The sequence below is a fragment of the Phyllobates terribilis genome, unplaced genomic scaffold, assembly GCF_046119375.1.
Source record: "Phyllobates terribilis strain yellow unplaced genomic scaffold, ASM4611937v1 Scaffold_3__8_contigs__length_932513732, whole genome shotgun sequence".
Taxonomy (NCBI): Eukaryota; Metazoa; Chordata; class Amphibia; order Anura; family Dendrobatidae; genus Phyllobates; species Phyllobates terribilis.
In genome coordinates this window covers 9,487,213-9,548,160 of record NW_027362763.1, presented here as the reverse complement: position 1 = coordinate 9,548,160, position 60,948 = coordinate 9,487,213, and the positions used below count along the sequence as shown (strand labels likewise).

Sequence of the window (60,948 nt, the reverse complement as noted above, 5' to 3'; positions counted from 1 at the left end):
TGTTAGCCCAGCTGAAAACGGTTTGGCTGATTTGAGAAACTATAAAATTGACCTTCCTTTGAGCTAGTGGAGAATCTGGAGCATTACATTTGTTTGTTCTATGAAACTCTCAAAATGGCCAGAAAAAGAGAACTTTCATGTGAAACTCGACAGTCTATTCTTGTTCTTAGAAATGAAGGCTATTCCATACGAGAAATTGCCAAGAAACTGAAGATTTCCTACAGTGGAGTGTACTACTCCCTTCAGAGGAGAGCACAAACAGGCTCTAACCAGAGTAGAAAGAGAAGTGGTAGGCCCCGCTGCACAACTGAGCAACAAGACAAGGACATTAGAGTCTCTAGTGTGAGAAATCGACGCCTCACAGCTCCTCAACTGGCAGATTCATTAAATAGTACACGCAAAACGCCAGTGTCAACGTCTACAGTGAAGAGGCGACTCCGGGATGCTGGCCTTCAGGGCAAAGTGGCAAAGAAAAAGCCATATCTGAGACTGGCTAATAAAAGGAAAAGATTAATATGGGCAAAAGAACACAGACATTGGACAGAGGAAGATTGGAAAAAAGTTTTATGGACAGACAAATCAAAGTTTGAGGTGTTTGGATCACACAGAAGAACAATTGTGAGACGCAGAACAACTGAAAAGATGCTGGAAGAGTGCCTGACGCCATCTGTCAAGCATGGTGGAGGTAATGTGATGGTCTGGGGTTGCTTTGGTGCTGGTAAAGTGGGAGATTTGTACAAGGTAAATGGGATTTTGAATAAGGAAGGCTATCACTCCATTTTGCAACGCCATGCCATACCCTGTGGACAGCGCTTTATTGGAGACAATTTCATCCTACAACAGGACAATGACCCAAAGCACACCTCCAAATTATGCATGAATTATTTAGGGAAGAAGCAGGCAGGTGGTATTCTATCTGTAATGGAGTGGCCAGCGCAGTCACCAGATCTCAACCCCATTGAGCTGTTGTGGGAGCAGCTTGATCGTATGGTGCAAAAAGTGCCCATCAAGCCAATCCAACTTGTGGAGGGGCTTCAGGAAGCATGGGGGGAAATGTCTCAAGATGACCTCAGCAAATTAACAGCTAGAAAAGTCTGCAATGCTGGAATTGCTGCAAAGCAGCATTCTGTGACCAAAGCAAAGTGTGAAGGAGAAAATTATTCTTTCTAATAAAAATCATTATTTCTAACCTTCTCAATGTCTGGACGATATTTTCTAATCATTTTGCATTTATCAAATTATTTATCATTATCATTTGATAAATAAAAGTATGAGTTTTCATGGAAAACACAAAATTGTCTGGATGACCCCAAACTTTTGAACGGTAGTGTACATAAAATAAAAAGGAATAATGAAAGAAACTTACTACGCCACTCACAGAGATGAGTCAGCTTAGCGAAGGAGAGCACTTCAATTGGAGACGTTCAGTGAACAGGATTCATGCATACACCGATGTGGATCTCTCTATAGGAACACAGATCATAATTTGGCTTGACCTTTTATCAGCACCTAAGTTACACCCACACACAGCCCCTTGATGACCTCACGTGGACTGGGTTGTGGGATGTTCTCAGCCCTTAAGGATTTTATGAAATTCCCAACTTATAGGATATCTTCCCTCCTGACGACCTCAGAAGTTCGAGATCGCAGCCATATTTTTTATCGGGATTTTATCTTTCCCCAGAGACCAAACATGACATGGCTGTTGTGATCGATCATGTTGTCATTGATTTGGGGCCTCTAGGCAGGTGTCACAGTTATGAAAAATATGCATATTCTTCCCTTACGAGCCCCAAAGCCGAAAATGTATGTCCCATCACTATTGGATCCATACTGACCCCGATATGCCCAACTTTTCACTGGTGCCGGCTTGATTGGCTGCAGATGTAATATTTCTCTTAAATATTTCTCTTAAAGGGACAAGTCATTTCAAGCTAGGAGTTTTTTTTCTTTTTCTTTTGTAGAATACAAAGGAAATGTATCATCTTTAACTTTAGCATTTTAGAGATCATTTCATCTTCAACTTGTTTAATTGTTCACAATAACAGTAATTTTGACCATGGATGCCCGAACTTTTACATGCCACTATAGATGTTTACCATCCTAAATGCTAACCAATACATCTTATGACTCCAAAGTAGGAGGATTAAATGGATTTACAATGCTTGGTGCAATCATGTCAGTCTTACAACTCCCACTAGGAGGATACCTGGGACATACTGTAGATGTTTAGATATGTAAATGCCAACCAGTCCATCTTATGACCTCAGACTAGGAGGATCAACTGGACTTCCAATGATTTCATTTTGCTTAGTGCAGCCATGTCCATCTTACATATCCAATTAGGAGGATAAACTGGGACATACAGTCATGGCCGAAAGTGTTGGCACCCTTGAAATTGTTCCAGAAAATAAAGTTTACTCCCAAAAAATTATTGCAATTACAATTGTTTTATTATAGACATGTTTAATTTCTTAATATACCACAAAAAGAACCAGACTTTGATATAAATCATGCTAACTCCATTATTAAGCATTTTACGTAGAAAGACAGAGTAATTACACATGCAGCAATTTTTGTGAAAAAGTATAAATCCATTTATTTTACATATATGCTGACAAACAATTAAAAACAGTTATTTAGCAGACAGTGAGCCATAGTAAATGATGAACCGATCAATTGGGGTGGTTTGCAGGTTTACAAGTGTCTATCCCGAGTGGCATTAGCATCAATCACATCACATTGCAGTAAACAGTTTAACAGCCGTCTTTTTAGTAATCAGAAGGGCTTTATCTTCCCCTCTCCACGGTAGGTGGCAAACAGCAGGCAGAGAAAACACAAGTCACAGTTTAACAGCACGCCATTATATATATATATATATATATTATATATATATATATATATAATATATATATATTATATATTATATATATTATATGTATATATATATATATATATAATATAATATATATATATAATATATATATATTATATATATATATATATATATATATATATATATATATATATATATATATATATATAAACCAGGGGAGGAGTCCTGAGGAGATAATTTGCATATTCCCACTGCATTTTGGGGTAAGTGAAGAGTCTCCACGAGCTCAAAGAACACTGGATTTTGGCTGTTGGAGCTGAAAAGAGGACATGGGTAAACCGCGCGCCTACCGGCGCGCGCATTTTGAAGCTTTTTTTTTAAGCTTTGTTCACTGTTTTCAGAACATTAACAATAAGAACATGGAAGAGTCCAGGAGCCATTTGGTGAGCTGCATATCCTGCTACATGTTCACAGACTTGCCAGTGGAAAAGCCAAACTTCACATGCCAGAAATGCAAGCTTGTGTCCCTGTTGGAGGAAAAGTTGCGAAATCTAGAAGAGAGGTTAACTACCTTGAAAATCATTAAGGAAGGTGAAGAGTTCTTAGACAGAGCAGAATTATCTCTTCATGATTCAGAAAGAGAAGAAATTCGAACTGCAGCTGATGAAACAGAGGAATGGAAGCCTGTGACCCAGAGAAGCCGGAGGATCGAGAGGCAGTCAGCACCCATACTGCTCAGGAACCAGTACCAGGCTCTCACGCAGGAGAACCATGAAGAAATACAGCAAAATAAGACTTTGCCAGCAATGAATAACCTTGTAAGCCCTCAGAATCCTCCTGGATGGAGAAAGAAGAATGTTGTGAAGAAAAAACGGAGAGTGGTGGTCATGGGGGATTCCCTGTTAAGAGGAACAGAGGCCGCTATCTGCAGACCAGACATAACCTCAAGAGAAATGTGCTGTCTTCCAGGAGCAAAAATTAAAGATGTGTCTGACAGGATATCAAGACTCTTCAGACCTACAGATCACTACCCATTCCTGCTAATACATGTGGGGACAAATGACCCCGCAAGAAAGGACCTGGAAACCATCTGCAGTGACTTTGAAGACTTAGGCAAGAAAGTGAAAGAATTGGGAGCGCAGGTGGTCTTCTCATCCATCCTCCCAGTGGATGGCCATGGAACAATGAGGTGGAATAAGATTCTACAGGTGAACAACTGGCTACGTCGATGGTGCCGTCAACAAGGATTTGGATTTCTGGATCACGGAATGAATTACCTATACGATGGACTACTTGCTAGAGATGGGGTGCACCTTACGAAGACTGGAAAACATGTATTTGGAAGTCGCCTTGCTACACTCATCAGAAGAGCTTTAAACTAGAGCAATGTGGGAAGGGAAGCAAAAGGCCAGAAAAAGCCATACAGCTGACAAATACTATTGAGATCTCTGCTACTGGAAGTGGAAAGGAAGAACAAAGACAAAACAATTTAAATAATAAAAATATGGGAGGAAGAGAAACCAATCACAAACTAAAATGTTTTTATACAAATGCACAAAGCATGGGCAACAAACAAGGAGAATTGGAACTACTAATGCAGGAAAAGGAATATGATGTTATTGGAATCACTGAAACTTGGTGGGACGATACACATGATTGGAATAAAAGGCTAAAAGGATACAACTTATTTGCAAGAAACAGACTTGATAAACGAGGAGGAGGTGTCGCATTGTATGTTAGAAAAGCGTATATCTGCACAGAGATTGAAGCTTCAGAGACTGGGAGTTCTGTGGAAACTGTTTGGGTAAGAATACAAGGAGAGAACAACGGAAAGGACACCATTGTAGGCATTTACTACAGGCCACCTGGGCAAGCTGAAGATATGGATGAACTCTTTATGCATCAAATGACCAAGTTCTCCAAAAAATATGACGTAGTGGTCATGGGAGATTTCAACTATCCAGACATTTGTTGGGAATCTCTCTCAAGTAAAGCTAACAGGTCAAGCAAATTCTTATCCTCTCTTGCTGACAACTTTATCTTCCAAAAGGTAGGGGAGAAAACAAGGGGATCTGCTACTTTGGATCTAATCCTTATAAACAGGGAGGAAATGGTTGAGGAGGTAAAGGTGGCTGGGACCCTAGGAGGCAGCGATCATGCTATTATAGAATTTTGGATAACTAGAGGAGGAAGACATGTGAAGACTCAAACTTCAAGGTTAGATTTTAGAAAGGCAGATTTTAAGAGACTCAGAAAGAGAATAGGAGGGATCCAATGGCTGGATGTCCTTAAGGACAAAAATGTCCAGGAAGGATGGAAAATTTTTAAAAATGAGATTCTCAAAGCACAATCGTTAACAATCCCGAAAAGTAGGAAGAATGGGAAGCATTTAAGGAAACCAGGATGGATGAACACAGAACTTAAACACATGCTAAAAAGAAAGAAAGAAATGTTTATTAAATGGAAAGAGGGAGGCATATCTAAAGAAGATTATAATGCAGTCTGCAGATCCTGCAGGGCACGTATCAGGGTAGCTAAAGCTGACAATGAATTAAGGCTTGCAAGAGATGTCAAAAGCAATAAAAAGAATTTTGGGGGTATGTCAAAAGTAAAAGAAAAGTCAAAGATGCTATAGGATTTTTACAGGATGAAAATGGAGAAATGGTAAGAGAGGATGTTGAGAAGGCCGAACTTTTTAATTTCTATTTTGCATCTGTTTTCTCTCAGAAAGAAAATGTAACATCAACTGATCTTCACTGTCCTTTTAAAGGAATAGCAGAATCCAAGTTATCTGTAAACAGAAAGATTGTGAGGGAATATTTAGCTAACATAAATGAGTTCAAGTCTCCAGGTCCAGATGAATTACACCCCAGAGTACTGAAGGAGATCGTAGAAGAAATTTTAGAACCACTCTCCATAATCTTTGAAAATTCTTGGAGAACAGGAGAAGTCCCAGAAGACTGGAGAAGAGCAGATGTTGTTCCTATCTTCAAAAAGGGGAAGAAGGTGGACCCAGGGAACTATAGGCCGGTGAGTCTGACTTCTATACCAGGAAAGATCTTTGAACAAATTATTAAACAACATGTATGTAAGTACATGGATAAGAATGAAGTGATTAACCAGAGTCAGCATGGGTTTGTAACTAACAAGTCATGTCAGACTAACTTAATTTCCTTCTATGACAGAATCACTGACTGGGTGGATCAGGGAAATGCTGTAGATATAGTATATCTTGACTTCAGCAAAGCATTTGACAAAGTATCTCACACCATCCTTATTGAAAAAATGACCAAGTATGCAATGGACAAGGCAACTGTTAGGTGGATTCATAACTGGCTTAGTGATCGGACTCAAAGGGTGGTTGTAAATGGCTTCACATCCAGCTGGATGAATGTCTCAAGTGGGGTACCACAGGGCTCCGTCCTGGGACCTGTATTGTTCAACATCTTTATCAATGATTTAGATGAAGGAATTGAGGGTAAACTGATTAAATTTGCTGATGACACAAAGCTAGGAGGGATAGCTAATACTAGAGAAGAGAGAGAGAGGATTCAAAAAGACCTAAATAAACTGGAGCTGTGGGCAGCAACCAACAGAATGGTTTTTAACAGGGAAAAATGCAAAGTACTACATCTGGGCAATAAAAATGAAAAAAGCATATACAGAATGGGAGGAATAGAGCTAAGCAACAGTACATGTGAAAAAGACTTAGGTATACTAATAGATCATAGACTGAACATGAGTCAACAGTGTGATGCAGCAGCAAAAAAGGCAAATACAATTCTGGGATGTATTAACAGAAGCATACAGTCTAGATCACGTGAAGTCATTATCGGTCTTTACTCCTCTTTGGTAAGACCTCATCTGGAATACTGTGTACAGTTTTGGGCACCACATTTTAAAAAAGACATAGACAAACTGGAGCAAGTTCAGAGAAGAGCGACCAGAATGGTGACTGGTCTGCAAACCATGTCCTATGAGGAACGGTTGCAGGATTTGGGAATGTTTAGCTTGCAAAAAAGAAGACTGAGAGGAGACTTAATAGCTATCTACAAATATGTCAAGGGCTGTCACATTGTAGAAGGATCATCTTTATTCTCATTTGCACAAGGAAAGACTAGAAGCAATGGGATGAAACTAAATGGGAGGAGACACAGATTAGATATTAGAAAAAACTTTTTGACAGTTAGGGTGATTAATGAGTGGAACAGGCTGCCACGAGAGGTGGTGAGTTCCCCTTCAATGGACGTCTTCAAACAGAGGCTGGACAGACATCTGTCTGAGATGATTTAGTGAATCCTGCTTTGAGCAGGGGGTTGGACCAGATGACCCAGGAGGTCCCTTCCAACTCTACCATTCTATGATTCTATGTAAAAACAGAGAAAAAAGGCAATTTGGATATAATTTCACACTAAACCCCCAAAATGGGCTAGACAAAATTATTGTCTCCTTTCCAAAAATGTGGGTAAACAACTTTGTTTCAAGCATGTGATGCTAGTTCAAACTTGCTTGTAGCAAGTAACAGGTGTGGTGAAAATGACAATCACACCTGAAACCAGATAAAAAAATCTTTGCATTGTGTGTCTGTGTGTGCCGCACTAAGCATGGAGAACAGAAAGAGGAGAAGAGAACTGTTTAAGGACTTGAGAACCAAAATTGTTGAAAACTATCAACAATCTCAAGGTTACAAATCCATCTTCAGGAATCAGGAAGTTTACAACCTGTGGCACTATAGCTACTCTCCCTGGAGAAAAATTGATGAAAGGTTGCAACACAGGATAGTCCGGATGGTGGATAAGCAGTGCCAATCAAGTTCCAAAGAAATTTAAGCTGTCCTGCAGGCTCAGGGTGCATCAGTGTCAGCGTGAACTATACGTTCACATGTGGATGATATGAAACGCTATGGGAGGAGACCTCGGAGGACCCCACTGCTGACACACAAAGAGACATACAAAAGCTAGACTGCAGTTTGCCAAAATGTACATGAGTAAGCCAAAATCCTTCTGTGAACGCAACTTGTAGACAGATGAGACCAAGATAGAGTGTGCAAGACATCATGAAATCTGAAGATTATGTTATGCTAATGTAGCTACTCACTCGGGATAATTGCTAAAAACTGCAACTGCAACTAGTTCCTGTACAGACTAGAGATCCTGACCTCACAGTCTCTAGTGGTTGCTGGATAAGCAGAGTTAGCCCTAACCACAGTCTAGAAGATGGCAATTCGGATGACACCTGAAAGGCAATGGGGCTTCATGTTTCTCCTAAAAAAACGGAGGGCAGAGCAGTGTGAGAATTACCTACAAAAGGGAAAGTGTGCTAAAAAAAGGAAAGATCCCAGAGTGAGTAAAATAAACCATGTAATACAAAATAAAGTACGTACTGTTAGATAATATGCCGCCTACTTCCTAGAAATAAACAGAAGATAGGTGTAGAGCAAAGAACAGAAACAGCAAGGAGTTTAACCCTAGCTGGAATTTCACTGACTGGTTTTAAACTGCTGCAGAATGGCTGAACATCCAAATGAGACTATCACCAGCAGGAAATGCTGGCAGGGGGGAAAGTATATAAAGCTGCACCCAAAAGGTGATAGGGTAGACAAATGAATAAATGAAAACACCTGTGTTATGCTAAACTGACGCCTGGAGAAAAGGTGTATCTGCTGTGGATTGAGGGACAGAGAAGCTGACCACAAAACACAGGCTCAAGGGTTTGAGCCCAGACATATGACAATTACCAAAGAATTTTGAGTTGCAATGTAGCGCACACTGTCCGAAAGCTGGGTTTGCATCCCAGGTTATGGGTCTTCCAGCAATACAATTACCCAAACATACTTCGAGAAGCCCCCAGAAATGGATGGAAACAAAGCGCTGGAGAGTTCTGAAGTGGCAGCAATGAGTCCGGATCTAAATCTGATTGATCACCTGTGGAGAGATCTTACAATTGCTGTTGGGAGAAGACGTCTTCACATATGAGAGACCTGGAGCAGTTTGTAAAATAGAGTAGTGCGCCAAAATTCCAGCTGAGAGGTGTAAGAAGCTGATGGTTATAGAAAACGATTGATTGCCGTTATTTATTCCAAAGCGTATCAAACCAAATATTAAGTTGAGGGTGCCAACAATTTTGTCTGGCCCATTTTTGGAGTTTTGAATGAAATTTTGTCCAGTTTTCCTTTTTTTTTCTCTGTTTCTGTGTTGTTCCAATACACACAAAGGAAATAAACCTGTGTATAACAAAACAGGTGTAATTGCAATAATTTCCTGGGAAAAATACTTTGTTTTCTGGAACAATTTCAAGGGTACCATGACTGTAGATGTTTACCAACTTAAATGCTGATCAGAGCAATTCATAACTCCAGACTAGGGGGATTAATTGGATTTACAAAGTTTTCCTTTGGCTTAGCATAACTGCGACCATCTGCCAACTTTAGCTAGGAGGATAAACTGGAACATAGATGGCTTTACTAAGTTAAATGCCAACCAGTCCATTCTTTGACTCCAGACTAATAAGATGAACTGGACTTACAACGGTTTCATTCTGCTTAGCACAACAATGTCCATCTTTACAAACCGAACTAAGAGGACAAACTACGACATAGATGGTTTACCAACTTTAAATGCCTACCAGTTAATTCTATCAATCCAGACTGATGAGGAATTACTTGGCTTATAATGGTTTCATTTGATTTTGTGCGATATGAACGTCCAAGTAGAAGGGATAGACTGGAAATCACTGACTTCTTGTAGGACTGCATATTATTAAGGGTAGAACTTACTGCCCCCTCCTTAATGTTTGATAGAATCACAATAGACCCCCATTGTCTGTAAGTTTTGCTTCACCATGATCAGTGGAATTTGGCTATAGGCAACACAATAATGAAGTTTTGAAGTAGAAAGCGACATGTAAAAAAATCATGTTATTAAGCTGTAGTGACAAAAGAAACCTACAAAGCCACAATTCAGCTGGCTAAATAGGCAAATCCACACAGATAATGCATAACACCAAAGGTCATACAAGGCCAAAAGACACTGAGAACAAAGGCCACATCAAGTCGTGTCGTGCCATGAGGCAGAGGCAGCAGGCTGGGTAGTGGGAAAAACCAAACCTAAGGCTTCAAGCCAATCACCAGACTTGAGGTGGCAGGCCAAACCCCAGGGAAGCCAAACACCAGACTTGAGGTGGCAGGCCAAACCCCAGGGAAGCCAAACACCAGACTTGAGGTGGCAGGCCAAACCCCAGGGAAGCCAAACACCAGACTTGAGGTGGCAGGCCAAACCCCAGGGAAGCGAAACATCAGACTTGAGGTGGCAGGCCAAACCCCAGGGAAGCCAAACACCAGACTTGAGGTGGCAGGCCAAACCCCAGGGAAGCCAAACATCAGACTTGAGGTGGCAGGCCAAACATGAGGTGGCAGACAAAACAAGACACACGAGAAGGCAGACCAATCACAAGGCTGCAGACCAAATGATTGACAAACGACTGCAGATTAAGAATCAAACACAAAGCTGCAAACCAAACAAAAGGCTGCTGTCCCCCATCATCCATGAGGGTGCTCATCAAGCATGAGGCCACAGTCCAAACATCAAACATGAGGCTGCAGTCTGAACATAAAACACGAGGCCGCAAGACGACCAACATCAAACATGAGGCAGTAGGTACTTGAGGCATAAAATCTAAATTTCAACAAGTTTATGTTAATGTTCCAGTATCCGACTGGGCCAATGTACTCACTGCAATTCTTACTAGAAATTGCTATGGACCAGCCCAAAGGTGTTCCATGATTCATGTATGAACCGGGCGTGTGCTCAAGGCTCCTTCATCCAAAGCACAGAAAACTGAAAGTTGGAGTTGCCTTTTTATTTTGTGCTCTTGGCTTCATGTCCAATAATTGGGCAGTTCCCTCCAAGGTGCTGTCATGGGTGATGGGAAGTGAAGAATCTGTATGTATGTACAGTAGATGAGAAAGAGGTATCTGTAGAACATGGAGTTCAGGGGTTTATTACATATGTTTTTTATTTGCAGCTCAACCGTTTTCTAAAGAATATTCATTTTAAGACCCGAGGACAAGAAGAGGTTTATTTTAATGGAGATGGACACTTTTTTGCCAAAATTGATATCTTAAACCTTGTAGTTTTTCCAAACAAGTCTCTTCAAAGAAGGACAGTTGGCTATTATGAAGAAATCAGTGACCGATTTCATATCAACAGCGATGCCATCATGTGGAGTCCAAAATTTTCTCAGGTATGTTGCTCAATCCTAAATACGACATCATCACTACCAATACCAGCAGAGACCACCTTAGCAGCAGATCTACAGAGATGGCTGATTCAAGGGGTAATTAATAGCTATACATTTTTGTTATATTCTCTACTCAATAGTCCAGGAACCTCCCGAACTTCAGATGATGGAGAAGCTACAATTCCCAATATGACCTGACAGCCTCCAGACAGCTTGCACCTGTAAAGGAATTGTAGTTTTATAACATCTGGTTCGCCGTAGGTCGCTTGAAAGACCCTTTTAAAAATGAAAGGCATGGAGATTGGGGATTGTGAATCTTCAGAAACTTGGAACTCGGGATAAAAGAACCATGGAAAACACTGAGAGTCCAGCACCCACTAATAGGAATAAAGGTATTTTATAAGCTCACATGAAAACTCGAGAACACAGAGGCCCCAGGACTGCAGATGGACAGAATCAGAAACTCAAGGTATTCGATCATTCAAGGAACATATCACCTGGAAACATGAAGCCTCAGGAGCACAGGTGTTAGAAGGATGGAGCTTCATACATGGACCTCCAGGAAGATGGAATCTCAGAAACAAGGGGAGCACAGGTGTTAGAAAGATGGAGCTTCATAGATGGACCTCCAGGAAGATGGAATCTCAGAAACAAGGGGAGCACAGGTGTTAAGGATGGAGCTTCATAGATGGACCTCCAGGAAGATGGAATCTCAGAAACAAGGGGAGCACAGGTGTTAGAAGGATGGATCTTCATAGATGGACCTCCAGGAAGATGGAATCTCAGAAACAAGGGGAGCACAGGTGTTAAGGATGGAGCTTCATAGATGGACCTCCAGGAAGATAGAATCTCAGAAACAAGGGGAGCACAGGTGTTAGAAGGATGGAGCTTCATAAATGGACCTCCAGGAAGATGGAATCTCAGAAACAAGGGGAGCACAGGTGTTAGAAGGATGGAGCTTCATAAATGGACCTCCAGGAAGATGGAATCTCAGAAACAAGGGGAGCACAGGTGTTAGACGGATGGAGCTTCATAGATGGACCTCCAGGAAGATGGAATCTCAGAAACAAGGGGAGCACAGGTGTTAGAAGGATGGAGCTTCATAGATGGACCTCCAGGAAGATGTAATCTCAGAAACAAGGGGAATTTATCAAGAATGGACTTTCATATTCCAGTCTTCATCCAAAACTCCGCTGGAGTAAGGTGCAGAAGATACATTAGGAGATGTTCACCTTTAATAGATGTGACACATACAATATTTGATATCTGTAAGGAAAAGGAGAGAACAGATGCACAGAAACTATATATAGTGCACAACAACTATATTGTATAATAAATATTGTTAAAAATGTATATAAACGGTGGACCGGGGTCTGGATATAAGAATCCAAGAATACCCCCAAACACCAGGCACAAATGAATGGAATTCTCCCCAGATAATGAAAATTTGCTGAAAGTTATGGAATTACAACAAATGTTATAATATCTAAATGATAAATAACACACATAAAGAAAGCAGGACAATAAGTCCTGAGCACATAACAAACAGTGACTATAAAATGCAACCTACTAGTAAGGTACAAGATACAGCCACATGAGATCAGGAAACATACAGTGGGGGAAATAAGTATTTGATCCCTTGCTGTTTCTGTAAGTTTGCCCACTGACAAAGACATGAACAGTCTATAATTTTAAGGGTAGGTTAATTTTAACATTGAGAGATAGAATATCCCAAAAAAAGTCAAGAAAATCACATTGTATAAATTAGATTTTTTTTTTTTGCATTTTGAGGTGAGAAATAAGTATTTGATCCCCTACAAACCATTATGAGTTCTGGCTCCTACAGACCAGTTAGACGCTCCTAATCAACTCGTTACCTGCATTAAAGACAGCTGTCTTACATAGTCACCTGTATAAAAGACTCCGGTCTACAGACTCAATGAATCAGTCAGACTCTAACCTCTACAACATGGGCAAGACCAAAGAGCTTTCTAAGGATGTCAGGGACAAGATCATAGACCTACACAAAGCTGGAATGGGCTACAAAACCATAAGTAAGATGCTGGGGGAGAAGGAGACAACTGTTGGTCCAATAGTAAGAAAATGGAAGAAATACAAAATGACTGTCAATTGACATCGATCTGGGGCACCATGCAAAATCTCACCTTGTGGAGTATCCTTGATCATAGAATCATAGAATGGTAGAGTTGGAAGGGACCTCCTGGGTCATCTGGTCCAACCCCCTGCTCAAAGCAGGATTCACTAGATCATCTCAGACAGATGTCTGTCCAGCCTCTGTTTGAAGACGTCCATTGAAGGGGAACTCACCACCTCTCGTGGCAGCCTGTTCCACTCATTAATCACCCTAACTGTCAAAAAGTTTTTCTAATATCTAATCTGTGTCTCCTCCCATTTAGTTTCATCCCATTGCTTCTAGTCTTTCCTTGTGCAAATGAGAATAAAGATGATCCTTCTACAATGTGACAGCCCTTGACATATTTGTAGACAGCTATTAAGTCTCCTCTCAGTCTTCTTTTTTGCAAGCTAAACATTCCCAAATCCTGCAACCGTTCCTCATAGGACATGGTTTGCAGACCAGTCACCATTCTGGTCGCTCTTCTCTGAACTTGCTCCAGTTTGTCTATGTCTTTTTTAAAATGTGGTGCCCAAAACTGTACACAGTATTCCAGATGAGGTCTGACCAAAGAGGAGTAAAGACCGATAATGACTTCACGTGATCTAGACTGTATGCTTCTGTTAATACATCCCAGAATTGTATTTGCCTTTTTTTCTGCTGCATCACACTGTTGACTCATGTTCAGTCTATGATCTATTAGTATACCTAAGTCTTTTTCACATGTACTGTTGCTTAGCTCTATTCCTCCCATTCTGTATATGCTTTTTTCATTTTTATTGCCCAGATGTAGTACTTTGCATTTTTCCCTGTTAAAAACCATTCTGTTGGTTGCTGTCCACTGCTCCAGTTTATTTAGGTCTTTTTGAATCCTCTCTCTCTCTTCTCTAGTATTAGCTATCCCTCCTAGCTTTGTGTCATCAGCAAATTTAATCAGTTTACCCTCAATTCCTTCATCTAAATCATTGATAAAGATGTTGAACAATACAGGTCCCAGGACGGAGCCCTGTGGTACCCCACTTGAGACATTCATCCAGCTGGATGTGAAGCCATTTACAACCACCCTTTGAGTCCGATCAATAAGCCAGTTATGAATCCACCTAACAGTTGCCTGGTCCATTGCATACTTGGTCATTTTTTCAATAAGGATGGTGTGAGATACTTTGTCAAATGCTTTGCTGAAGTCAAGATATACTATATCTACAGCATTTCCCTGATCCACCCAGTCAGTGATTCTGTCATAGAAGGAAATTAAGTTAGTCTGACATGACTTGTTAGTTACAAACCCATGCTGACTCTGGTTAATCACTTCATTCTTATCCATGTACTTACATACATGTTGTTTAATAATTTGTTCAAAGATCTTTCCTGGTATAGAAGTCAGACTCACCGGCCTATAGTTCCCTGGGTCCACCTTCTTCCCCTTTTTGAAGATAGGAACAACATTTGCTCTTCTCCAGTCTTCTGGGACTTCTCCTGTTCTCCAAGAATTTTCAAAGATTATGGAGAGTGGTTCTAAAATTTCTTCTACGATCTCATGAGGAAGGTGAGAGATCAGCCTAAAACTACACAGGGGGAACTTGTTAATGATCTCAAGGCAGCTCGGACCACAGTCACCAAGAAAACCATTGGTAACACATTACGCCTTAAAGGTTTAAAATCCTGGAGTGCCCGCAAGGTCCCCCTGCTCAAGAAGGCACATGTGCAGGCCATCTGAAGTTTGCCAATGAACACCTGGATGATTCTGTGAGTTATTGGGAGAAGGTGCTGTGGTCAGATGAGACAAAAATTGAGCTCTTTGGCATTAACTCAACTCACCGTGTTTGGAGGAAGAGAAATGCTGCCTATGACCCAAAGAACACCATCCCCACTGTCAAGCATGGAAGTGGAAACATTGTTTTGGGGGTGTTTCTCTGCTAAGGGCACAGGACTACTTCACCGCATCAATAGGAGAATGGATGGAGCCATGTACCGTAAAATCCTGAGTGACAACCTCCTTCCCTCCGCCAGGACATTAAAAATGGGTCGTGGCTGGGTCTTCCAGTAAGACAATGACCCAAAACATACAGCCAAGGCAACAAAGGAGTGGCTCAAAAAGAAGCACAGTAAGGTCATGTAGTGGCCTAGCCAGTCTCCAGACCTTAATCCCATAGAAAACTTATGGAGGGAGTTGAAGCTCCGAGTTGCCAAGCGACAGCCTCAAAATCTAAATGATTTAGAGATGATCTGCAAAGAGGAGTGGACCAAAACTCCTCCTGACATGTGCGCAACCCTCATCATCAACTACAAACAACGTCTGACTGCTGTGCTGCCAACAAGGGTTTTACCACCAAGTATTAAGTGTTGTTTGCCAGAGGCATCAAATACTTATTTCTCACTACAAAATGCAAATAAATTTATCTAATTTATACAATGTGATATTCTTGATTTTTTTGGGATATTCTATCTCTCAATGTTAAAATTAGCCTACCCTTAAAATTATAGACTGTTCATGTCTTTGTCAGTGGGCAAACTTACAAAAACAGCAAGGGACCATATACTTATTTCCTTCACTGTAAGTGAGGTGCCTGATGGTGCAAGATCCCCACACATTTCGCTGCTGCCTAGTACCTTCATCAGGGGTCATTTCTTATATGCTGTTGCATCAGAATATGAACTCTTACTGTAGTTGTAGTAGATTTCAGCTTCCAATTACAAAATGATTTCTGGCATACAATGCGTATATTGCTTTTTGCTAAGGTTTTTTTTTTGGTACAGTCACAAATGTTTTTGCAAATTTTGGTACTTTTTTTTTTGAGAATTTTTGCAGCTTTTTGATGCCAACAAACTGGTATAAAGGGACTGATAAATCCCCCCGTATAGAGTTTGGGACTACATGGTAAAAGACAACAAAATGTTGGTTTTCCTTCTGAGATCATACTACTCAGGAATTTTACCAGATGAATATTTTGCAGTTGTTTCTACCATTATGTATCTCTGTATTGGTCATTTTTTTTTATCTAGGTGCCCAGATCAGTGTGCAGCGTGAGTTGTCCCCCTGGATATCAAAAAATCCCACTGAAAGGTCATAAGGAATGTTGTTACAACTGTGCCCCCTGTCCAGAAAGAGAGATCTCTAATAAGACCGGTTGGTATCTCACGATGGTAAACTATTTCTTCTTACTGTATAAAGTAACTGGTTCTGAAGTGTCCATCATGAAGGACTTCTCTCTCATTAACCATGAAGGTACAAAAGCTGCACTTTGATTAAATCAACTTAGGAAAAGACGTAAGAGTCGGGCCGTATTCATACGTTGCGGCTGCAGTGCATCTATTTGCCACCATCTTAGTAAAACCACAACTTTTTGTTGTGTCACCATTGTAACCGAAAAAGCAACATGGCCACAACTTGTGAAAGCAGTCGTAAAAACTCCGCTTCCGAACAAATTCCCGGCTACCAGTGACTACTTTCTAAACTCCGCTCTACCTGCCTTTGGCTTGTTTCAAATCCAGTTCTGCTACATTACGGAGTCAAACCCAGTTCTGCTATACCACTGAGTCAAACCCAGTTCTGCTATACCACTGAGTCAAACCCAGCTCTACTATACCACTGAGTCAAACCCAGTTCTGCTATACCACTGAGTCAAATACGCCATATTGTTAGTGCCAGAGAAATCGGGAATATATCCCACCATTGCCACCAATTGTCACAACAGTCACACAATGCCCTGATGATTTGATGGCGCTTACACAGACTTACAGTATATACACATCCGTTTCCACCCTTGAATAGCAACCGTCCAGGGATAATCCAACACATGGGTATATACAGTCATGGCCGAAAGTGTTGGCATCCTTGAAATTGTTCCAGAAAATGAAGTATTTCTCCCAGGAAATTATCACAATTACAAGTCTTGTTATACACATAATTATTTCCTCCCAGAGGAAAAGAAGGAAAATTGGACATAATTTCGCACAAATCCCCAAAAATGGGGCCGAAAAAATTGTTGGCACTCTCAACTTAATATTTGGTTACATGTCCTTTGGAATAAATATCTGCAATAAATCTCTTCTTATAACCATCCACAAACTTCTTACACCTCTCAGCTGGAATTTTGGATCACTCTTCTTTTGCAAACTGCTCCAGGTCTTTTATATGTGAAGGCACCTTCTCCCAAAAGCAATTGTAAGATCTCTCCACAGGTGATCAATGGGATTTAGATCCAGACTCATTATTGTCACTTCAGATCTCTCCAGCGCTTTGTTTCCATCCATTTCTGGGGGTTCCTTGAAGTATGTTTGGGGTCATTGTCCTGCTGTGGTCAGTTTTCTGGGAGAAATACTTCATTTTCTGGAACAACTTCAAGGGTGCCAACTCTTTCGGCCATGACTGTATATATTGTGGTTGAGCGGGTCTCTCGGCTGTACACTGAGGTAGACACGGAACGCTGTCTTTTTAAGTTTCAGATTGGTTTATTACCAACGGCATAAACCAATATAGAGTTCATAAAATAAACACGGCACTTCTGGCATAAGGTCAAAGCAAAATAAAAAGATACAGCATAGTCCTTACATCTGCCGGGGTCCAGCCACTCAGAGTTAACAACACATGGTTCAGGTTTAGCACAAAAATGCAAGCTCCTCTCTGTGGAGCTAGCCTCTCCAGATACTGAACACCACATGGTTAAAAAGGCTGGCTATTTAAACTCCAGACCACACCTGTCAGGAAACAACACTTACATTTGGGTCAGACTTTGCAGCCCTCTGGCGCCCCCTTATCCTGCTGGTCAAACCCGGGTGCAGCTGCTCTATTTTATGTCGACTATTGTGGCACGTGATATGACAGGACGTATATATACCACCAGTTCCTTGCAGGAACGTATATATACCTCCGACCAGCCACCCTCAAACCACAATATCACATAAATACTGGTATACTGCCACCACCGATCGCTTAACAGGTGGATCAGGTACCTGGTAGGTAACGTGAATTAGCGGGTGAGGAATGTGTTTGCTCAACATAGGACAAGAAGAACGAAACTGGTAAATAATAATGATTTACTCCCAAAAGGGGGCAGTGTTTACAAAAGATATACAAGATATTACAAAAGAGACAATTTACATATATGCATAAACAGTTATTAAAATAAAAGGGATAAGTGATAGCAAAACCTGCGCCACGTGGTGATGGTCTCAGATTCTGTGGGGGGGACGGCTCCCCGGAAATTAGATGTGATTCTTCTACGCAGCGTGGTGTGCATGCGTCTGACGTCCCTGAGAAGAATGACTTAAAATGGCCGTACTGGTTTTTAGTACAGGGGCCAAACCTTAGGAAACACCTATGGTGTTTACCTCACACGGAGGCTCGGTTTTGTGAACCCACCCAGCTGCATATGACCTAGAAATCCTTCAGATTTCATATCTTGGTGTGGGGGGTCCCACATCCAAGATGGAGACATCATGTTTGCCATCATCAATATTCATGAGATTGGATATTAAATATGATATCTCTATGACACTCAGAAGCTCAGAATCCATTTCCCGGGCTTCCGGTGGTCTCCTAGTCACGAAAACCACACCATCACAATTGGAAAAAGGTGACCATCTCAAAAATGTGGTCCCTGTGTTTGTGACAGTCATGTGCATTATTAAAATCAACATTAAACGTTTGTAAAGCTAAACAATAGAATTGGAGGGAAACATCCAGGGTATACCAGTATACTTGCTCTGGGCTGAGGTTTTATGGCGTCATAAAAATTCCTGAGGGTTGGGGAAAGCTACAGTAAGTCCTATGTCTTACAAATGGACAGGGGGGGTGGAAATTTAGGACATCTCTCATTTTTAAAACTCGGACAAAAATACATTTTGTCTGACACCTCCCCCTTTTAGACTGCGCTATGGAGGTAGGACCTTCTGGTACTCCTCCAAGCGTATCTCTGGAGGCTTCCCTCGCCGGGACAACCCATCGGCATTGCCATGCTCGCTGCCTTTGCGGTGTTGAACGGTAAAGTCGTACTGCTGGAGGGTGAGGCTCCAGCGTAACAACCTTCCATTGGCACTGGACATGGTGTGCAGCCAACTCAGGGGGTTGTGGTCAGTCACGACAGTGAAGGGGCGCCCGTACAAGTAAGGCTGTAAGCGGTTGAGGGCCCATACAATGGCCAGGCCCTCCTTCTCTATGGTGGAATAGGCCACTTCCCTCGGCAGCAGTATCCGACTTAGGTACAACACGGGGTGTTCTTGGTTCCCCGAGTCGACCTGGCTGAGTACAGCACCGAGGCCAAACTCACTGGCGTCGGTCTGTACGAAGAGGGGCCGTTTGCCGTCGACCGCCTTTAGCACAGGAGATCTGCTCAGGGCAGTCTTCAAAGCCCAAAAGGCCACCTCGCATTCATCTGTCCATTTGACTGAATGGGGTAGGCTCCTCCTGGTGAGGTCTGTCAAGGGCTTCGCAAGGCTACTATAGTCTTGTACAAAGCGTCTATAGTACCCTGCGGTGCCCAAGAAGGACTGCACCTGCTTCTTGGTCATGGGGGTGGGCCAGGACACGATAGCGTCCACTTTCCCAGGCTCTGGCTTCAGAGTACCCCCACCTACCTGGTGCCCCAGGTAGTGGACCTCGTTCATGCCCATCTGGCACTTTCCCTGCTTGATGGCCAAGCCCGCCTGGTGAATGCGCCCGAGCACCTGCTGCAGATGCTCGAGGTGATCCTCCCAGGTGGGACTGAAGATGGCAATGTCATCCAGGTACTCCACTGCGTACCTCTCCAGTCCCTGGAGCAGGTGGTTGACCATTCGCTGGAAAGTGGCAGGGGCATTTTTCATGCCGAAAGGCATGACCGTGGATTCATACAATCCGAAGGGGGTGATAAAGGCGGACTTCTCCTGGGCCCCGGGGCTCAAGGGAATCTGCCAATATCCCCGACTCAAATCCACAATGGAGAGATAGCTCGCACTGGCTAACCGCTCCAGCAGCTCCTCAATGCGTGGCATTGGTTGTGCATCAGAGGCTGTGATAGCGTTGAGCCCCCTGTAGTCCACACAGAACCGGGTGGTCCAGTCCTTCTTTGGCACCAGGACTACAGGTGAGGCCCACGCGCTCTTGGACCGCTTAATCACCCCCAGCTTCAGCATCTCCTCGACCTCCTGGCGCATGACATGCTGCACCTCGTCGGAGATTCGATAGGCTGTCCGCCGGAGTAGGGCATGATTCCCGGTGTCCACTTCATGGACCGCCGCCTCAGTCCTGCCAGGCATGTTGGTGAACACTGCTTGGAAGGGTTTCAGCACTGCTCGCAGCTGAGACCTCTGGTCTGCGGATAGCAAGTCGCTTATCTCTACATCCTCTAGGGACCCGCTGGCCTTCGCTTGGGCGAGCATGTCCAAGAGGGGGTCATCCTCCCCATCCTCGGGCAGGTTGCAGACCGGTAGGACGCAGGTTCCACGTTCTTGATGAGCCTTCATCATATTAACGTGAAACGCCTTCCGCCTACCCCGCTCGTGGTCAAGTGTGATCACGTAGGTGACCGGGTTGAGCTGTTGGTGAATGACATACGGGCCTTCCCAGGCCGCCTGAAGCTTGTCCTTTGGTACGGGGACCAGCACCCACACCTTCTGACCCACCTGGTAGGTCCGTTCTCGGGCGTTCTGACCGTACCAATGCTTCTGGTCAGCCTGGGCTTGCGCCATGTTGTCATGCACCAACTGCATCAAGGTCTGCATCTTGTCACGGAAGCGCATGACATACTCCACGGTGGACACTCCTGGGGAGCTCGGCTCTTCTTCCCAGAATTCCCTTATCAACCCAAGGGGTCCTCGGACACGCCTGCCATACAGGAGCTCAAAGGGGGAGAACCCCGTCGAGGCCTGTGGAACCTCTCTGTAAGCAAATAGCAGGTGTGGGAGGTAACGCTCCCAGTCGCGACCCTGGGTTTCAACCAGCATTTTTAACATCTGTTTGAGGGTACCATTGAATCACTCACACAAACCATTGGTCTGTTGGTGATACGCGCTCGATACCAAATGCTGCACCTGCATTTTCTTACATAGGGCCTCCATTAAGCGTGACATGAACTGGGTCCCCTGGTCGGTAAGCATCTCCCTGGGAAATGCTACTCGCGAAAAGATGGCCAAGAGGGCGTCCGCCACCTTATCCGCCCTAATTGAGGACAGGGCTACTGCCTCCGGATACCGGGTAGCATAGTCTACCACGGTAAGGATGAAACGTTTTCCAGAGCTGCTGGGTATGGCCAGTGGTCCCACAATGTCCACAGCAATCTTCTGGAAAGGCTCCTCTATCACTGGCAAAGAGATCAGGGGGGCTTTGGGAGCTGGCCCTGACTTTCCCACTCTTTGACATGTGGTACAGGAGCGACAGTAGTTCACCACATCCGTCCTCATTTTGGGCCAATAAAAGTGGTGAGACAGCCGGGCCTTGGTTTTGCTGACCCCCAAGTGTCCAGCGAGTGGAATTTCATGGGTGATCCGCAACAACTCATCCCTGAATTGGTAGGGGACGACCAGCTGTCTTTCCCTCAGCCACTCCTGTTGGGGTGTACAGGGAACTGTCTCCCGGTACAACCTACCTTGGTCCCAGAATACCCTCTCCTTATCCGACTCGGAGGTCGGTTTCTCAGCGAGGCTCCTTAATGTCTCCAAGCTAGCATCTGAGTGCAGAGCTGCCTGAAACTCCTGGCTGGAGGAAGCCAGAAGTGAGGTTAAGGCCACGTCCTCACTGGGACCCTCTGGGAACGGCTCTGGGTCCATACCTGATCCTGTTATTCCTCTGTCCGAGGAGGGTCCAGAAGGCAGGACGTTACTTGCGTTCTGGGCACTCTGACTGCGGTTAACAGCGGCTATATAGGCCGTCTCCCTGGGGAATAACACCGTCTCATTAGCCTGCGAGGCCATGAGAACTACTTCTCCATCATCCTCCATTATCTCAGGCACCGTGCTACGTATGAGACAGCGACTATCAGCTAGGTCACCTTCTGTTGTGACACTGGTCACTGGCACAGCACCACCTGCTTCATGGTCCTCGTGCCTCTCCCCATTACCCTTGGCACTGACCTTTGCTCCTGCTAGGGGATCCTCAGCAACATCACCCCGCAGAGTGACATGGCTGAGTTCTCCTGCACCTTCCAATACAACATTATCATCATCATCATCCTCATCATCATCATCATCATCATCATCATCATCATCATCATCATCATCAGGTAAAGCATTGACATTCCCATTATCAGTATTAACCTTACCAACCGTATCAGATCTGGGAGGGGTGTCAGGGACATAATAAGCAAACATCCTCCCCAAATCAGTTCCCAACAAAACATTTTCAGGTAGGTTGTCAGATACTCCCACTTCCTTCACCCCACTCCCCGCACCCCAATCAATAAAAACCCGGGCCATGGGCAAGGGGCATCGGACGCCCCCAATCCCGGTGACAGTCAGGGTCTTTCCTGGAATAAGTTCTTCAGTGGACACCAGTTCGGGTCGGATGAGGGTTCGTTCGGCCCCAGTGTCCTTGAGGCCTATAGTGAGAGTGTTCCCCACCCTGACAGACTGCAAGTTTTCACAGGCCCTCCCAACTGGCCCACCCACCAAAAGAACGGATGCCTTAGGCCCTGGGGCCTTGGATGGGGGGTTCTTCCTCTGCTTCTCTGGGCAAGTGGCGCTGAGATGACCAGTCTGGTTGCAGAAATAACACCTGCGGGCATCAGATGCAGGCAGGGCCTTGGTAACAGGGAAAAGGCCTCCGGAAGGTTGGCTGGCAAGGGCAGGGATGGTGGTTGACGGCTTACCCCCTTTCCAGCTGGTGACGACCGGCTTCCGCACCTCCGGTCTCCGGTTAGCCTTGTAGGTGTCTGTGATCTGCGCTGCTTTATTGGCATCTGGTGGCTCCCGATCCATTACGAACTGCCATACCTCAGTCGGACACAGATGCAGGAACTGGTCTTTCACCATCAGGTCCTTTAGCTGCTCAAAGGTGGTCGCTGACAGTCCTTGGATCCACTGCACAAAGTTGGTTCGGAGCCCGTCTACCACATCACTGTAGGTGTCATGTGGTCCACATTGGAGGGCTCTGAACTTTTTCCAGTAAACCTCCGGAGTCAGCTGATACTTTTTTATCAGGGCCTGCTTGACGGCCTCATAGTCTCCATCTTGCTCTCGAGGGAGGGAAGCAAACACCTCCAAAGCTTTTCCTCGGAGTCCTGGGGTTAAATATTTTGCCCACTCGTCTGTTGGCAGCTGATACTGCCTGCAGGCCTTTTCAAAGCCTCGCAGAAACGTGTCCAAGTCCCCATCCTTTTCCATCACAGGGAAGTGCTCAGGACGAGGTTTAAAGCAGCTGGCACTGTTGGACTCATGGGTCTGCTTAGAGGGCGACTCCTTCTGAATCCGGGCTAGCTCCAGCTGGTGTTGTCGGTCAGCTTGTCGCTCATCAGCCTCTCGGTCAGCTTGGGCTTGTCGCTCAGCAGCCTCTCGGTCAGCTTGGGCTTGTCGCTCCGCTTGGGCCTGTTTCTCTGCTCGCTCCTGGAATCTCAGGATCAGCTGCAGTTGTCCATCACGATCGTCTGCGGCGAGCTCCTCCAAGGCCATCTGCAGGTGGGGGTCCACACTACCCTGGTTGCGGGTATGGCTGGCAATCACAGGTGGGACCCCTGCAGCAGCGCCATCCGGGCCTTGGCTGGCCGCCCCATCATCAGGGCTCTGCTGTCGGACGGGCTCTGCAGCACCTTGTAACAGTTCCGCAATCATTTGGGCCTTGTTTTTGCCCGTGGGGTCAATCTGCCGCAGCTCACAGAGGGCAGTGAGAGTGGTCTTCGTCTACTGGTGATACCAGGGCTCTCCACGCGTAGTCATTTTTGCCAAATAAAAGATAGGATAGAAAAACAAGAGAAGGGGAGGGGCAACTGCTACACATACAGTAATGTCTCATATCTAATAAACACTGAGTTCGATCTTCCAAAACTTTTGTGCAAGTTTTTAGTGAGAGGAATGATTGCTCAAACCAGATCACTAATGTCCTATGATCCCACCTCTTGCCACCAATTTGTCAGGAAACAACACCCACTTTTGGGTCAGACTTTGCAGCCCTCTGGCGCCCCCTTATCCTGCTGGTCAAACCCAGTATTGACCGAGGATAAGCACGGGTGAAGCTGCTCTATTTTATGTCGACTATTGTGGCACGTGATGTGACAGGACGTACAGTACAGACCAAAAGTTTGGACACACTTTCTCGTTTAAAAATTTTTCTGTATTTTCATGACTTTGAAAATTGTACATTCACACTGAAGGTATCAAAACTATGAATTAACACATGTGGAATTATATACTTAACAAAAAAGTGTAAAACAACTGAAAATATGTCTTATATTCTAGGTTCTTCAAAGCAGCCACGTTTTGCTTTGATGACTGCTTTGCACACTCTTGGCATTCTCTTGATGAGGTTCAAGAGGTAGTCACTGGAAATGGTTTTCACTTCACAGGTGTGCCCTGTCAGGTTTAATAAGTGGGATTTCTTACCTTATAAATGGGGTTGGGACCATAAGTTGTGTTGTGCAGAAGTCAGGTGGATACACAGCTGATAGTCCTACTGAATAGACTGTTAGAATTTATATGATGGCAAGAAAAAAGCAGCTAGCTAAAGAAAAACGAGTGGCCATCATTACTTTAAGAAATGAAGGTCAGTCAGTCCGAAAAATTGGGCAAACTTTGAAAGTGTCCCCAAGTGCAGTTGCAAAAACCATCAAGAGCTACAAAGAAATGGGCTCACATGAGGACCGCCCCAGGAAAGGAAGACCAAGAGTCACCTATGCTTCTGAGGATAAGTTTACCTGAGTCACCAGCCTCAGAAATCGCAGGTTAACAAAAGCTCAGATTAGAGACCAGGTCAATGCCACACAGAGTTCTAGCAGCAGACACATCTCTACAACAACTGTTAAGAGGAGACTTTGTGCAGCAGGCCTTCATGGTAAAATAGCTGCTAGGAAACCACTGCTAAGGACAGGAAACAAGCCGAAGAGACTTGTTTGGGCAAAAGAACACAAGGAATGGACATTAGACCAGTGGAAATCTGTGCTTTGGTCTGATGAGTCCAAATTTGAGATCTTTGGTTCCAACCACCGTGTCTTTGTGCGACACAGAAAAGGTGAACGGATGGACTCTACATGCCTGGTTCCCAAGGTGAAGCATGGAGGAGGAGGTGTGATGGTGTGGGGGTGCTTTGCTGGTGACACTGTTGGGGATTTATTAAAAATTGAAGGCATACTGAACCAGCATGGCTACCACAGCATCTTGCAGCGGCATGCTATTCCATCCGGTTTGCGTTTAGTTGGACCATCATTTATTTTTCAACGGGACAATGACCCCAAACACACTTCCAGGCTGTGTAAGGGCTATTTGACCAAGAAGGAGAGTGATGGGGTGCTACGCCAGATGACCTGGCCTCCGCAGTCACCAAACATGAACCCAATCGAGATGGTTTGGGGTGAGCTGGACCACAGAGTGAAGGCAAAAGGGTCAACAAGTACTAAGCATCTCTGGGAACTTCTTCAAGATTGTTGGAAGACCATTTCCGGTGACTACCTCTTGAAGCTCATCAAGAGAATGCCAAGAGTGTGCAAAGCAGTCATCAAAGCAAAAGGTGGCTGCTTTGAAGAACCTAGAATATAAGACATATTTTCAGTTGTTTCACACTTTTTTGTTAACTATATAATTCCACATATGTTAATTCATAGTTTTTATGCCTTCAGTGTTAATGTACAATTTTCATAGTCATGAAAATACAGAAAAATATTTAAATGAGAAGGTGTGTCCAAACTTTTGGTCTGTACTGTATATTAACCACCAGTTCCTTGCAGGAATGTATATATACCCCTGACCAGCCACCCTCAAACCACAATATCACATAAATACTGGTATACTGCCACCACCGATCGCTTAACAGGTGGATCGGGTACCTGGTAGGTAACGTGAATTAGCGGGTGAGGAACGTGTTTGCTCAACATAGGACAAGAAGAACGAAACTGGTAAATAATAATGATTTACTCCCAAAAGGGGGCAGTGTTTACAAAAGATATACAAGATATTACAAAAGAGACAATTTACATATATGCATAAACAGTTATTAAAATAAAAGGGATAAGTGATAGCAAAACCTACGCCACGTGGTGATGGTCTCAGATTCTGTGGGGGGGACGGCTCCCCGGAAAGTAGATGTGATTCTTCTACGCAGCGTGGTGTGCATGCGTCTGACGTCCCTGAGAAGAATGACTTAAAATGGCCGTACTGGTTTTTAGTACAGGGGCCAAACCTTAGGAAACACCCATGGTGTTTACCTCACATGGAGGCTTGGTTTTGTGAACCCACCCAACTGCATATGACCTAGAAAGCCTTCAAATTTCATATCTTGGTGTGGGGGGGTCCCACATCCAAGATGGAGACATCATGTTTGCCGTCATCAATATTCATGAAGATGGATATTAAATATGATATCTCTTTGACACTCAGAGGCTCAGAATCCATTTCCCGGGCTTCCGGTGGTCTCCTAGTCACGAAAACCACACCATCACAATTGGAAAAAGGTGACCATCTCAAAAATGTGGTCCCTGTGTTTGTGACAGTCATGTGCATTATTAAAATCAACATTAAACGTTTGTAAAGCTAAACAATAGAATTGGAGGGAAACATCCAGGTTATACCAGTATACTTGCTCTGGACTGAGGTTTTATGGCGTCATAAAAATTCCTGAGGGTTGGGGAAAGCTACAGTGAGTCCTATGTCTTACAAATGGACAGGGGGGGTGGAAATTTAGGACATCTCTCATTTTTAAAACTCGGACAAAAATACATTTTGCCTGACAACACCCTGGGGTGGAGATATGGTGAACGACCTCCCACGTGCTCTATAGTCGTTCACAAAAACCCAGCCCTTCTAAAATGGCTGCTTAACCCCTTGCAACAGTTAGTGTCCTGGAGCAAAACCTCTGGGTTTCAAATCACTGAAGCTAATAGCCTCAGTTAAACATACCTCCCCTCCAGCACTTTGCGAGTGACTTTGTCACATATCCCCCCCTCTGCCCAAAGGTGGGGATAACAGGGAAGTCTAGACAGGGCATCTACATTACCATGTAGTTTCCCTGGCCTGTGCTCCACATGAAAACTAAAGTCCTGTAGCACTTGAAACCACCTAGTTACCCGGTCATTCTTCCCCCTCCTTTCCCTCATCCATCTCAGGAGCGCAAGATCTGATTCCAGCCTGAACTTTCGGCCTAACAGGTAGTACCTCAGCATGTCAATTGCCCATTTGATAGCCAAGCACTCTTTATCCACGATGGCGTAGTTTTTTCACAGGAGGAGAGTTTCCTACTTAGGAATAGGACTTGATGTTTGTCCCCATCCATTTCCTGAGACAACACAGCTCATAAACCAACCTTGGAGGCGTCCGTCTGAACCACAAACTCCTTAGTGAATCAGGCGCGACCAAGACTGGCTGTTTACATAGGGTGAGCTTCAACTCCTGGAACACCACCTCCGCTTCAGAGGACCATTTGGCCATCGATGTCTTCATGCCCTTAAGAAGATAAGTCAGGGCGAAATTTGGGATAAATCGCCAAGAGTATCCCACAATTCCCAGAAACGCCCAAGCTTGCTTGTTAGATACCAGTTGCGGACAATTTTGGATGGCCTCCAACTTATTTACTTGTGGTTTTATTTCGCCTCTTCCAACGATGTAGCCTAAGTATTTTGCCTCTTCTTTCTCCAAGACGCACTTCTTTGGGTTTATGGTAAACCCTGCCTTCCTTAGTGCATCCAGTACCACCTGGACCTTCTGTAGATGACTTCCCCAATCCGGGCTGAAGATCACAATGTAATCTGCGGTGTACTTCTTGTGCGAGGCTAGGATCCAGTCCATGGACCTCTGGATGATAGCTAGGGCTCCCTGCAGAACAAACGGCATCCTGGTGTACTGAAAGCAGCCATCAGGGGTAGAGAAGTCCATCTTCTCCTAGACCCTTGGAGACAGGAGAATTTGCCAGTACCCCTCTGTCGGGTCCAGGGTGGTGATGTATCTGGCTGACCCTAGCCTCTCAATCAGTTCATGGACCCAGGGCATCAGATATGCGTCAAACTTGGACACCTCATTTAGATTCTTGTAGTTACAGAAATGCCACACTCTGTCTGGCTTTGGCCGCTCTTTGACTCCTTGATGTCACCCAGGCTCATCATTATCCGCAGCTCCTTAAAAATCAATGGGATTTAGATCCGGACTCATTACTGCCACTTCACCCTCACATGCGGTTCCGTCAGGATTTCATGCTCCATCACCTGCGTACAACTTGGCAGCTCCAAAAACAGGTCCCGGTTCCGCTGAAGCAGCTCTCGGCACTGTTGCTTCTGGGCCGATGACAGTGTCTCGGCCACTGTGACATCCTCAACTCTGGCTTCAAGATGGGCCCCCAGGCACATAGCTTCCACCGGGTCCCTGTCTTACAAGGGTTTTAGCAGGTTAATGTGGTACACCTGGTACGGCTTTCTTCTCCCTAGTTGGTGGACCTTGTAGTTGACGTCACTCAACTTTTCGACCACCTCGTATGGTCCTTGCCACTTGGCCAGGAATTTACTTAAGACCGGTTGTAGAACCTGGCTTGAGCCTCTTGGCATTGGAGGAGGCTGTCCCTCACAATTGGCCTCACCTTCTCGATCCGGTCTTGCATATGGGCCACATGTTCGATAACGCTCCTGTGGGGTGTCACTTCAACTTCCCAGGTCTCCTTCTCAATATTCATAAGTCCTCGAGGGTGCCATCCATATAGCAGTTCGAAGGGGAAGAAACCCTTGGAGGCCTGGGAGGACTTCCCTGACTGAGAATAGCAGGTAGAGGAGTAGGCAATCCCAGTCTCGGCCATCCTTTTCTACAAGCTTCTTCAGCATGGATTTTAGAGTCTGGTTGAACCTCTAAACCACGCCATCTGCAGATGGTACATGGATGTCCTGAGTTGTGTAATTTGGAGAGCCTTACGCAACTCCCTCATTACTTTAGACATGAAAGAGGAGTTCCTTGGTTTGTCAGGATCTCCTTTGGCAGGCCCATCTGGGAGAAAATATGCACTAGCTCTCAGGATATACTCCTGGCAGAGTAGTTTCTCAGTGGTACCGCCTCCAGGTACCATGTTGCGTAGTCCATTACTACTAAAATGTACTGAAGCCCCCTAGCGGACTTAACCGGGGGCGCGACAAGGTCCATGACAATCAAGTCCAGTGCGACCTCTATAATGGGAAACGGCACTAGGGGACTGCAAAAGTGGGTTACTGGAGCAGTTAGCTGACAAGTAGGGCAGGATCGACAGAAATTCACAATGACATCCAGACCAGTAAAACCTCTGCAAGACCCGCTCTTGGGTTTTCTATACTTCCAGATACCCACTCAAGGCATGAGATGGGCCAATTCTAATTCCCTACGTCTAATTCCCGGCACCACCAATTGCTCTATCACTTCCCCTTTTGGTTTAGTGACCCGATAAAGCAGTTCATTTAGTGTAAAATATGGGAACCTAGTGTCAGCCCCTGGCTCTTGAGCAACAACATTTATTACAGACACATTATCAAATGCATTTTTCAATGTGAGTTCCTGCATTTGAGCAGTACCAAAATTTCCCCCAGAAACCCCCAAATCAGGAATCTCGGCCTCCAGGGTCACCATCTCGTCTTTGTCACCAGCAAGGATACACAGAGGGAACTCATCCGCCTCTGACTGTGACGGTGATCCATCATGGTGTAACCAGCTCCTGTCGGAGTCATGTGGTACGCCTGCTTTCTGCCATAAGTCCCAGAACAGGCTAAGTTCCCACCCTATTATTATGGGTGTAGCAGGTCCTTAACCACCCTGACCTCATGGGACACAGTCCCACAGTTAGTTTTTATGGTCACTCTGGCAACAGGGTGTCCCTGTTGAATACATTGTACACCCACATTTTTCCCAGGGAGCAACTGGTGGGGGAGTGTGACCCTTAACAGAGTCACCAAACCCCCAAGTCCAAGAGTCCTGTCACCAGTACCACATTTATGGTCATGGAACATGACTGTGGGCCCTCACTGGGCTGATAGTCCACACTGCTGGCGGGTTAGGCATAGTTTGAACACCGGTGTCCAAGGCTACAGGGCTCTGAGGTCAGGGGGCAGTGGGCTGCTATATGACATGGGCCGTGACATTTCCAGCATATAATAGCCCCTGCAGGAACCTTTGTAATTAACTCCCCTGCCCCTTTGGATCTTGGACGTCCTACCAGTTTTTGGGCCTCTGCCCCCTGGTGGGAACCCCAGTACGGAGTGGGCTGCTTTCCCCAGGACACTTCGACCCCCTTATACCTCTCGACCAGTTCATCGGCGTTCTGCAGATCACACTGGGCAACCCAAGTCTGTATTGGCCTTGGCAGGGAATGCACAAACAGGTCCATAACCATTCACTCTACCATCTGTGCAAGAGTAGAGGATTCTGGCTGCAACCATTTTTGGACCAGGTGCAGTAGGTCAAACATTTGGGAGCGAGGGCGTTTCTTCCGGTGATACACCCAACGGTGGACCCGCTGTGCCCTGACAGTTATCGTCACTAGAGATGAGTGAACGATAAAATGTTCGGTTCACTCTGGCTCTTCGAACTTTCTGTTGTTTGCCGAATAATTCGTCGAAAGGTTCAAAGAACATAACTAATCCCATTGGATTCAATGAGAGGCAAAACCAAACGCATACACAATACCTTCAAATGGGCCCAAAAGCTGCTCAAATTAGGGGCAGACACCAGGAAACGTGGCATCATGGACCCACAGTACAAATTTTATAATGGCACAGCAGCAGTCAGCCATGGGCAATGCATGAGGTATCCGGGTCTGGGCCAGCATTTACAGCTTTGAATTGAACTTGAATTGAAATTAGGGCAAGGTGAGTGAGGGATCGGTGTAGACCTGCTGTGCTGGGAGGTCTGATACCACATGCAACAGCTCAGACGGCTTTTATGTTCAGCCATACTCAGATCGCAGAAAAATCAGTTTCATAAAGTAGAATTGGTACAAAAATTTAAGGATAGTAACACGGGTAGTTGACTGAAAGTAAGTGGAGACCTGCCGGTCTGGGAGGCCTTCTGCTACAGGCAACACACATGAAGGAGACCCAACCAGGAGTCTTCCCATTTCCAAAAATTAGGGGCTGACACCACCAAAGTGGCATCAATTTCACCAGAGTAGAACTAGTATAATGGGGACCGACACCTCTTCCACAACAGCCAACCCAGCAGAGGGAGACCCAACCAGGAGTCTCCACATTTCCAAAAATTAGGGGCGGACACCAGCACCCTTCCACTACAGAAAACCCACCAGATTGAGAACCAATCAGGAGTGTTCAAATTAAAAAAAATTTGGGCAGACACCACAAAAGTGGCATAAATTTCAGTAGAGTAGAAGTAGTATAATAAGGACCGACACCTCTTCCACTACAGCCAACCCAGCAGATGAAGACAGTATCATGAGTCTTCACATTTCCAAAAATGATTGTTAACATCTGCAGCAGCAGCAACAGCAGGCACAGAAGCCACAACAAGGATATCACAGACTGCAATTACGCGAGATCAATGCAGCACACTAAAAACTACAGCATCGCCTAGTCTGTACAGTCTACCATTGGGGTGCAAAAGTCCTTGGAGATCCATGACTTGTTCATCTTGATGAGAGTTAGGCGGTCTACACTTTGAGGGGACAGCCGGCTGCCCTTTTCTCTCAGGACACCACCAGCAGCACTGAAGACACGTTCTTAAAGAAGGCTGGCTGCCGGGCATGAGAAAACCTCCAAGGCGTGACAGGCGAGGTCAGGTCACGCTTCCATTTTTGAAGACCAAAATGTAAGAGGGTCCAAACCCTCCCTAATGGTATTGATGTTGAGCTCGAGATACTCCTGTACCATCCTCTCCAGTTGCTCACAACGTGTTGGACTTGTACTCTGTTGTGCTGGTGCACGAGCTGATCTAAAAAATATGTGAAAGAAGTCACAGAAATTGCTTATGCCACTTACACTGCTGCTGCTGCTAATGTTTTTGCGTTGACGAATTGACGTTCCTGAGGTTGGAAGTCTAGAGCTGCGATGCACACTGTGTGCCTCACTGCTGTCTTGGGGAAAACCTCTCCTAGGCTATGTTCATACATCATGTTTTTTTCAGCGTTTTTTGCTGCAAATTTCTATGCAAATTTTCAGCTGCCTTTTGCTGTACCAGTAAAGTCTATGAGAAACCAGGATTTTCTGTTCACACTTCATGTTTTTTTTTTTGTTGTTGCGTATTTTGTGCCTTGCAGCCTTTTTTGGAAAATAGAACATGTCACTTCTTTCAGCATTTTTTCAGCGTTTTTTCATCCATAGGAAGTAATGGGTGGTGAAAAAAAACGCACAAAAAACACATAACTTTTTTCAACGTTTTTTTTCAGCTTTTTTGGTAGCAAAATAGAATTTTTTTTTTTTCACAGAACTTTATGTACATGCATAAACAGAGACAGAAGGACAGGGAAAAAAACGCTGAAAAAACGCTGAACAAAATGCCCCTGAAGATAACGTTTTTCTGCAGATTTGTGACGCAAAAACAACCATGATGTGTGAACATAGCCTTAAGGTTGTGTAAAAGCGTGTTTCAATACTCCAGCATGCGGGGGTCCCTTTCCAGGGCAGGAAGCATCTGGCAAAATTTACTCTTATAACTTGGATCTAACAGAGTGGCAACCAAGTAGTCATCACTATTTTGAATCAAAACTATACGGGGATCATGTTGCAGTGCAGCAAGAAGGCGCTCATATGTCGGGGTCGGACTCTTCCTTGAGGTTAAAGCCCATGGTGTGTTGGTGGCTGGGTAACACTGATGCTTCTTTCCTCCATCCCCTCCCGCCAACCACGAGCAACAGAGAGGGGATGATTATCCTCTTCATCTCGTGACTGTTGCTCACCCATCACCTCTTCCTCCTCCATTTGTTCCTCGGCTCCTGCACCTTCACTGTTTGTCAGGTATCACCAGCCCCCCTCGATTGCTGTAATCCACCCTCCCTTGGCACTTGCCTGTGTGATGACAGTCTGGATCTTAAAGACATTGTTATCCTTTCCGCATCCTCCTCTGTGACCACCACCTCCTCCCGCAAGCTATTCAAACTCTGCTCCAGGATGTAGATCACCGGAATAGTGATGCTGATGATGGCATCGTCAGCTCTAACCATCTTAGTAGCCATTTCAAAACTGTGTAGAAGGGTGCAGAGGTCCTTTATCTGTGGCCACTCCACAAATGTGATTTGCTCCATGTCTATACCGTGTTGGCCCAGGCTATACGACAGGACATACTGTGTCAGGGCTCGTCGCTGCTGACACAGTCACTACAACTTGTGCAGAGTGGAATTCCACCATGTCGGCACATCGCATATCAACCCGTTAACTAGCATGGTCAAAGACCTCTGCATCAATTCAAGTCGATGAGCTGAGGGGTGCGAATTGTGGAAGTGAGCACACATCTTCCGTGTTTTCTGCAGCAGCGAATCCAGGTACAGAGAAATTGCTGTACCACCAGGTTGAGGACATGAGCCATGCATGGCACATGTGTGAGCTTGTCCCAGCGTAGGGCTGCCACCAGGTTTGCACCGTTATCGCACACAGCCTTCCCTGGCTCCAGGTTCAGCGAAGACAGCCATTGCTCAAACTCAGCCTGGATAGCTGTCCACAACTCTTCAGCTGTATGACTGCGATTTCCAAGGCATATTCATTTTAAGACTGCCTGATTGCGGTGAGCCCTGCCTGCGGAGTACAGAGGTGGTGGGGATTCGCTCTGCACTGTTGGAACGCGTGTCTCATTAAGGCCGAGGTTGAGGGTGCAGGTGGAGGCCCTAGAGGAGGTGGAAGACGCAGAAGCAGTGGAGTAAGTGTTAAATACAGAGATTTGTCCCGCAAGTCTTGGGGATTCCAAGACTTGTGAAGCAGCCCCTTCCCTGCCTGCCATCAGAGTCATTCAGTGCCCAGTCAGCGAGATGTAACGCCTCTGGCCATGCTTACTTGTCCAGGTGTGTGTGGTGAAATGCACCCTGGAAAACATAGATTTAGTCAAAGAACGGATGATGTTGTGTGCGACATGCTGCTGTAGCACAGGCAGAGCTTTCTTTGAGAAGTAATGGCGACTGGGCAACTGGTATTGGGAGACTGCAACGACCATCAGCTTTCGGAAACCGTCTGTATCCACCAGGCGGAAAGGCAGCATTTCTGTGGAAAACAGATTGGAGATTAGTTTTGTCATGTGTAGGAGGAAACAACCTTTAACGTGACTACAACTGCGGGACCGAGGGCTGGCTGCAGTCCTGAGAGAGGGCGGAGTAGGGTGAACACGACAAACTGCTGGACCGTGAGTGAATACAAGAATACAAGGAGAGAACAAAGGAAAGGACACCATTGTAGGCATTTACTACAGGCCACCTGGGCAAGCTGAAGATATGGATGAACTCTTTATGTATCAAATGACCAAGTTCTCCAAAAAATATAACGTAGTGGTCATGGGAGATTTCAACTATCCAGACATTTGTTGGGAATCTCTCTCAAGTAAAACTAACAGGTCAAGCAAATTCTTATCCTCTCTTGCTGACAACTTTATCTTCCAAAAGGTAGGGGAAAAAACAAGGGGATCTGCTACTTTGGATCTAATCCTTACAAACAGGGAGGAAATGGTTGAGGAGGTAAAGGTGGCTGGGACCCTAGGAGGCAGCGATCATGCTATTATAGAATTTTGGATAACTAGAGGAGGAAGACATGTGAAGACTCAAACTTCAAGGTTAGATTTTAGAAAGGCAGATTTTAAGAGACTCAGAAAGAGAATAGGAGGGATCCAATGGCTGAATGTCCTTAAGGACAAAAATGTCCAGGGAGGATGGGAAATTTTTAAAAATGAGATTCTCAAAGCACAATCGTTAACAATCCCGAATTAGTAGGAAGAATGGGAAGCATTTAAGGAAACCAGGATGGATGAACACAGAACTTAAACACATGCTAAAAAGAAAGAAAGAAATGTTTATTAAATGGAAAGAGGGAGGCATATCTAAAGAAGATTATAATGCAGTCTGCAGATCCTGTAGGGCACGTATCAGGTTAGCTAAAGCTGACAATGAATTAAGGCTTGCAAGAGATGTCAAAAGCAATAAAAAAGGATTTTGGGGGTATGTCAAAAGTAAAAGAAAAGTCAAAGATGCTATAGGATTTTTACAGGATGAAAATGGAGAAATGGTAAGAGAGGATGTTGAGAAGGCCGAACTTTTTAATTCCTATTTTGCATCTGCTTTCTCTCAGAAAGAAAATGTAACATCAACTGATCTTCACTGTCCTTTTAAAGGAATAGAGGAATCCAAGTTATCTGTAAACAGAAAGATTGTGAGGGAATATTTAGCTAACATAAATGAGTTCAAGTCTCCAGGTCCAGATGAATTACACCCCAGAGTACTGAAGGAGATCGTAGAAGAAATTTTAGAACCACTCTCCATAATCTTTGAAAATTCTTGGAGAACAGGAGAAGTCCCAGAAGACTGGAGAAGAGCAAATGTTGTTCCTATCTTCAAAAAGGGGAAGAAGGTGGACCCAGGGAACTATAGGCCGGTGAGTCTGACTTCTATACCAGGAAAGATCTTTGAACAAATTATTAAACAACATGTATGTAAGTACATGGATAAGAATGAAGTGATTAACCAGAGTCAGCATGGGTTTGTAACTAACAAGTCATGTCAGACTAACTTAATTTCCTTCTATGACAGAATCACTGACTGGGTGGATCAGGGAAATGCTGTAGATATAGTATATCTTGACTTCAGCAAAGCATTTGACAAAGTATCTCACACCATCCTTATTGAAAAAATGACCAAGTATGCAATGGACCAGGCAACTGTTAGGTGGATTCATAACTGGCTTATTGATCGGACTCAAAGGGTGGTTGTAAATGGCTTCACATCCAGCTGGATGAATGTCTCAAGTGGGGTACCACAGGGCTCCGTCCTGGGACCTGTATTGTTCAACATCTTTATCAATGATTTAGATGAAGGAATTGAGGGTAAACTGATTAAATTTGCTGATGACACAAAGCTAGGAGGGATAGCTAATACTAGAGAAGAGAGAGAGAGGATTCAAAAAGACCTAAATAAACTGGAGCAGTGGGCAGCAACCAACAGAATGGTTTTTAACAGGGAAAAATGCAAAGTACTACATCTGGGCAATAAAAATGAAAAAAGCATATACAGAATGGGAGGAATAGAGCTAAGCAACAGTACATGTGAAAAAGACTTAGGTATACTAATAGATCATAGACTGAACATGAGTCAACAGTGTGATGCAGCAGCAAAAAAGGCAAATACAATTCTGGGATGTATTAACAGAAGCACACAGTCTAGATCACGTGAAGTCATTATCGGTCTTTACTCCTCTTTGGTCAGACCTCATCTGGAATACTGTGTACAGTTTTGGGCACCACATTTTAAAAAAGACATAGACAAACTGGAGCAAGTTCAGAGAAGAGCGACCAGAATGGTGACTGGTCTGCCAACCATGTCCTATGAGGAACGGTTGCAGGATTTGGGAATGTTTAGCTTGCAAAAAAGAAGACTGAGAGGAGACTTAATAGCTGTCTACAAATATGTCAAGGGCTGTCACATTGTAGAAGGATCATCTTTATTCTCATTTGCACAAGGAAAGACTAGAAGCAATGGGATGAAACTAAATGGGAGGAGACACAGATTAGATATTAGAAAAAACTTTTTGACAGTTAGGGTGATTAATGAGTGGAACAGGCTGCCACGAGAGGTGGTGAGTTCCCCTTCAATGGACGTCTTCAAACAGAGGCTGGACAGACATCTGTCTGAGATGATTTAGTGAATCCTGCTTTGAGCAGGGGGTTGGACCAGATGACCCAGGAGGTCCCTTCCAACTCAACCATTCTATGATTCTATGATTCTATGAAGTGCAGGCAGAGATTTTACAGTGGATTGAGAAAGATGTGGTGTGCTCGGTGAAGATTAAACAGCAGGCATGTCCACCTCCATTACAGCTGACGGTCTCTCACTCAACCTGACTACAGCGGAAATACTAGTGGAGGTTCTGTGGTTGGAGATGTCACAGGTGTGTCAGATGTGACAGACAGTCACTCTGAAGCTGGCTGCAGAAGGTCTTTTTGTTTGGCATTGCAGACTTCTTCTTAAATTGTTCTGACCTTAGGATCCAGTGGCTACCTCTCCTCCTGCTCTGATTGACACCCTGGTCAGTGTGTTTAAATGGTTTCAGTTTTCAGCAGGGAGGGAACGGTGATATTCACATGTTCTCTTGAGAAGACTTGGAGCTGCAGTGTGTGTACTTCCTCTCTAGTGCTTTGGAGGACTTTGGTGCAATCTCTTTGAAGTCTGCTCAAGCTAAGTTTTCCCCCCGTGTTTGTCTCCTTTCTTGTCTTTAGTTTATAGTGGGGACTGACCATTGCTCACCCCCCCTTCCCTATCCAGGGCCTAGCAGCTAGGGTTTTACGGGGCCTATGTTTACTGTTCGGCGATTGGTGTGGAACCAATATAGGGACGGTAGGGGAGACAGGGTGATATCAGATCAGCCTAGGGTCCAAACAATTTCAAACTGAGATCTGGCCTACTGTATCACATTAGTAACAGAAGAAATTATTATTTTTTACTGTGAATGAGGCCTGTATTAAATAGAATATATACTCCAAACAATTTTAAACTTAGATTTGGCCTACCGTATCAACTTACTAACAGAAGAATTTTTTTTTACTGTGGATAAGACCTGTATAAAATACAATATATGCTCCAAACTGAAATGTGGCCTGCTGTATCACGTTAACAACAGAAGAAACTAGATTTTTATACTGTGAACAAGCTCTGCATACAGCTGAATTTCAAGCTGAGATGTGGCCTGCTCTATCAAGTTAGTAACAAAAAAAATTAGATTTTTTTACTCTGAACGAGCTCTGCATACAGCTGAATTTCACCGCCACAAAATTACAAGCTGAGATGTGGTGTACTGCATCACGTTTGTAACAGAAAAAAATAGATTTCACAGCCACACAGGATTCTATCTATCTAAACTATCTGATTTAGAATCCACCGAGTAGCTAACTATCTGAAATCTGTCTCTGACCTGTTATACTGACAAAATGGCGCTAAAACAACATGTCCCATCTTTATATAGAAAGGAACATGTGATTTCAGCAGCCAATGGCACAAGCCCTTGTGTCTGGACATTGTGGATTGTTCCTGCGTCCTGATTGGCTAGCTGCAATTTGCACACATTAAGTTAGGAAAAAAACCTCTCCCCACCCACTCCCCTCATCAAACACGTCCCCTCCGCTCATCATACATCACCACTATCCTAGCCAAAGTGCTGAAAATACTGTAGTGGAAACGCAATCATTTGCCGAACTTTTACCGAATTTTGCCGATTTTAAGTAAAAACTCTCGGGTGTCCGATCGCGAATCCAAATGCGCAACGTTCGTGCCGAATTTGAAATTGGCGAACGTTTTTCTAACATGTTTGCTCATCTTTAATCGTTACCCCCAAGCAGGCCAAAATTTCCGTTTTTAATTTTCCATATTCCTTGGCGTCTTGCAAGGCCAAGTCATACTAGGCCTTCTGGGGCTCCCCCTGTCAATTATGGCGCCAGCACCTCTGCCAATTGTTCTGTCGGAAGTTTCTTCCTCTCAGCGACCCTCTCAAATATCATCAGAAAGGTCTCTATGTCATCACCCGGGGTTATTTTCTGCAGAGATCTCCTTACTGCCTTCCAGATGGAAAAATCGTACACTGACCTTGGAGTTGGAGCTGTCGCCGTGCCACGAATCGCCTCAGTGAGCAAATCGATCTGCTGCTGCTGTTGTCGGCGCTGGTCCTGTTGCAGCTGCTGAAGCTGCTGCATGGGCAGCCTACTGGTCTCCTCTTGCGCCAGCTGTTGCTGCTCTAGCTGCTGCTGGTGCTGTTACTGCTGTGCTTGCACCAGATGCTTAATCAGGTCCTCCATTTTGTCTGGCGTCGTTTGCTGGCTTATGGTCGCCTTCACCCAGGACATGCAGTACCTCTTAAAGCAGTCACATGTGTTTGCTGAGAACTGCCCACCCTTCTAATACCAACTGTGGTAGAGCGGCTCTCTCGGCTGTACACGGAGGTAGACACGGAATGCTGTCTCTTTAAGTGTCAGATTAGTTTATTAACGGCATAAACCAATATAGAGTTCATAAAATGAACATGAACCTTCCGGCATAACGTCAAAGCAAAATAAAAAGATACAGCACAGTCCTTACATCTGCCGGGGTCCAGCCACTCAGGGTTAACAACACACGGTTCAGCATTAGCACAAAAATGCAAGCTCCTCTCTCTGGAGTTAGCCTCTCCAGACTGAACACCACATGGTTCAAAAGGCTGGCTATTTAAACCCCAGACCACATCCTGGGGTGAAGATATGGTGAACGACCTCCCACCCACTCTATCGCCATTCACAAAAACCTAGCTCTTTTAAAATGGCTGCTTAACCCCTTGCAATAGTTATTGTGCTGGAGCAAAACCTCTGGGTTTCAAATCACTGAAGCTAATAGCCTCCGTTAAACATGCCTCCCCTCCAGCATTTTGTCAGTGACTTTGTCACAAAATATACATATAAATATTTATATATATATACTTTCGTACGGTCACCACGCAAATCTCTGAAATAACCAACTGCTTATTACAGGCTGACTGAATGCAAGTTACTGGTAACTTTGAACCTCACAAGGCTTCAGGGGTGCGGTTTGAAGAGGAACAAAGCTATTAAATTTTATATATTTAATCCAACAATTAGGTCGTGCTTCTAAAAATATACAAAATATGTTACCAAGGGGACAAACAATACAGTATATACTGTCACATACAACTAAAAGGCATAAGCAAAAGAAAGTTACTAGACCTGTTGTCTTAGGAATGGCGCAGATCTTGTGAAGGGGAGCACTCTGCTTAGAAATTGGCGCAGTCCTTACAGCACGCTGTATCTCCCAGCACTGTACATGGGTTCTAGGCCAGAAACTGCTTTTATTAAGTACCAGCCGCTCCCACCTACCTCCCCTGGTAACCTCAGATGGGGGACGGCAAATAAGATGCAGTTTCAGATGCCAAAAATGATGAGAACTCCAATATTAAGGATATCTGTTCCCCTGTAGGTCTCAGGTGGAAGATATTAATGCCATATTTCCTATCTCAATTTTATTTTTTCTATATATATGAGACATGGCATATACAACTTTATCCACCTGACCGATATTGATTCTGGACTAATAGGCAGGCTGCACAACAATTCAAGTGAATGCGTCATATTCAGCACTGCGCCAGAATGCTGAAAATATGTTTCACATATCTATAAAACCTAAACCTGTCACTAAAATCCCAATATTCAGAACTTTTAATGTGGCACTGCAATGTCTGGGACATTGGCCATGTAGCTGTACCGTTGCTTTGAAGTCAGGAAGAGCCTAATTACAAAGGGACAGAAAAATGTCACCACACAAACCTGTTGTTTCACATTCATACTGACCATATAAAAGGAGATGGCTGCATCACAGACCCTCTGCTCAGCGGAGGTCATTGAACAAATGGGAGGAAGACATCGACAGCTCTTCTTCCTGTGGCCCTGATTCACAATTCATAGTGAAGCCATGCTCCTATGCTCAATATGAGGGTGACAGATTACCCAGATCTGCTTTTCCAGGTCCTCATTACTGAGCCTGCTCTGCTTCATCTCATCCTGTGATTCCCGATTGCTCCTCCTGCTGTTGTTCAGCCAGCGAAGCTTCCATTGCTTTTCGTAGATATCCTTGCTTGTGCTGTCTAACAAATGCTCATCCGGAAACAAAGAATACAATCAGTAAATACAAGTTACTCTGTTCCAAAGTCTCTGAATCTAAAGTCACACATTTAAAAGACACTTTTGAAGAAAACATTTGCAAACTTGCTCACCAGATGAGACATGACAGAATATTCAGGTGCTTTGGATATCAATGGTGCAACAATTCGAACATCTTTGCTGCTTAGTTTTGTGGAATTGTCAGGACAAGAAATATTTTTGCACAGGTTGCAGTGTTGCGGGCTATATTGCAGCTATGGGATAACAAAGCATCTGAAAAAGTGAGTGAGCGAGTTTGTGAGTGCTTTGTTCCAAAAATATATTTTTAAGGGAACTTGTTAGCAGATTTTTCTACCCTAAACTAATTTCTGTCATCACCACCCTCTGAAGATGAACTTAATCCATGGAGAAGCCCATCAGCCCACATTTTTCCCTCCCTTACTGTCCTCTCACACACTCTCCCCCCATACTTCCACCTCCTCATACTGTCCCCTTACACTTCCTCCCTCATACTATCCCCTTACACTTTGCTCCTCCATACTGTCCCCTCGCACTATTCCCTCCATACTGTCCCCTTGCACTGCCCCTCTCATACTGCTCCCTCACACTTTCCCCTATACTGTACCCTCACACTTATTTTCCCTATACTGTCTCCTCACTTTTCCCCAATACTGTCCCCTGACACTTTGCCTTCATACTGTCACCACACACTTATCTTGCCTACACTGTCTCCTCAAACTTTCCCCCATACTGTCCCCTCACACTATTCTCCCCTTACTGTTCCCTCACACTATACTCCTCATACTGTCCCCTCACACTGTTTCTCCCATGTTGTCACCTCACACTTCCCCACCACACTTTCTGCTCACACATTTCTCCTCCATACTAAAACCTCACAATCAATATTTCAAACTTCGTAAAAATATTTGAATTCTCCTGAATCATTTTGTGTAAATTCAGCAAAATGGCTACTGGCGCCCATGCAACTGTTTGTAGAAGGCCAGAAACAATCCTCGTCGGCTCGTCCGTCATGTTTTCCAGGGCCGAGTACACTTCTGTAGTCTACGTGTGTTACCCAAGGCACATTATGATGTTACCAGCAATGAATAAAGATGCTGGAAAAGCTAAAGAAGACTTCACGCATGGTGCTTTAGGGAGGGCCTGTGGAGGCGGGACAGGTGAGTGGCAAGGTGAGTATAAGTTTTGATTTCATTCTATGTTTATTATGCTATGGGGTCTGCTGAGACCCCACAGCATAATAAGTAGCATTTAATGTGCATTGAATGACTTCCATAAAAATAAAATTTCTTGACCAGATTTGAGCATCGCTCATCAATAGCTTCTTGTATCTCTTCGAAAGATAATAAGTCATGTAATAATGTGTTTTCTAGATATGGAAAGATGTTTGAAGTGTCCTGATGATCAGTGGTCTAATGAGATAAGGATGGCCTGCATCCCAAGAACACTCGAGTTCCTGTCGTACAATGACCCCCTGGGTTTATGTCTCGTTGTCATTGCTCTTCTCTTCTGCCTCTTGACGACACTTATATTTTGGATGTTCATCAAGTACAAACACACAGCGATTGTCAAAGCCAATAATCGTAACCTCAGCTTCATCCTTCTTCTCTCGCTCATCTTATCATTTCTCTGCACTCTTCTATTTATTGGACAGCCCACAAAGATGTCCTGTCTCCTCCGACAAGTTGCTTTTGGGAATATTTTTTCAATTGCTGTCTCTTCAGTTTTGGCCAAAACTGTTACCGTTGTCTTGGCTTTTAAAGCCACCAAACCTGACAGGTCACTGAGGAGGTATCGAGGGAGACATCTTGCTACATCTCTCTTGCTAGTTTCTTGTTTTGGCGAATTCTTGATTTGTGTATTTTGGCTATGCCTGGCTCCACCATTCCCAGTATATAACACTGAGATAGAGGTTGGAAAGATAGTCCTACAATGTAACGAGGGATCCACCATTGCTTTCTACATGGCCATTGGCTACATTGGATTTCTGGCTGTGTTGAGCTTTATAGTAGCCTTCATGGCCAGGAAACTTCCAGACACCTTCAACGAGGCTCAGTACATCACCTTCAGCATGCTGGTCTTCTGCAGTGTGTGGATCTCCTTCATCCCAGCCTATCTCAGCACCAAGGGGAAATATATGGTGGCTGTGGAGGTCTTCGCCATCTCAGCTTCCAGTGCTGGACTTCTGGGCTGTATCTTCATTCCCAAATGTTACATTATTCTACTGAGACCAGAACTGAACACAAAGTCCAAATTAATTATAAGAAATGGCAATAAATGTAAAAATTAGTCTACATGTGTAATAATAGGAATGGTATTGGGTAAGTCACAGATGCGTGAGGAGCACTGCGATGTTCATGTAGTCAGCTTCCTAGAGAATGAAATATATAATTCTTTCAGTTAAAGAGAAAATTAGTGTATTAGTTTCTCTAAATGATGTAATAAAGATATGTTATTCTGTGTGAAGGTTTGGTTTGATTTTTTTTTTAATTAACCCCTTTATGACCCCCGATATGCCTTTTCACGCCAGTCGTTAAGGGTCCTTATTCCTCAGCGCCGCTCTTTCACAGTGCTGACAAATAATGGTATATCGCCGCCCCACGATATACCATTTCCTGTGGGTGTCAGCTGTGCCGCCCCGCGATATACCATTTCCTGTGGGTGTCAGCTGTGCCGCCCCGCGATATACCATTTCCTGTGGGTGTCAGCTGTACCGCGGCCGAATTTCCTGTGGGTGTCAGCTGTATCGGCCCCCGGACGGTTTTGAGGCCGATTTGGGGCTGAATACGCCCTTAAATACCGCTGTAAATTGTGATTTACAGCGGTATTTAAAGTGACAACAAGGGGGTCGCAAGACCCACTTAGTAACCATCGGAGAAAAAAACACACAAAAAAGTGCACACAAATCACTAAGATCTGTTTCGCCACTTGTGATAAAACAAAAATAAACAAAAAAAAAGTACACATAATTGGTAATTGCCGCTTCTTGAATGACCTGCTCTATAAAACTGGCACGTTATTTATTGCGTATGGCAAAAAAATAAATAAAAAAACACACCAAAATTGGCATTTTCATCATACTGAAAAAAAGTGAATAAAAAGCGATCAAAAAGTCGCACGTAATATAAAAAATTGTACAAATAAAAATGCCAAACTGTTAAAAAAGTTACAGCTTTCAGAATATGATGATGCAAAAACAAATTCATTTTTGTAAAATATCGTTTTTAAGTGTGTAAAAATAGCAAAGCATAAAAAAATTATATATATATTAACCTGGTATCGCCGTCATCGTAACCGACCCGGCGGACATGTCTGTCTTATCACTTTTACCACATGGTGAATGGCGCAAAAAATAAAAATATTGCTGTTTTTTGTTCATTTTGGGTCTGAAAAATCTGAATAAAAAGTGATCAAAAATCACTATGTGCCCTAAAATGGTACCAAAAAAATCTGCAACTCGTCCTGCAAACAATAAGCCCTCATACAGCACTGTTTGCCAAAAAATAAAAAAGTTACAGCTCTCAAAATAGGGCAACGAAAAATAAAAAAAACATTTTAACTGTGTGACAGCAGCAAAACCTAAAAAAAAAACCGCTAATAAATCTGGTATCGTTGTAATCGCACCGACCTAAAGAATAAATCCGTCATATCACTTATGCCGCATGGTGAACCGTGCAAAATTAAGGACTATTCTTGTACTGCTGTCTATTCGTTCATTCTGCCTCCCAAAAATCAGAACAAGGCTCGGCTCACATTTATCCTTCGCTCTCCGATGAGCGCTTATACTGGGGTTTCCCTGTAAATTCCCCAAAACCACAATTCAATCAAAACCCCGGACGGAACCACTCACTTATGCAGCAGATGAAGGCATTTTGGACTGGTCTTTGTTCCACCGGTGTCCCATCATTTCAGGCGTCTTTTTAGCGCACAAGTGTGAGTGACCACAGATCTGTGCACGCCTAGAAAGATGGATACCACCGAAGAAGACTCCAAATGGACTCCATCCACCTAATTATGGTGGGTGGTTACATCGGGGATTCGTCTGAATCTTATTTTTGTGGGATTTACATGGAAACCCTAACATAAGTGCTGAGAGTAGAACACAAGAATGTGATCCAGCCTTATTCTAGAAGCGATTGAAAAATATTATGTACCCCAAAAAGTTACCAATAAAACCATAAATTATCCTGCACAAAACCGGCCCCCACTCAAGTCCACCATCAGTCACTACAACTACTACACGTTACTGGTAGAACAAAGACTCTGAAAAGCGACATGGCTCCCGCTCCTCAAATAAAATCCAGTGAATTCTGCGCTCCCAAATCCCAATGCCCCCTCCTTCTGAGCCCCACTGTGCCTTAACTGCAGTAAGCAGCCACATGTCTGACATTATTGTAGTGAGGAGAGAGCACTTAACAATTTACGGGGTGCGTATCGCCAGAAGCACAAGCTGGGCAAAACGTATGGGCACGCCACAATAAATGGGGGCAAAATGTATGGGCACTAAACTGGCATATTTGCAATTCTCCAGAAAAAAATACCTGGCGTGGATGTTACAAAATAGTCACTGCAGCCATAGATGAATTCATTGAGAGGTGCAGTTTCTACAGTGGGGTCAGTTTTGGGGTTTCTCTGCTGTTCTGGCACCTCAGGGGCACCGCAATTGTCACCCGCAAACTATTCTACCTAAATATGTGCTCCAAAATCCAAATAGCGCTCCTTCCTTCTCAGCCCTGACGTGTGGCCTAACAATAATATCTAATGACATATGGGGCATCACCGCGTTCGGGAGAAATTGCACAATAAATTATGGGGTCCAGTTTCACCTATTTACCCTTGCGCACTTGACAAGTTCATGTCTTAATGTTATGAAGTTCTGTGAGGCCCCAATGGGTTCAAAATGCTCGCTACACCCCTAGATGAATTGCTTAAGCAGTGGAGTTTCCAATATGGTGTCACTTGAGGGGTTTCTGCTGTTCTGGCACCTCAGGGGCTCGGCTATTGAAGCCCACGATCTATTCAAACGAAATCTATGCTCTAAAAGCCAACTAGCGCTCCTTTCTATCCGATTCCTGCCGTGTGCTGAAACAGTACTGTACAACCACATATGAGGTATCAAGGTGTTCGTCAAAAATTGCATAACAAATGATGGGGTCCATTTTCTCCTATTACCCTTGTGAAAATAAAAAAAAATGGGGCTAAAAGTACATTTTTGTGGAAAAAAATTAGATTTTCATTTTCATGGCTCTACGTTCTAAACTTCTATGAATCACCTGGAGGTTCAAGGTACTCACCACACATCTAGATAAATTCCTTGAGGGGTCTAGTTTCCAAAATGGGGTCACTTGTGTGGGATTTCCACTGTTTAGGCACATCAGGGGCTCTCCAAACGCGACATGGAGTCTGCTCTCGATTCCAGCCATTCCTGCATTCAAAAAAGTCAAACGGTGCTCTTCCCTTCCGAACCCTGCCGTGCACCCAAACAATAGTTTGACCCCACATATGGGGTATAGGCGTACTCAGGAGTAATAGCACAACACATTTTGGGGTTTATTTTCTCCTTTTACCCCTGTGAAAATAACAAAATTGGGGCTAAAGAAAAAATTTTGGTGAAAAAAAGTAAAATGTTAATTTTTGCCTTCTACATTGGTTTAGTTCCTGTGAAGCACCTGAAGGGTTAATAAACTTCTTGAATGTGGTTTTGAGCACCTTGAGGGGTGCAGTTTTTAGAATGGTGTCACTTTGGGGTATTTTCTGCCATGAAGGCCCCTCAAAGTCGCTTCAAATGTGATGTGGTCCCTAAAAAAATGGTTTTGCAAATTTTGTTGGAAAAATCAGAAATCGCTGGTCAACTTTTAAGCCTTATAGCTCCCGAATAAAAAAAAATGATTCTGCTTTACAAATGATGCAGATGTGTGGGAAATATTATTTATTAACTATTTTGTGTGACTTATCTCCCTGGTTGAAGGGCATAAGGATTAAAAGTTTGAAAATTGTGAAATTTTCAAAATTTTTCCCAAATTTCCAATATTTTCACAAATAAATGCAAGTCATGTTGAATACATTTTACCACTATTATAAAGTGCAATATGTCATGAAAAAACAATCTCAGAATCAGGGGGATCCGTTGAAGTGTTCCAGAGTAATTACCTCATAAAGTGACAGTGGTCAGAATTGTAAAATTTGGCCTGGTGATTAAAGACATAATTGGATCAGTCACTAAGGGGTTAAACTCAGTTTCTAGTGATTCATGGCTGAGCTGTGAACAGAAACTTTTTACAGAGTTACTGCCCATGAAGACCCACAGGACAACTTTCATTTTTGGCTTATGGAAAACGAACATCTACAGGGGCATCTCACTAAATTAGAATATCATAAAAAAAATTATTTATTTCAGTTCTTCAATACAAAAAGTGAAACTCCTATATTATAGAGAGTCATTACACACAGAGGGGTCTATTATATAGAGTCATTACACACAGAGGGATCTATTATATAGAGTCATTACACACAGAGGGATCTATTATATAGAGTCATTACACGCAGAGCGATCTATTATATAGAGTCATTACACGCAGAGGGATCTACTATATAGAGTCATTACACGCAGAGGGATCTATTATATAGAGTCATTACACGCAGAGGGATCTATTATATAGAGTCATTACACGCAGAGCGATCTATTATATAGAGTCATTACACGCAGAGGGATCTATTATATAGAGTCATTACATGCAGAGCGATCTATTATATAGAGTCATTACATGCAGAGGGATCTATTATATAGAGTCATTGCACGCAGAGGGATCTATTATATAGAGTCATTGCACGCAGAGGGATCTATTTTATAGAGTCATGACACACAGAGGGATCTATTATATAGAGTCATTACACACAGAGGGATCTATTATATAGAGTCATTACACACAGAGCGATCTATTCTATAGAGTCATTACACACAGAGGGATCTATTCTATAGAGTCATTACACACAGAGGGATCTATTATATAGAGTCATTACACACAGAGGGATCTATTATATAGTCATTACACACAGAGGGATCTATTATATAGAGTGATTACACGCAGAGCGATCTATTATATAGAGTCATTACACACAGAGGGATCTATTATATAGAGTCATTACACACAGAGGGATCTATTATATAGAGTCATTACACACAGAGGGATCAATTATATAGAGTCATTACACGCAGAGCGATCTATTATATAGAGTCATTAAACGCAGAGCGATCTATTATATAGAGTTATTACACGCAGAGGGATCTATTATATAGAGTCATTACACGCAGAGGGATCTATTATATAGAGTCATTACACGCAGAGGGATCTATTATATAGAGTCATTACACACATAGGGATCTATTATATAGAGTCATTACACACAGAGGGATCTATTATATAGAGTCATTACACACAGAGGGATCTATTATATAGAGTCATTACACACAGAGGGATCTATTATATAGAGTCATTACACGCAGAGGGATCTATTATATAGAGTCATTACACGCAGAGGGATCTATTATATAGAGTCATTACACACATAGGGATCTATTATATAGAGTCATTACACACAGAGGGATCTATTATATAGAGTCATTACACACAGAGGGATCTATTATATAGAGTCATTACACACAGAGGGATCTATTATATAGAGTCATTACACATAGAAGGATCTATTATATAGAGTCATTACACACAGAGGGATCTATTATATAGAGTCATTACACACAGAGCGATCTATTATATAGAGTCATTACACACAGAGGGATCTATTATATAGAGTCATTACACACATAGGGATCTATTATATAGAGTCATTACACACAGAGGGATCTATTATATAGAGTCCATTACACACAGAGTGTCAGGCAAAAGGTATTTTTGCCCGAGTTTTTAAAAATGAGAGATGTTTTAAAAAAGGAAAAAAAAAACCCACCCCCTATCTGTTTGTAAGTGAAGACATAGAACTCACTTTTGCTTTTCCCCAAACCAGGAATTTTTATGACCCGCCATAAAACCTCAGTCCAGGGCAAGCGCTGGTACAAACCGGAAAATCCCTCCAAAAAATCCCATTGTTTAATTGTACAAACGTTTTATGCCAATTTTAATCACGCACAGGTCTGACAGAAACATCGGAACCACGTTTTTTGAATGCTCACCTTTTTCCCATTACAATAGTATAACTTGCATAACTGAGGAATGACCGGGAACTGAGATAATGGATTCTGAGATTCTGAGCGTCATAGAGGTTTCATATTTAATATCTATCTTCATGAATATTGGTGACGGTCAAGATGATGTCTCCCTCTTGGATGTGGGACTCCCCCACACCAAGATATGGAATCTGAAGGATTTTTTAGGTCTTCTGCAGCTGGGTGGGCTCGCAAAGCCGAGCCCCCTTGTAAGGTAAATAAGGGGTGTTCCCCAGAGTTTTGGCTGCTTGCTAAAAACCAGATCGGCCATTTTTCAAGCCATTCCAACCAGGGACGCAGACGCATGCACTACACGCTGCGTGAAGGAATCAAGTCTAATTTCCGGGGAGCCGTCCCCCCCACAGAATCTGAGACCATCACCTTGTGAAGCAGGTTTTGCTATTACTTATCCCTTTTATTTTAATAACTGTTTATGCATACATGTAAATTGTCTCCTTTATAATATCTTGTATATATTTTGTAAACACTGCCCCCCTTTTGGGAGTAAATCATTAATTATTTACCAGTTTCTTTCTTCTTGTCCTATGTCGAGCAAACACGTTCCTCACTCGCTAATTCACGTTACCTACCAGGTACCCGATCCACCTGTTAAGCGATCGGTGGTGGCAGTATACCAGTATTTATGTGATATTGTGGTTTGAGGGTGGCTGGTCGGAGGTATATATACGTTCCTGGAAGGAACTGGTGGTATATATACGTCCTGTCACATCACGTGCCGCAATAGTCGACATAAATTAGAGCTGCGGCACCCGTGCTTATCCTCTGTCAATACCGTGTTTGACCAGCAGGATAAGGGGGCGCCAGAGAGCTGCAAGATCTGACCCAAGAGTGGGTGTTGTTTTAATGACAAATTGGTGGCAGCGGTGGGATCATAGGACATTAGTGATCTGGTTTGAGCAATCATTCCTCTCACTAAAAACTTGCACAAAAGTTTTGAAGATCGAACTCAGTGTTTATTAGATCTGAGACAATACTGTATGTGTAGCAGTTACCCCGATCCTTCTTCGATTTTTCTTTTCTATTTTTATTTTGGTGATCATGGTCGTAGTTGGGGAGTCCTGGTATCACCAGCAGAAAAAGGACACTCTTACTGGAATATGTATAATCAAAGGCATTGACCCCCTCGCAAAAGCAAAGAACAAATGATTTCTGAACTGTTACAAGATGCTGCAGAGCCCGTCCGACAGCAGAGCCCTGATGAGGGGGCGGCCAGCCAAGGCCCGGATGGCGCTGCTGCCGGGGTCCAACCAGTGATTGCCAGCCATACCCGCAACCAGGGTAGTGTGGACCCCCACCTGCAGATGGCCTTGGAGGAGCTCGCCACAGACAATCATGATGGACGACTGGAGCTGATCCTGAAATTCCAGGAGCGGGCTGAGCGACAAGCCCAAGCTGACCGAGAGGCTGCTGAGCGACAAGCCCAAGCTGACCGACAACACCAGCTGGAGCTAGCCCGGATTCAGAAGGAGTCGCCCTCTACGCAGACCCGTGAGTCCAACAGTGCCAGCTGCTTTAAACCTCGTCCTGAGCACTTCCCTGTGATGGAAAAGGATGGGGACTTGGACACATTTCTGCGAGGCTTTGAAAAGGCCTGCAGGCAGTATCAGCTGCCATCGACCAATGGGCAAGATATTTGACTCCAGGGCTCCGAGGAAAAGCTTTGGAGGTGTTTGCTTCCCTCCCTCGAGAGCAGGATGGAGACTATGAGGCCGTCAAGCAGGCCCTGATAAAAAAGTACCAGCTGACTCCGGAGGTTTACCGGAAAAAATTCAGAACCCTCCAACGTGGACCACAGGACACCTACCGTGATGTGGTAGACGGGCTCAGAACCAACTTTGAGCAGTGGATCCAAGGACTGTCAGCGACCACCTTTGAGCAGCTAAAGGACCTGATGGTGAAAGACCAGTTCCTGCATCTGTGTCCGACTGAGGTACGGCAGTTCGTGATGGATCGGGAGCCACCTGATGCCAATAAAGCAGCGCAGATCGCAGACACCTACGAGGCCAACCGGAGACCAGAGGTGCGGAAGCCGGTCGTCGCCAGCTGGAAAGGGGGTAAGCCATCAACCACCATCCCTGCCCCTGCCAGCCGACCTTCCGGAGGCCTTTTTCCCATTGCCAAGGCCCTGCCTGCATCCGATGCCCGCAGGTGTTATTCCTGCAACCAGACTGGTCATCTCAGCGCCACTTGCCCAGAGAAGCAGAGGAAGAACCCCCCATCCAAGGCCCCAGGGCCTAATGCCTCAGTTCTTTTGGTGGGTGGGCCGGTTGGGAGGGCCTGTGAAAACTTTCAGTCTGTCAGGGTGGGGGACACTCTCACTGTAGGCCTCAAGGACACTGGGGCCGAACGAACCCTCATCTGACCCGAACTGGTGTCCCCTGAAGCGCTTATTCCAGGAAAGACCCTGACTGTCACTGGGATTGGGGGCGTCCGATGCCCCTTGCCCATGGCCCGGGTTTTTATTGATTGGGGTGCGGGGAGTGGGGTGAAGGAAGTGGGAGTATCCAAAAACCTACCTGCAAATGTTTTGTTGGGAACTGATTTGGGGAGGATGTTTGCTTATTATGTCCCTGACACCCCTCCCCGATCTGCTACGGTTGGTAAGGTAAATGCTGATAATGTGACTGTCAATGCTTTACCTGATGATGATGATGATGATGATGATGATGATGTTGTTGTATTGGAAGGTGCAGGAGAACTCAGCCATGTCACTCTGCGGGGTGATGTTGCTGAGGATCCCCTAGCAGGAGCAAAGGTCAGTGCCAAGGGTAATGGGGAGAGGCACGAGGACCATGGCGCAGGTGGGGCTGTGCCAGTGACCAGTGTCACAACAGATGGTGACCTGGCTGATAGTCGCTGCCCCATACGTAGCACTGTGCCTGAGGTAATGGAGGATGATGGAGAAGTAGTTCTCATGGCCTCGCCGGCTAATGAGACGGGGTTATTCCCCGGGGAGACGGCCTATATAGCCGCTGTTACCCGCAGTCAGAGTGCCCAGAACGCAAGTAACGCCCTGCCTTCTGGACCATCCTCGAACAGAGGAATAACTGAATCAGGTATGGACCCAGAGCCGGTCCCAGAGGGTCCCAGTGAGGACGTGGCCTTAACCTCACTTCTGGCTTCCTCCAGCCAGAAGTTTCAGGCAGCTCTGCACTCAGATGCTAGCCTAGAGACGTTAAGGAGCCTCGCTGAGAAACCCACCTCCAAGTCGGTTAAGGAGAGGGTATTCTGGTTCCAAGGGAGGTTGTACCGGGAGACAGTTCCCTGTACACCCCAACAGGAGTGGCTGAGGGAAAGACAGCTGGTCGTCCCCTACCCATTCAGGGATGAGTTGTTGCGGATCGCCCATGAAATTCCACTCGCTGGACACTTGGGGGTCAGCAAAACCAAGGCCCGGCTGTCTCATCACTTTTATTGGCCCAAAATGAGGACAGATGTGGTGAACTACTGTCGATCCTGTACCACGTGTCAAAGAGTGGGAAAGTCAGGGCCGGCCCCCAAAACCCCCCTGATCTCTTTGCCAGTGATAGAGGAGCCTTTCCAGAGGATTGCTGTGGACATTGTGGGACCACTGGCCATACCCAGCAGCTCTGGAAAATGATTCATCCTTACCGTGGTAGACTATGCTACCCGGTATCCGGAGGCAGTAGCCCTGTCCTCAATTAGGGCGGATAAGGTGGCGGACGCCCTCTTGGCCATCTTTTCGCGAGTAGGATTTCCCAGGGAGATGCTTACCGACCAGGGGACTCAGTTCATGTCACGCTTAATGGAGGCCCTATGTAAGAAAATGCAGGTGCAGCATCTGGTATCGAGTGCGTATCACCCACAGACCAATGGTTTGTGTGAGCGATTCAACGGTACCCTCAAACAGATGTTAAAAATGCTGGTTGAGACCCAGGGTCGCGACTGGGAGCGTTACCTCCCACACCTGCTATTTGCTTACAGAGAGGTTCCACAGGCCTCGACGGGGTTTTCCCCCTTTGAGCTCCTGTATGGCAGGCGTGTCCGAGGACCCCTTGGGTTGATAAGGGAATTCTGGGAAGAAGAGCCGAGCTCCCCAGGAGTGTCCATCGTGGAGTATGTCATGCGCTTCCGTGACAAGATGCAGACCTTGACGCAGTTGGTGCATGACAACATGGCGCAAGCCCAGGCTGACCAGAAGCATTGGTACAACCAGAACGCCCGAGAACGGACCTACCAGGTGGGTCAGAAGGTGTGGGTGCTGGTCCCCGTACCAAAGGACAAGCTTCAGGCGGCCTGGGAAGGCCCGTACGTCATTCACCAACAGCTCAACCCGGTCACCTACGTGATCACACTTGACCACGAGCGGGGTAGGCGGAAGGCATTTCACGTTAATATGATGAAGGCTCATCAAGAACGTGGAACCTGCGTCCTACCGGTCTGCAACCTGCCCGAGGATGGGGAGGATGACCCCCTCTTGGACATGCTCGCCCAAGCGAAGGCCAGCGGGTCCCTAGAGGATGTAGAGCTAAGCGACTTGCTATCCGCAGACCAGAGGTCTCAGATGCAAGCAGTGCTGAAACCCTTCCAAGCAGTGTTCACCAACCTGCCTGGCAGGACTGAAGTGGCGGTCCATGAAGTGGACACCGGGAATCATGCCCCACTCCGGCGGACAGCCTATCGAATCTCCGACGAGGTGCAGCATGTCATGCGCCAGGAGGTCGAGGAGATGCTGCAGTTGGGGGTGATTAAGCGGTCCAAGAGCGCGTGGGCCTCACCTGTAGTCCTGGTGCCTAAGAAGGACCGGACCACCCGGTTCTGTGTGGACTACAGGGGGCTCAACGCTATCACCGCCTCTGACGCACAACCAATGCCACACATTGAGGAGCTGCTGGAGCGGTTAGCCAGCGCGAGCTATCTCTCCATTATGGATTTGAGTCGGGGATATTGGCAGATTCCCTTGAGCCCCGGGGCCCAGGAGAAGTCCGCCTTTATCACCCCCTTCGGATTGTATGAATCCACGGTCATGCCCTTCGCAATGAAAAATGCCCCTGCCACGTTCCAGCGAATGGTCAACCACCTGCTCCAGGGACTGGAGAGGTACGCAGTAGCGTACCTGGATGACATTGCCATCTTCAGTCCCACCTGGGAGGATCACCTCGAGCATCTGCAGCAGGTGCTCGGGCGCATTCACCAGGCGGGCTTGACCATCAAGCCGGGGAAGTGCCAGATGGGCATGAACGAGGTCCACTACCTGGGGCACCGGGTAGGTGGGGGTACTCTGAAGCCAAAGCCTGGGAAGGTGGACGCTATCGTGTCCTGGCCCACCCCCAGGACCAAGAAGCAGGTGCAGTCCTTCTTGGGCACCGCAGGGTACTATAGACGCTTTGTGCAGGACTATAGTAGCCTTGCGAAGCCCTTGACAGACCTTACCAGGAAGAGCCTACCCCATTCCGTCAAATGGACGGATGAATGCGAGGTGGCCTTTAGAGCTTTGAAGACTGCCCTGAGCAGCTCTCCTGTACTAAAGGCGGTCGACGGCACACGGCCACTCTTAGTACAGACTGACGCCAGTGAGTTTGGCCTCAGTGCTGTACTCAGCCAGGTCGACTCGGGGAACCAAGAACACCCCGTGTTGTACCTAAGCCGGAAACTGATGCCGAGGGAAGTGGCCTATTCCACCATAGAGAAGGAGTGCCTGGCCATTGTATGGGCCCTCAACCGCTTACAGCCTTACTTGTCGTGACTGACCACAACCCCCTGAGTTGGCTGCACACCATGTCAGGTGCCAACGGAAGGTTGTTACGCTGGAGCCTCACCCTCCAGCAGTACGACTTTACCGTTCAACACCGCAAGGGCAGCGAGCATGGCAATGCCGATGGGTTGTCCCGGCGAGGGGAGCCTCCAGACATACGCTTGGAGGAGTACCAGAAGGTCCTACCTCCATAGCGCAGTCAAAAAGGGGGAGGTGTCAGGCAAAAGGTATTTTTGCCCGAGTTTTTAAAAATGAGAGATGTTTTAAAAAAGGAAAAAAAAACCCACCCCCTATCTGTTTGTAAGTGAAGACATAGAACTCACTTTTGCTTTTCCCCAAACCAGGAATTTTTATGACCCGCCATAAAACCTCAGTCCAGGGCAAGCGCTGGTACAAACCGGAAAATCCCTCCAAAAAATCCCATTGTTTAATTGTACAAACGTTTTATGCCAATTTTAATCACGCACAGGTCTGACAGAAACATCGGAACCACGTTTTTTGAATGCTCACCTTTTTCCCATTACAATAGTATAACTTGCATAACTGAGGAATGACCGGGAACTGAGATAATGGATTCTGAGATTCTGAGCGTCATAGAGGTTTCATATTTAATATCTATCTTCATGAATATTGGTGACGGTCAAGATGATGTCTCCCTCTTGGATGTGGGACCCCCCCACACCAATATATGGAATCTGAAGGATTTTTTAGGTCTTCTGCAGCTGGGTGGGCTCGCAAAGCCGAGCCCCCTTGTAAGGTAAATAAGGGGTGTTCCCCAGAGTTTTGACTGCTTGCTAAAAACCAGATTGGCCATTTTTCAATCCATTCCAACCAGGGACGCAGACGCATGCACTACACGCTGCGTGAAGGAATCAAGTCTAATTTCCGGGGACCCGTCCCCCCCACAGAATCTGAGACCATCACCTTGTGAAGCAGGTTTTGCTATTACTTATCCCTTTTATTTTAATAACTGTTTATGCATACATGTAAATTGTCTCCTTTATAATATCTTGTATATATTTTGAAAACACTGCCCCCCTTTTGGGAGTAAATCATTAATTATTTACCAGTTTCTTTCTTCTTGTCTTATGTCGAGCAAACACGTTCCTCACTCGCTAATTCACGTTACCTACCAGGTACCCGATCCACCTGTTAAGCGATCGGTGGTGGCAGTATACCAGTATTTATGTGATATTGTGGTTTGAGGGTGGCTGGTCGGAGGTATATATACGTTCCTGGAAGGAACTGGTGGTATATATACGTCCTGTCACATCACGTGCCGCAATAGTCGACATAAATTAGAGCAGCGGCACCCGTGGTTATCCTCTGTCAATACCGTGTTTGACCAGCAGGATAAGGGGGCGCCAGAGAGCTGCAAGGTCTGACCCAAGAGTGGGTGTTGTTTTCATGACACAGAGCGATCTATTATAGAGAGTCATTACACACAGAGGGATCTATTATAGAGAGTCATTACACACAGAGGGATCTATTATAGAGAGTCATTACACACAGAGGGATTTATTATATAGAGTCACTACACACAGATGGATTTATTATATAGAGTCATTACACACAGAGGGATCTATTATATAGAGTCATTACACACAGAGGGATCTATTATAGAGAGTCATTACACACAGAGGGATTTATTATATAGAGTCATTACACACAGAGGGATTTATTATATAGAGTCATTACACACAGAGGGATCTATTATATAGAGTCATTACACACAGAAGGATCTATTATATAGAGTCATTATACACAGAGGGATCTATTATATAGAGTCATTACACACAGAGGGATTTATTATATAGAGTCATTACACACAGAGTGATCTATTATATAGAGTCATTACACACAGAGGGATTTATTATATAGAGTCATTACACACAGAGCGATCTATTATATAGAGTCATTACACACAGAGGGATCTATTATATAGAGTCATCATACACAGAGGGATCTATTATATAGAGTCATTACACACAGAGCGATCTATTATATAGAGTCATTACACACAGAGGGATCTATTATATAGAGTCACTACACACAGAGGGATCTATTACATAGAGTCATTATACACAGAGGGATCTATTCTATAGAGTCATTACACACAGAGGGATCTATTATATAGAGTCATTACACACAGAGGGGTCTATTATATAGAGTAATTTCACACAGAGGGATCTATTATATAGAGGCATTACACAGAGGGATCTATTATATAGAGTCATTACACACAGAGCGATCTATTATATAGAGTCATTACACGGAGAGGGATCTATTATATAGAGTCATTACACACAGAGGGATCTATGATATAGAGTCATTACACACAGAGGGATCTATTATATAGAGTCATTACACACAGAGCAATCTATTATATAGAGTCATTACACACAGAGGGTTCTATTATATAGAGTCATTACACACAGAGCGATCTATTATAGAGAGTCAAACAGAGGCTGGACAGACATCTGTCTGAGATGATTTAGTGAATCCTGCTTTGAGCAGGGGGTTGGACCAGATGACCCAGGAGGTCCCCTCCAACTCTACCTTTCTATGATTCTATGATTCTATTATATAGAGTCATTACACACAGAGGGATCTATTATATAGAGTCATTACACACAGAGGGATCTATTATATAGAGTAATTACACACAGAGCGATCTATTATATAGAGTCATTACACGGAGAGGGATCTATTATATAGAGTCATTGCACACAGAGGGATCTATGATATAGAGTCATTACACAGAGGGATCTATTATATAGAGTCATTACACACAGAGTGATCTATTATATAGAGTCATTACACGCAGAGGGATCTATTATATAGAGTCATTACACGCAGAGGGATCTATTATATAGAGTCATTACACGCAGAGGGATCTATTATATGGAGTCATTACACACAGAGGGATCTATTATATAGAGTCATTACACACAGAGGGATGTATTATATAGAGTCAATTACACACAGAGGGATCTATTATATAGAGTCATTACACACAGAAGGATCTATTATATAGAGTCATTATACACAGAGGGATCTATTATATAGAGTCATTACACACAGAGGGATTTATTATATAGAGTCATTACACACAGAGTGATCTATTATATAGAGTCATTACACACAGAGGGATCTATTATAGAGAGTCATTACACACAGAGGGATCTATTATATAGAGTCATTACACACAGAGCGATCTATTATATAGAGTCATTACACACAGAGCGATCTATTATATAGAGTCATTACACACAGAGGGATCTATTATATAGAGTCACTACACACAGAGGGATCTATTACATAGAGTCATTATACACAGAGGGATCTATTCTATAGAGTCATTACACACAGAGGGATCTATTATATAGAGTCATTACACACAGAGGGGTCTATTATATAGAGTAATTTCACACAGAGGGATCTATTATATAGAGGCATTACACAGAGGGATCTATTATATAGAGTCATTACACACAGAGCGATCTATTATATAGAGTCATTACACGGAGAGGGATCTATTATATAGAGTCATTACACACAGAGGGATCTATGATATAGAGTCATTACACACAGAGGGATCTATTATATAGAGTCATTACACACAGAGCAATCTATTATATAGAGTCATTACACACAGAGGGTTCTATTATATAGAGTCATTACACACAGAGCGATCTATTATAGAGAGTCAAACAGAGGCTGGACAGACATCTGTCTGAGATGATTTAGTGAATCCTGCTTTGAGCAGGGGGTTGGACCAGATGACCCAGGAGGTCCCCTCCAACTCTACCTTTCTATGATTCTATGATTCTATTATATAGAGTCATTACACACAGAGGGATGTATTATATAGAGTCATTACACACAGAGGGATCTATTATATAGAGTAATTACACACAGAGCGATCTATTATATAGAGTCATTACACGGAGAGGGATCTATTATATAGAGTCATTGCACACAGAGGGATCTATGATATAGAGTCATTACACAGAGGGATCTATTATATAGAGTCATTACACACAGAGTGATCTATTATATAGAGTCATTACACGCAGAGGGATCTATTATATAGAGTCATTACACGCAGAGGGATCTATTATATAGAGTCATTACACGCAGAGGGATCTATTATATGGAGTCATTACACACAGAGGGATCTATTATATAGAGTCATTACACACAGAGGGATGTATTATATAGAGTCAATTACACACAGAGGGATCTATTATATAGAGTCATTACACACAGAAGGATCTATTATATAGAGTCATTACACGCAGAGGGATCTATTATATAGAGTCATTACACACAGAGTGATCTATTATATAGAGTCATTACACACAGAGGGATCTATTATAGAGAGTCATTACACACAGAGGGATCTATTATATAGAGTCATTACACACAGAGCGATCTATTATATAGAGTCATTACACACAGAGGGATCTATTATATAGAGTCATCATACACAGAGGGATCTATTATATAGAGTCATTACACACAGAGCGATCTATTATATAGAGTCATTACACACAGAGGGATCTATTATATAGAGTCACTACACACAGAGGGATCTATTACATAGAGTCATTATACACAGAGGGATCTATTCTATAGAGTCATTACACACAGAGGGATCTATTATATAGAGTCATTACACACAGAGGGGTCTATTATATAGAGTAATTTCACACAGAGGGATCTATTATATAGAGTCATTACACAGAGGGATCTATTATATAGAGTCATTACACACAGAGCGATCTATTATATAGAGTCATTACACGGAGAGGGATCTATTATATAGAGTCATTACACACAGAGGGTTCTATTATATAGAGTCATTACACACAGAGCGATCTATTATAGAGAGTCAAACAGAGGCTGGACAGACATCTGTCTGAGATGATTTAGTGAATCCTGCTTTGAGCAGGGGGTTGGACCAGATGACCCAGGAGGTCCCCTCCAACTCTACCTTTCTATGATTCTATGATTCTATTATATAGAGTCATTACACACAGAGGGATCTATTATATAGAGTCATTACACACAGAGGGATCTATTATATAGAGTAATTACACACAGAGCGATCTATTATATAGAGTCATTACACGGAGAGGGATCTATTATATAGAGTCATTGCACACAGAGGGATCTATGATATAGAGTCATTACACACAGAGGGATCTATTATATAGAGTCATTACACACAGAGTGATCTATTATATAGAGTCATTACACGCAGAGGGATCTATTATATAGAGTCATTACACGCAGAGGGATCTATTATATAGAGTCATTACACGCAGAGGGATCTATTATATGGAGTCATTACACACAGAGGGATCTATTATATAGAGTCATTACACACAGAGGGATGTATTATATAGAGTCAATTACACACAGAGGGATCTATTATATAGAGTCATTACACACAGAAGGATCTATTATATAGAGTCATTACACGCAGAGGGATCTATTATATAGAGTCATTACACACAGAGGGATCTATTATATAGAGTCATTACACACAGAGGGATCTATTATATAGAGTCATTACACACAGAGGGATCTATTATATAGAGTCATTACACACAGAGCGATCTATTATAGAGAGTCATTACACACAGAGGGATCTATTATATAGAGTTATTACACACAGAGGGATCTATTATAGAGAGTCATTACACACAGAGGGATCTATTATAGAGAGTCCTTTCACACAGAGGGATCTATTATAGAGAGTCATTACACACAGAGGGATCTATTATAGAGAGTCATTACACACAGAGGGATCTATTATATAGAGACATTACACACAGAGGGATTTATTATAGAGAGTCATTACACCCAGAGGG

At 44.2% G+C, this 60,948-nt stretch overlaps 1 protein-coding gene across 1 annotated transcript; it reads left to right on the top strand.

Annotated features, from left to right (window-relative positions):
- Window positions 1-10,620: 10,620 nt before the first annotated feature.
- Window positions 10,621-43,398, top strand: LOC141257870 (vomeronasal type-2 receptor 26-like). Its single transcript, XM_073672879.1, has 4 exons — window positions 10,621-10,776; window positions 10,859-11,077; window positions 16,212-16,335; window positions 42,482-43,398. Exons 1-4 carry the CDS (start codon window positions 10,621-10,623, stop codon window positions 43,396-43,398), a joined length of 1,416 nt encoding a protein of 471 aa, XP_073528980.1.
- The last annotated feature ends 17,550 nt before the right edge of the window (window positions 43,399-60,948 follow it).

What these genes read in the sequence shown, in the direction of transcription:
- LOC141257870 (XM_073672879.1), top strand. Translation starts at nt 10,621, where the DNA reads ATGTATGAACCGGGCGTGTGCTCAAGGCTCCTTCATCCAAAGCACAGA. An exon ending in GGAGTCCAAAATTTTCTCAG is followed by an intron (nt 11,078 to 16,211) that starts GTATGTTGCTCA and finishes TTTTTTATCTAG; the next exon opens with GTGCCCAGATCAGTGTGCAG. An exon ending in AGAGATCTCTAATAAGACCG is followed by an intron (nt 16,336 to 42,481) that starts GTTGGTATCTCA and finishes TGTGTTTTCTAG; the next exon opens with ATATGGAAAGATGTTTGAAG.